The sequence below is a fragment of the Pyrus communis genome, chromosome 13, assembly GCF_963583255.1.
Source record: "Pyrus communis chromosome 13, drPyrComm1.1, whole genome shotgun sequence".
Classification (NCBI taxonomy): domain Eukaryota; kingdom Viridiplantae; phylum Streptophyta; class Magnoliopsida; order Rosales; family Rosaceae; genus Pyrus; species Pyrus communis.
The window spans coordinates 19,380,424-19,446,806 of NC_084815.1; the positions used below are offsets into that span (position 1 = coordinate 19,380,424).

Here is a 66,383-nt window from a genome sequence, read left to right on the forward strand (position 1 = left end):
CATTGAAGTCAAGCAAATCCGTTCCCAAGACAACTTGGCCGATCTATTCATCAGGTCATTGCCCAAGTCTACATTTCAGAAGCTCGTCCAAGGAATCAGTATATGTAAATTATCTGAGTTGAATCACTTGTAGGTCTCTTATTTAGAAGTTATGTCTAACTTAGGGGGAGTATCTTGAAGCATACTCACATGATCTTAATGTACTCTTTTTCCCTATGATTATGAGCATTTTTCTCACTGGGTTTTTGCTACCTAACTAGGTTTTAATGAGGCACCCATCCCAGGATGATCATACTCCGTTGAGTTCACTACCTTCATCCAGTTTGATGAGCGTTTTAGACATTATGCATATTTTCTTGCTTTTCTCCTTAGTCTATGAGTTTTCCCCATTCCTTGGGTTTTACCATAGCAAGGTTTTTGTGAGTTTTTACAAATGCATACTTCAAAGTAAATTTGAGACTCGCAATCACCCGTTGTGCCGATGACTTCATCAACTATTCTACCTTATCTGCTGAAGATCTGATGCGATGGTTTGTTGAGGTATTTACACACTCAAGGGGGAGTGTTGCAGTTATATTTAGAATAGGAATGTGATTGTGTAAATCCTAGGGAATCTGGGAAAGTATTATATATTCCTATTAGGATTGGATTACCTATTAAATATTGTCATCCTAAAGGGAAAGGTTTTACCCTTTCTAATACTATAAATAAAGGCATAATGGGGTGAATCAAAAACACCTCACAATTAAATCAATCTCTCTTCTCCCTCAATCTTGCCGCACCCCTCTCTTTCTCTAAACCTTAGAGCGCTCAATCAAATAGGCCTACAACAAAGTTTAATATATAGTTGGTAGAATTATTTTTAATTTGAATTCTGCTTAAAATTGTTTGTTTTTTCGTTGACATAATTATAGCGGAAAAAGCATGGGAAGGAGGCAGATCCTGTTTCGTTTTTTCGTCATTGTCATACTCGAAAAGATAAAACTTGGATTGATGAAGCCTCTCAGCATATAGGGATAAATGATTTTTTTTGTGTTAGTATATCATTGTTATTAATTTTTAATATCTATAATTTATTTTTCTGCTTTATGATTGTTGATTTTTTTAAAAAAAATATTATTGCAAGGCAACTATGGAGGGCAATTTTCAATCTATGATTGAGTCTGGTCAAGAAGATACTGATGAGCTTAGGACCCAAGTATATGTCAAGATGATGGGTCATGTGCGTCATAATAGAGTGCGTGGGTATGGACATGGGGTGACTCCAGATATGGTGTCTTATGCATCTTCTTCAGCTTCTACTTCTAATTCCTCCAGGAGATCATCCAGGAGTTCTGTATCAGTGCTAATGACTGAAAACAAAGAATTGAGAATGAATTGGGACAACTGTTATTGTTATTAGTTTTTATTAATGTTTGCTTTGGCCTATATATGAAATATGATTGGAATTATTTATTTATTTATTTATTTATATATATATTTTTTAATTATTATTAACGAAAAACGGAGAAACAGTTTGTGTTATGTTTTATTTTAATATTTTTGGTGTCGCTTATGGACGACAACAACATATATATATATATATATATATATATATATATATATTATATTTATCGAAATGTTGTAGGTAATGTCAGTTAGGACCGACAGTAGGTTGATTATTTTTTTTGTTTACTGTTATGTAATGTCGGCTACGGCCGACAATAAGTGTAATATTTTATTGTTCAATTGCTACTTAATGTCGGTTAGTAGTGCCATCATGTCAAAATTTAACGTCGCTTATAAGCAACGTAATCTACGATGTCACTTTTAAGCGACGGTGTTGTTCTTTTTAATTTATATTACTTTGCTTTGTGGTGGCGGATTAAGGGGTCTAAGCGACGTCAATACCATTTCCGTGACAATGGCATTGATGTCGCTAACCCAATCCAACATTGCACTATTTAATGTCGGATTTTTACCAAATAGCCGACAGTAATTCATGATTCTTGTCGGTTTTCGACTGCCAGTTATAGCCCCTTTTGTAGTAGTGTTTCACTGAAGAATAATAATAATAATAATAACAAGCCTTGACAAAGGAAAAAAGGTTCATGAACCTTGATTATTCACAACTAATCACTAATTAATTATGTACCTGCAAGATTTAATTAAGCAGAAAATATCATATCGTTCTGAAACACGATCTCTAGAACCTCTATGAATATACTTAGGCACGCATTTGGAACATGTTAAATATGTATAGGCTGACTCATGCAGGTCTCGCACAGATATAGCCGAATTCGATGACCATTAATTAGCTAGTCTACACAATATGCCAATATATCAATCAAGTTGATATGTATGAGATTTCTTCTGTACTTATCAAAATAAATAATAATTTAGAATAATATTCCCTGGAATTATTGGCTTCAAAAACGAGTTCTAGCCACTTTTTGTGTATGCGTATCTATATGTAACAGAAGGTTACCAAACCTTAGAAGCAACACTATTAGATGATTCCTCCACAACTTCTCTACTATATATCTTTTTTTTCCCTGTTGGGAGTTTGGAAGGCTGATTAACTAGTAGATTAATCCATGTCTTAAAAAGTGTGCATGCGCGCGGTCACTGCAATCTCATCGTCATGGATACATCAATCTCAAAAGTTGAAGGCATGTGCTGTTCTTTTTTAAACAAGCGATAGTCGTACACTAAATAACTCTCAACTAAGAGATGAGAATTCAAACTTGAGTGCAAAGAAGAGATTTACACTGCTCTAACCAACTTAACTAAGTCTAAACCTGCGGGTATGATAATTATTAAGGTGTGGAGAAAGTATTTCATTTTCAATAGACTATTATTTGACATACATACGCTAGTGAAAACCTCGTCAAACAAACCGAAAATAATCATCAATTAACAACACACTTTTGATCACCTTCTTAAACCTTTGTCGACAAAAGAAAGTCTAATTCAAGAAAGAAGAAACAAAAATACGTCACAAAACTTGAAGGATATAATTATATCTTTATTCTCCCACGATTGATCTCCCAGGGAACTTGGAACTTGGATGTGTACTGTCCTCTTGAATAAAGTACTCTTGTCAAGGTCGACGGTTCCTATTCCTAGGAGGAGGATTTGAACTCGAAGAAGAAGACCCGAACCCCGGCATAGAATAGCCTAAGGGATGTTGTTGATCTTCTTGTTGATGAGATGGTAAGAAAGGTAATAAAGATGATGACGATGTAGTAGTTTCTGATGTCTGGGTAGCAAATCTCTCTCTTTCATAAAGAGTAGCTGGTAAATCATAACTTATGCACTCGTGACCACTCCGAAAATATTGTGCATATTGATCATGAGGAGGAGTAACAACATTATTAGGGAATGCCTGCAGGTGATAGTGATGATCAGAAAGAGGGTGATGGTGGTCAGTAATTACTCTTTGAGATGCCCCAGCTGGCAAGTTTTGTTGAGTACTAGTGGCAGTGAGGGAACCTAATTCCGTAATTCTTCCTTGAACTCTTTCGGGAAAGTTGAGCTTAGCTTTGCTTCCTTTAAACCTGAAAGCTGCTTCATCATAAGCAAGTGCCGCTGCCTCGTCGGTTTCAAAGGTGCCGAGCCACACCCGAGCTGCCTTCTTCGGGTCACGAATCTCAGCTGCCCACTTCCCCCAAGGTCTCTGCCTCACTCCTCTATAGTGCCTTCTCCTCGCGGTCCCTTCACAAATTAACAGTGTTATGCATGTATGTTTCCAAATTTATTAAAACAGTACCTTAATTACGTGCATTCAAACAGAATAAATGGTATGTTAATAAGACATTCAACACACTCAATTCATCTAACTACGGGCAAGGGGATTTAGGTGCATAAAGAGTAACACACTGCTCTAACCAATTGGCTTAAGTTCAAATTTGCATATTGAATTGTTATTGTTAATTGTATATATCAACTATACACACTCTAATATTCATCTTTATTTGGTAGAATAGCTACATGGAAAACAATTGTAGCTAGGAAACAAGTAGCGTATGAGTTATTATTATGATGAGAAAAAGAATGTAACCATATAGACAGTCTACACAAATGAGCTATGGCAAACATGAAAAAAATTAGGCCCAAAATACAACGGACAAACTTCAGTTATTTAAACTGTTATTAGGGAACAAGGTTTCGTGGTGTAGTTGGTTATCATGTCACTCTAAAACAACTTAGTACTACGGTTTAGTAGTATTACTCTTCATTTGTAAGTGATAGGACTTAGGTTTGATTCTCACCTAAGATGAATATAAACCACATTATTGCTAGCTTATTTTGAGGCTTAACCCACTCTCTTAACCCTTTAGTATAGATAATATCGTTTGTTAAAAAAAAACAAACTGTTATTAGGGTACCGAGGCTGCTTTTGCAGATAAAAACATTAAACCTAACTAAAAACATCAACTATATGAAGATGGAAACGGAACAATATAGAGGATTTGATTCTAAATCTGCACAGTAAACCCTAAATCCATATCATAAGCCGAATCATGCATGATTACTTAGGGCACTACGTGTTGAGAGAGAAAACTGATATAAGAATATATAAGACGACACAACTTCAAGTTCATGCTTCCCTTTGCAGGTAAAAAACTGTCACAACGTATAAACTGGAATCGATCCCTATGAATATTTAAGTCTAGCTACACGGGGGAACTAAATTAATTAAAATTGGAAGTAAATAATGAAATTGTTCAAGTACTAGCAATAATAATCATGATCAATATAGTACTGTTGAACTATATTAAACCTTGATCTCGAGCCTGTGGAGGAGATTGATCATCATGCGACTCCATGGCGCTGGACTGGGGAGCCATCAGTGGCGGCTCCATCGGCACTTGAACAGCTGGGGTCTGGTTGTTAGTGCTTCCAAGAACTTGAGATAGAGCTGAGACCATGGCAGACATCTCATGTTGAGATCGAGCTGACGAGAAAAACGGCTCGAAGATCATTCGATGATCCTCCTCTTTCGCCTCTGGTTCATCACCAGGAAAGGACCTCTTCCCATGCTTTCGATCCACTTTATAGCCTTGTTAAAACCCTTTGAAAATTTATATATAAGATATTCTTGTGCTAAATCATCAAGCAAACATGCACCATAAATATTGTTCTTACGAGCTAGCAATTAACTATCTTGTTTTGTATTACTATATAAATATGAATCAAAATCAGTAGATATAGCAGTGTGCTTTCTTTTATGCACCCAAGTTTGAATCATTCTTTTCGTGATTTAGATGAATTTAGTGTAGAATATCAATTTGCTAAGTAAAAAGTACGAATCAGGCAAAATCAAGAGAGGAAGAGATGAGAGAGGACAATAGCGCAAAGAGAAAGAGGAGGAGAGAAGAAGGAGAAATGCTAGGGTTTGAAACAGTCATTTAATATATGTTTCCTAGCCTAGCTCTTTGATGGTGTCAAATTTGGGAGCTGAATTGAAAAAGCAAATGGTCCAACTTTATGGCCTTCTATTCCCTCTTTTTTCTTCTTTTTGAACTAACCGCGTTTACTTTTGAGACTAAATATTCTGGATGGTTTAAATTTGAAACAATGCTAAGAAGACTATTTATTTAAACTGTATTTTATAAATTATATGACGTAATTGTTGATGATTAAATTATCATTTAAATATTGATTAACGTTCTTATTTTCTATTTGTAACACATCACATAGTTTACAAATGTGATCTAAAAAACTTTATTTACCTAAAATGTCATGGTGGAGTCATCAGAAAGGGAAAGGAATATATGGTTGGACTTATCCAAAGAAGAAATTCAGGATTGAATTTGCGTATGTCAAAGCATGCATCATGCATGAATGGGAAAGTATTATCTTGTATTTACAAATCATAGCATGCATTTTCATGCTCAATTGATGCCATGTTTCATGTTTGAAATGGGGCAAATTATGAATCAGCAACGTCATAAGATATAAAAAAATCTAAATTAGATGTGAAATCAACTACCATATGATTGTACTGTTGGACTCACATTTTAATAATATATAGGTCAGAGAACGAAATTATTTATATATATATTCGTTCTAGATACATAAACGTGTAAATAATTTAAGATCGCTTACATCTTTAATTACCGACAAAATACTTGTCGTCAGGAATTAAAATTTTAAATAAATAAGCTTGTAAGTGAGAGGTTTTATACTTAATTCTCGTAAAAAACGAATTAAAACCACATTATTATCAACCATTGTAAGACTTAAATGTAAATAATATCGCTTGTTCAAATAAAATTACCAATCTCTCTCTCTCTCTCTCTCTCTCTCTCAAATGTAGTAGAAGCGTTTTTAATCATCTCTCTCTCTCTCTCTCTCTCTCTCTCTCTCTCTCAAATGTAGTAGAAGCGTTTTTAATCATTTCGAAAACAGCCTCAAACAAGCGTAAAGACCAACCACTTTATATTTATTTGTCCCGAGTGAAGAGCCTAGCAAATTAAAGACCTATGCAAGTTTTCACTGGAAAATAAAAAAGAAGTCATCCATGGGCCTGGTACGTAGAGAAACGTTACTCTGCTAAACCGCAACGTATCGCCGGAGAAAAAAAGGGTTCTATTTGTTTCAAAACAATCTTGCATTCATCGTTCATGTTAAATGCTTCATAAAACAATATAATTCGCAGCAGTGCAGCGAAATTCGGAAACGAAAAAGCAGGGGGAAACAGAAAAGAAGAAAACAAAAGATTAAGCAACATTTTGAACACTTGATAAACCTCCATTTCCAAAAGCTGAAAGTACTTGTACTTCTATTCTGAAACCGTTCTTCGCATCTTTCTCCAAATTGTTAATTTCAAAAGATAACCGGTTCTCCATGCTTACCGCATCCAATTGTAGAACACAAGCCTGGTAGAGAGAACTGCGGGCACTTAAGTTTGCAGTCTCACAAAGGCGGCCGCGAGGACTGTGCAGCTGCACTCATCCCAAGTCTCGAACGTGATAATGCAACATAAAATTGTTCTTCATGACAAAATTGCATTAGGGTTTCCATGCAGCCAAAGAGGGGAAGAAACAAAAAACATTTCAGGCTCATATTGCAAGAGGATCAAGAGGAGAATATCAACCTTCATATGTACAGGTCTTTACATGATCACAAAATTGGTTTGTCATCTCTCAATCGCATGTAAGTCAGAAATTGAGCCGGTAGTTCTGCTAAGAGTGCCTGAACAACAGAAATTTCTCCACCTGGTGGTGAAAGGGAAGTTACTGCCTGCTAATTAAAGTTGGTAAGCGGATATAGTAAAAGAATATGAAAAGCCTTACTTTGTACATCTCGGAATGGAACAAACTGTACTATGTCACGTGAAGCCACACGTCCAGTAGAACTTTCAAGTCTCTCGCCCTTGTCAGCATCCAAAATCTTCACAATGAAAAAGTAAAGATAATTAGTTATGTAGCGTTCGGGCTTTTTATTCAAGTATGGCTGTTCAATGAAAATTATCAGTTCCCTAACATAAGACATTCCGGCACTGCAAACACAAGGGAAGGAGATACCTCCATTTCTTTGAAGTCAGCTCCTCCTACTCCAACAATCAAGATAGACAATGGCAGGTCGGACGCTTTCACAAGGGCATCTTTGGTTTCTTGGTGATCTGTCACTACTCCATCCTACGGCAGTAAAATTTAGACCAAAGTTCTGATAAAATCATAAAAAACTAAAGAAGCTGGGAAATTTTGAGTGAAGTAAAAGTAAAACAACTAGAGAGCACATCCAACCCCATTATGCATACCGTGATTATTAACAAAACAAAGTATTTTCGTCCACCATTTGCAACAGACTGGCTGGCATTCAATGCAGCATTTGTGATTACAGGTCCAAAAAGGGTTGGTCCTGCAAGAGACACATTTTGGAGGGCACTTGCGTATGCTGTCATAATTCCTTGGATTCCTTCAACCTGAAAGAAGTAGAGTTGCATAATCCTTAATACAGAAAGCAACTACAAAGTTCAAGGTTACAAAAGCAAGTTCTGGCCATAAGTTTTTCACCTCACAGTGATGACTACTCCCGTTCAAATTGAAACAATGAGAAACTGGACCATCAATTGGTCGGGCTCCAAATCCCCAGGCAGGAAAGCGCTTGTCTGAATCATAAAACTGTAACACCTCCACAACTTCGATGATTGCCTGGAAAACAATGTCACAATCATATGGGGTCCAAAGAAAGGAAAATAATTGTGGGGATTAAATTACAAGGGACGTAATTCTCACTCTCTGGTATGCATTTGGCCGTCCTGTAGGATCTATATAATGCAAAGAATCAGGCAGGCGAGAATTTCCATTTGAAGCTGGTAAGCAAGGAATATGAGTGAATTTGATAAGACAATTTAAGACGTATTAAAAGAGTCATTGTGAACAAGTTTGCATTTATAAGAGGGCAACAGTAAGAAAAGTTTAAAGCAATAAGCTAGAAATAACAATGATCAGGGCACAAGTACAGCGACGCAACACTTTTCTATAGCAGACAACGGAAGCCATGCAACTGCACTTCTAGCTTTGCAAGGCTCAATTTCTAGTAACAATCACTTCTATCATGATATGCATTTGCACCCAACAAATTATGATGTACAGCAACATTTATGTCTAGATAAGCACCTGTAAAATCAACAGCAACCATGAAGTTCAGCTCATAGCCCCCAGCCAAGTAATCAAGGAAGGTGTGCTGGACAGTCTCGGTAAACTTGTCGACAAATAGTTGGCTCTTTAGTACCTGCAATGCAGTCAGAGAACTTCTAAACTAAGAGAAAGTGGGATGGAAATCCACTATATTACCATATTATAATATTACCTTGTTGTGGGAATCATGCCCAACAGTAGTTGGTAAAAATAAATTCTCTCCTTGTCCGCTGCTATGAAGCTTTTCCAACTCTGCCAGTGATTTCTGAATTTTTCTGTATTTCAACGAAATCATAATACTGTAATAGGAGAAAAGGAAAATAAAGCCGATAAAAGTAGTCATTCATCCACTCTATAGGAATTACCCAATCAGATCATGCTTGCCATTGTTATTGAAATTAAAACACTCCATTATCAATGGGCTGTCCTGCAGATTAACAAAATAAATATTAAAATGGGAAAACTATTAGAAACAATAGGAGAAGCACAATATGATCCAACTATCAACAAACAGATGAAGAAGCATTGCTTCTTATCTGCAAAGGTGCACATAAATCTTTAACAACCAAATCTGCATGTTTGACTACATGGTAATTAATGTCAGCACAATTTTTAGTGATGGCAGCCAAATGAACAAGTTGAGTTAACTTTTTGAGTTTAGCAAGAAAAACAGAAAATACAGCCATGGACCAAACCCTTGAACTTTCCATGGGAAGTAAAAAAACAAAGCATATTCCAGCAAACTCAACCTCCACTAATTTACACATATAGCTGCAAAAAAGATACATGTTTATACCTTGCTTCCAACTTGTTGAATATTTATGTATACTGGTTTCCATGAGGGTTTGAGCTCATTCTTTATGACTTCTGTTTTGCAAACTGGAATTGTGATCCCACTCTCCGCAAGTTTTGATATTACCAAAAAGGGGTCCTGAAAGACCAGTCCGAATATGTGTCAAAACATGAACTGTTTTTCATTTGGCCATGCGTGCATAACTAGTAATGCTCATCAAAGTAGATAACCAAAGATAAACAATAATAAGTCAGAAGCCCCTACACTTTTTGAGAAGAGATCCTTGTATTCCAAATCTAAACACCTTAAACTCATCTCTATTGCTGTCTTAGAGCTAACAGATTCCTCAGCGTGCACAATGAGTTTTCCACGGTCTCGGTGAGGATTTGGTCTGTCCAACTCTTCTCTATATTCAAGATTGAGGGTTAGTAACCTGTCTGATTTAGTAACTATCTGCACAAGTAGAAAGGCAAATTAATGGGTAAAAGAATCAGACGCCAGAGCTTAAGGTGGTCCTTCAAATAAATAATTCCACTAGTGTATATTGGTAACCAGATGCACTAGAAAGGTGAAATAAATTACTTCTCAGATTAGAGATATCAAATGTCCATTGATTGTATTATATCTGGTGTTGTGTGTGGTGTGCCTGAGAGGTGAGGATTAGATCAAGCAAGCCAAAAGTAGAATACTCGTCTTTGACTTGTTAGGTCCAATGAGTAAACCTTGATTCAATCTTTAATTTTATGGTTCAAGTTTAGGCTTGCCCTGTTTCACAAACCACAAAACCACCCACTTAGTAGCTAAGAGTTGGTTGGGTTCAAGCAGGCTTTGCGCATATTGGTCAACCTTGACAAGTTTAGATAGAATATCATAGAGATTCAGTAGTTCAATGATTCCACAGAGAATGGTCACTATGTCACACCTCAGACAATGCGCAGGTTGCCTCACCAAGAAATTGTTGCTCCTCTAGCTGAAGCATCTGCACAAGTAAAACCGTCCATTGTGAACCAGTTATGCTTACAAGCACTTGAATGAGATGCAGCAAATCTTTGTTTTAATACATATGAAGCTACCCCTACCAATGTGTCCACCTAGAAATATGCGCAAAGCAGAACAGTGTTCATCCAGAAATATCAGGAGCAAACAAATAATATGATATGGCCTTTAGCCGAATGAGAAAATAACCATATTTCCTTGCCTCTTGCATAGAGAGTTTTAAGAGGATACATGGATGGTCAAGTCGCTTAAGAAAAGAAAACTTTACATGTAGGCACAACATCGTAAATTTTGTACCTTCACTTCCACATTATGAAACTGAGTGTCAACGTCATACACACGAAAGCTGTTATGAAAATATAGTTAGCCACCATGGAAGGGTTGCACATAAATGTGGGACCAAAAACATTTTTTTTAATTAAAACGGAGATAAAAGCTTTAAACTTACACCAGAGTTTGCACAACCTCAAAATGATAAGTGATATTTTGTTTTGTGATCCATTTTGGATTTAATGAATTTAGAACTACTTCAGTGCGACCAAGCTCTGAAAGTCCTCCATCTCTTCCTTTTGTATAGATAACCACCATCGGATCACTCTATAGAAAATAAAATTCATGAATAACAGACTGACATCCTTGAAACAAAGGAAAGATTTACACAACCAAAAAATATCTAGCATGAGAGCAAAATATGGATAACGAATCGGAATGGCTACTCCTAAGGATTTAACATTGTGATTCAACATAATCGGAATAAGAGTATGAGGCAAGCTAGGGTACCATACACACATCAATGATCAAGACTCCTAAGGATTTAACAGTAGAAATGCAAGGAATGGCTACTCCTATGCATTAGAGCGACAAACCTTGGAGAGAACATCCCGATCACGCAGGTCTATAGCAGCAAGTGATATCTGCATGCAAATTGTTAACAAGAAAATTAAGTACACCAGATGCAAACATTGACAGACCTCAAAATGGGAGCGAATTCGTTAGTTAACAAAAAAAAAATCACAAAATTCCATAAAAATCGTAAAATCTAGCTTTGGCTGCAGTAGAAGTCATTAAACAAACATTACATTTCGAATGACTTCGATTGTGAATCCAAGTGAACAATCCAGATTTTTCATGAACATCCAATTCTTGAGCACCAATTTTGCAAAATGATCTTACTAATTCAAGCTCTTTCTTAATGTTCTTGACTACATTAGCGTCAATGGCGTGCATAACTACAGTCTTAAGCTCTAGCGCCATCAGATTTAAGTTAACAGAACTCAAAAGTCCAATCCAAACTGCCACCTGCTAATTGCTAATTGCTAATTACTAATTACTAATTACTTAACAGTTAACAGTTACAAATTTGGCTCAGAAGATTCAAGAGAAGCAGAGAGAAGTAACCTCGATCTGAGAGAAGAGGCCGTGGTAGCCGCGCGACCTGAGGAAGAGATCGACGGCGTCGTTCGGTGCGTCGTAGGGATTGGCGTGAGAGGCTGCGGTGCCGCCCACCGCCGACATGCCGCCGGCGTCGTTGGAAAAGCAGTTTCCCATTCCAAAAGACTCCAAAAAGCTAAGCCTCCTCCTCCTCCTCCCTCCCTCAGCTCCGCTGCAATAACTATAACTTCCCTTGTATTTTTCCTCCTTTTATATTTCCACAAAAATGAAATTAAAATTTGCAGTCTCCGGAAAATCTCTCCAGTCTATGATCTTGCAGTTCGCTACCAACTTATTTAAATACTATTTTATTCATGCATTGGTTGGCCCCACATTTTGTTCCGTTGATAATTTAGGGAAGGGAAAGGGAATAAACGCGTTTTTTGCTTTAGAAATTAGATTAAATGAGAATTACTTGAATAAGCCGCGTTTTTCTGTTAACGGAAATACCGAAAACTAGCGATGATCAAAAGACTCAATTCCAGAAAGAGGAAAATGTTGCGAGTTGCGAGTTGCGACTGCCGTCCTTTTTCTTCTTCTTTTTCATGGGAGTGGAGTGGTCTTTTCTCTTGAATCCACTAGGCAGCTGATGTGAACACTTGTTCAAATATGAAAATTAGCCTGTGACTGTAATAAAACGTGACATGTTGACATAATATTACAAATTTACGAAAATAAACTGCATTTGGACTTCAGGTAATTTGAGTGATGGTTCCTAAATTTTAGCTCAATTTAGTCCCTTAAACTAAAAATTCGTGAGTATTTGTCTATGAACTTGTTATAATGTGTCTTTATGACTCTTGTCACATCCCAACCCGTCGTGAGTATTTGTCTATGAACTTATTATAATGTGTCTTCATGACTCTTGTCACATCCCAACCCGGGCTCCACCATATCTCGGGCTCTACTCTGCCGTAACACGATATTATCCGCTTTAGGTCTCGAGCACACCTCACGGTTTTGTTTTTGGAAACTCATGAGCAACTTCCCAATGGGTCACCCATCCCATTGGGAAGTTGCTCTAGCCCAATCTCGCTTAACTTTGGAGTTCTGATGGAACCCGAAGCCAGTGAGCTCCCAAAAGGCCTCGTGCTATATGGAGGTGGGCATGTACATATAAGGCACATCACCCCTCTCCGTTAGTCGATGTGGGATGTTACAACTCTTTTTACTAACTCCATTAAAACTTCCATTCAAAAGGAAGAATTTAAAAGGATAAATAAATAAATTGAAGTTTTAACGGAGTTAGTCAAAACGATCGTTACTCTACATTAAAACAAGTTAAGATAACAATACTCATGAATTTTTAGTTCACAAACCAAAACTTCAATTGGGCAAAAATTCAAGGACTATTGCTGTAATTTTCTCCTTGGAGTTTACTATTGTGTCTTATATTTACATGTATGAATAAATTATAATTGTGAGCTTGCATGAATGTCACGTAGTTTTACCATGACAGAAGAAATTCAAAATTCCGAACTGAACGGTTTGTAATGAAAGATTTTTTTTCTAACTTCGGCCTAATCTGAACTACGACCTAATCTGCAATTATTTGCATGTTGGTGATTTTTTTACACTTTTGTTTTCTTATTCTCTAATGTGTATTCCTCCTCTTGTTTATGTTATCTTATCCACTTTTGCTTTAAGCACAGAAAAATAGAGTGCGAAAATTATTTCCGACAAATTTGACCGAGAGAAAACACAAAAACTGAAAAAAGTTAGAAATCACGGAGAAGTTTTTTTCTGGCTGGTAATGGTATGCCAACTTTTCATTATTTTTCTTTTCTGTTTTTCTTGTTGGGAGTTGGGACGGACTTGGAAAATACAGAGTCAATATATTCAATTTACAATAATAAAACTATATTTCCATTTAAACCAAATAAATAAATAAACAAAACCTTCGCCGTTGAGATTTTTGAAAAATGTCCGAGCATACGACTGGATATCCGAATTCATCACATGTGATGTTTGCCACTTGTAGGATAGATTAATACAAACTAATTATATTGATATTAGCTAACACGAACAATCATAATTCATGAATTGATTATTGTTTATTGGGTACAGAACTATAACGTTACTTAAAATTTAATGTATATCTCTTTCTATTTATCTCTTTTCAGGTGACATGTTGTATTTAAGTTTATTCTCTCGGATCTAATCTAGCAAGGCAGGTTACATGTGCAAATATTGCACAAGCTCTTAAACTTTAGATTATTAATTTGCTTTCGAATTTTGAATTGAACTGCGAAAGTTGGCATTTAAAATGGGTTTAGTTTTAATGCATATATAAAATAGGTGTAATCATGAAATTTAAAGATTGTATATAATGGCGGCTTTGTCTCTTTAAGTACACACTACGAATAATGATACATATAGACGAGGAATAATGATTCAATAAGCAAAACTAATTAAATGATTACATTAATTAAAGTCAATAAATTTTTGTTTTTATTAAACAAGAAGAAAAAGAAAAGGCAGAGACACCAAGTAGACATGGCCAGCAAAAGTGAAAGGGGGATGCTGGCATGCATAGCTGGTTTAATTGGAGGTCTGCTGATTGCTAAAACAAATTTTGGTCTTTCAAATTGTCACGTAAACCCACAAACTTGTATGCGAAAAGTCATATTTAGAGCAGCTGTTGGAAATGCTCTAATTTAATATTTTTAGAGCATCTCCAACAATTTCTTTAAATTTGACTCTTCAAATTCAATTTATTTACTCACATGACAATTTGAAAACTAAAATTTATTGATTCACATCTTTGCTTCAGCGGACTCCGCAAATCTTAGTACTTCTTTATTACTTTCATCTTTGGAAAAAAAAAAATTTGACAAAGACATTCTTATAATAAAATAATGTTTGCAGAGTGGGATAGGGAGTCTCCAAATATAGAGTGCATGACATTTTCTAAATGAGAAATGTTATTAACACTCCAAAAATTTCATTTTACACTCCTTACAAATGTATTTTTCTTTCTAATTATAGAAAATTTGAAGTGCCAAATGAGATTTTTAGAGTGTTAATAATAATTCTCTTCTAATTTTGAAGACTTGTTGGATAACTTTGTTAAAGCACAAAAAATCCTATGTGGCACTTCAACTTTTGTTTTGTGGAATTTCTTGGAGATGCTCTTTGTACAAAAAGCACAACATAATAATCCCCCATTGTACATTACTGTGAATATGTGACGTGTGAGATTCTCTTATGTTTTCAATTGATCACGTCCCAATTATTGATGGTACATTTTTAAATACGTGACAAATATTTATTGAACAATAATGTCATTGAGACTCAATCTTGATAAGAGAATATATTCAATGTGTACGGTGCACCCCCACTAATAGAAAAAGTCTATTGCAATGCTAAACTTAGGGCATCAAAAGTTGATAAGATCGTCTCTGCAAGATAAATGACATTGTGACAGTGTTCTAACCAATCATATATTCTTATATGAGAATCAGACCATACGACCATCCAAAACAACAAACAAAAATTAAAAAATGGCATGATCGAAGGTGGTGGACATTTGCCTTATTGTGTTTTAAATTTTGATGTGTTTATCTCTCTCATTATATGATTTAGAGAAATTTTATTTAAACTCATGTAACATATATCTACACTCAACTTATTCTTTGCACTCATTTGATTTTTAACTTAAGATTTTTAACTAAACTATTAATATCTCTTTAAACCCAAATTTATTACCTAATATACCCCTATAAATCCAATTCAATATGTGAATTTATTTTTACACCCATTTGATTTATAACTATATCTTTACGTCGTCTGGAAATGGAGAGTGAGAATTTATGTATGAATTCAGCCATGGGTAACAACAAGACTGACACTTCTGTAGATGTTGACAAAAATCATGCATCACCATCTCTCTTTGTATGGTCTCTGTTTCATGAGCATATACGTCTACTACCATACCTTTTCATAGGAATCTTTCTATAGACTTCATGAAGTGCATGGAGCACTAGTAATCAAATTGGGTTTGTTCGAAAACATTACTATTTGTTTGACAAGATAATATCCCTGTAATTTCGAAAATGCACACTCGCATATCAATTGCAAATTTTGCTTATGAAATTTCAATCGATCCAGTACCACTATACAAGTCTAACCAACAGCCAAGCCTTAAAAATGCAGGACAACCACCAACAGCCTAAGATTTGCAACACACATATTAATTTACAAGCACATATGTCGTAGACACAAGACTTACTTACCTGCAGGATATCAAAGGCTGCAAATTATATTGAATTATATTGTATTTGAAGATGCATCTTGGTTAGTCTCTGGTGTTTGAATGTCAGAAACATTACTGTTTGTGTGAAATCGTAAATACTAATTTAGTACATGAAATTTTAAGAATGTACATGTAAAATTCAAAATATTCATCTTCTAAACTCTAAAAAATTGAAATCAAACAAACAAAAAATTCATAAATTGAGTTATACCTTGGTTGGAGGATTCAAAACTTCAAAATCACCATCCATCAGTAAAAAAATTTGTTTTTCTCTATGAGAGCTATTAGAGTTATAGCCGGAATGAATGTAGGATAAACAAAGAGTGATCATAGGGTTTAATTATAGTGTTTGGGTTTATTGATAAATTTGAGTTTTATTATTAATTTTATTTGTACTTAATAGTAATTATGCAATAGGGTAAAATAGACAATTAACATTTAAAATTTAAGTTGAATGTAGAAATAGGTTACATGGATTTAAATAAAATTTCCTTATGATTTATATCATCAAATGATCATATGATTAGCGGATAATGAAATTTTATCATCTCGTGTTGGATCATGTGATTAAAGTGAGAAAAAATTTGATCAGTATGAAGGGAGAATGACTTAGATGAAACAAGTTTAACATAATGTAGCATCTCGATTCAATAATGCATTGTCATGTATATATAAGTTTTTCTTTATAATGTATAATTGATCTGAAACACCATAGCGATAGTAAATCCGTTTCATGTAAATTGTTATTCCACGAAAGAGTGGACTGAAAGCGTGGCGACATGACATTCCTAATCCTCCCGGCTAGAAAGAGTGTCTTGGAGTCAACGAGCATTGGGGTCAACCACCAGACCATGGATCGTGGATGATCTACTTCTCTGTCTGAATCTGACCCCATTTCACACACTACATGTGAATCCACTACATCTTCCCAACCATGGTTCCTCATTGGTTCAGTCTACCTGAGGACCCCATGAGCTGAAGATTTTGCCATTGCAGAAGATATTCAGTAAAGTTGTCTGATTAGTAAGTCTGTCTGATTAGGACATATCTATATTGAATGAATCGTAAAAGATCGAGTGAGACGAAAATAAATACAATCCGTAAAAATAGTCGTGCGTATAACATGGTCGAAGCACCGTTACACAAGTTTTTCTCCGTGACAAGATGGCTGGAGAGTGGAAACACAATGGATAGGTCAAGGTCAAGGTCAAGGTCAAGGTCAATGTCAATTTCCCCATTTCCAAATGATCCATGCTTGCACGATACCATAGCAGTTGGTGAAAACAGGGATTAAAGATGTCTCCCTCCACATGCTAATCGAAATGATACGAAATAATGCTGATATTGAGAATATTTTTTGACCTCATACGAAATCCGCTTTTTATGTTTTCATCAACAATCGAACGAATTCAAAACAAAAGTAGAGATCCATCTGCTAGACAAGTAAAATGAGTACTAGAATGGGAATTCGATTTCGGGTTGAATTCTGCAGCATCACTTCTAAGCTGATCCACAAATCATCCTGCAGTAATGCAATTACGAGAAGAACGAATCATCTACTAGTTGCATTTTCCATCTTAAACACGAAGCATTCGTTTAAATGTAGTTTTTTGCATCTTAAAGATTCAAGACCAACTATTCTGCAAGGGTACATTAGCAGCCTTTACCACCTGAGCTACAATGCTAATGCATCATTCCTAGTAACCATTTATAACTAACTGATATATCGTTCTAAACCGAGAACCTGAACTAAATAGGTGAAGTGATAACAACCAGGCAAAGCTATGCTCATTTTACCAGCATGTTTGAGATGTTCAATTCACCAGTTTGACACTAGGTTAGTAGGTTGGGGCGGAGTTCATTGATGAAGAGTCCCTGCTGGAAGCTCAGGTGCTTCCAATGTTGTTGAGGTGTGTGGTTTGTGCAGGTGATGAAACATACTGGACTGTAGGCACTTGGTAGAGGTTGTAGTATTCGGCAGCATTCCCCTGCTGTAAATTTGTTCCAGTCTCCGTCTTCAAAGGTGATTGTACCCATATCCCAAGCTCGTTTGTTGATCAGTAGGCACTTCATCATGTGTGGCCTCGTGCCTGTGATAGCTGCAACACAAGGACCATGATAATTTCAGTTTAATAACAAAGACTAGTCAAAACGAAGAGATGTTCTAAGAACTAACAACAAAGTTAAGAAATTGAAAAGAGAGTGGAGCAAATATCCGGGATGTTGTTTTAAGCATGATCACATGCAATGAAACTCTCCGCTTAACAAATCAAATATAACAGTTCCCAAATTGCGTAATATGTTTTGTTTCTTTCAAAGGAAAGTCACCCAAACCTTTCCTGCATTAGTAAATAATTGTATCCTTAAGAACATGTACTGTAACTTCTCAAAGAATACTCTTTGACTAGCATCCCCATTTAACGATACAATTTGCTTGGTGGAGCAGGGAAACTCCAAGTTTCAAAATAATAATAATAATAATAATAATAATAATAATCTAAAATAATCAAACTTTTGGCATACATTAACCAACAAAAAATAAAGAGCATACCTTGGGTTGCAACAGGGGAATCAAACTACCTAAAGATAGGTACCTTTCATATGATGTGGGTGCTTGTGAGGCAGGTAGTTCAGCGGAGTAACTGTGATCCACTTGTGCAGAATGATATGTCTGATTTGGAGCTGGCACAGCTTGCGGTTGCACAGCAGGATAAATGTAGCCCATGTATCCATAGCTACCAGGCTGTTGGTGTATGACACTCGGTTGAATATACTGAGGCTGAGGCTGAGGCTCCAACATTGGTGAAGTAAGACCGCCATAGAATGAAGATGCATTTGGATCCTTCATGGAAGGCAGGGTTGCTGGGGACTGAAACTGTTCCTCCATATATTGAGTTGGCATTACTGATTGTGAACCTGCATTTGGCACAGCAGGTTGGTCTGCATGATGGAAAAGACCCGTGTTTCCTGTGGATCCACGACCATCCCACTGCTGAACTAGGACTGCCTGTGGAACATATTGAGGAAACAACACTTGTGGGGCTTGACTGAGACGCGTTGAGTTATAATATGTAGTGCCTGAAGGAGGCAGGCTTGGGTATTGATCCTTTATATAGGAATTGTCATATTTGACAGGTGATTGTGTGGTAAGCGGATGAAACAGTGATAACAAATGGCTTACCTGCACAATAAAATCAACTGGAAAATAAGTAGGGTTGATCAAGTGACGGCAATCCAATCGAGAAGGATGAAATGGAACTGATTCCGTTACCAAAGAAACTTACTTGTTGGCAATTGAGAATGGGGTTAAACTTCTTGGAGCCTTTCTGGTAGTTATCTAAAATAGCATGTTTAAAATCACTCTCAGGCAAGGGGAGACATTCCTTGTAAATTCTGAATCTTACCTATACACAAAATTCAAGTGAATACGAATTAGTTCTTACCCAACAATAAATTAAGGCGGGAAATTCTAAAAGACGACCCATTAAGCATATTATTATGTCAATGGTGGTTTGGTTCGACAGCGTATTTTCTCTTACCATTTAACTTAAACAAAGGCCCTTTTGCAGTAGGAGATGATACGAAAAGCAATACTAAACTCACCTGTGCGGGAAAGCTTCCACCAAAAGCCGTTCTTTCCAAGTTCATCTTTCCAGCAGTGGTTGCTTCATACACCCCATAAAGAAACTTGACATCATAATCAAAAAGAAACAGCTTTGTGCCTGGCCGAATCCTCTCTATAACTTCCCTTCTTCCAGCAGGAAGTCCAAAAACACGGTATAGGTAGCATTCCGGTTTTGTTCTTCCATTGCACATAAATATATACCCGGAAAAGTCTTCCAGACCCAGAGGGTCCTTATGCACCCCATGATCCTCGTTAGCACAAGCAGAAGCAGAAACATGGTCATACGCATAATTTGAAGGGGCAGGAGCAGGGTAATACTTGGCACTCGCGTAGTCTACAATCGGCCCCTTGTTTTCAAATCCGTCATTTCTTCTCTCAGTCATGTTGAAGACTAATAGGAAAGTAGCAAACCACCATTTCGGCAATGCCAAACAAAGCAATATTCCATTAACGATTTCATAACTAGAACAAGAAACAGATGTAAAAAATCTGAAACTAAATTAGCGAAATTCATAACAAACTCCTACAAGTCCTTGAATCGGTGTTGGAGGGAAAAACTAAATTGGCATAATAATTGCAAATCAACAACTCTACAACTATTTCACAGCTCTCTAAACAACTTCCAACCCAATTTTCCTCACATCGCCTCGTATGAATCCGCTCAGGGTTAGGCAGGGAATCCCATCTGAAAAGTAAACCCTGCCTATTGTAGTTTCAGATATCTACATCTAGAGTACTAAAAAGTGTCACATTTCACCCTAGATTGCACTACAAGAAAAATGTTGTTATGGTTTTATGAAAGCTTTGCTTGCATCTTCCCTTCAACCAATCACCCAAATTCAACAAAATCATGATGTGAAATATCTCCAACCCAATTTCTTGACCTACATTTTCCCTTTTCTACAAAATAATATAAATTATATAAAAATAAATAAATAAAAAGTTACCAGGTAACCCTCAAAAACCCATTTCAACAAATGCATCGATGTTAATCACAGCTCAGAACAACATCAACCCAAAACTTTATTTCCAATTTAACTCAATTCGACACAGGAATTCACCAACTCAGTACAAAAGTCACTAAAAAATGCTAAATTTTAAGGTGAATAAAAAAAAAGAACAAAAAAAAACCAGTTGGACGAGCATTTAAACACTGAAAATAAATCAGAGCAATGCAAAAATCGTACAAAAAAAAAAACCTCAGAAAAATGAAAAATTGGGACTTACCAAATGCAAAGGAGAGGAAACTTGAAGCGTCTCTGGAGAATTGGAAATTTTTAGAAGTCGGAAAATTTGCACGTGGCGGGAGAAGGTGAAACCCCTACGTTACGTGTCATTATGGGCTTCCCACCAAAACTAAATTTTGTCACTAGAATTGAAAATAATGGATAATATTAAGGAAATTAAATTTGTAGATTAAATTTGCAAATTAAATGATGTATCACTAATAGAAATGAACACATTTATCAACACTTAAGTAATAAATCAATTATCAACTTTCATGTTCTTTAGTTTTCAAAATTTAGTTTATAAATTTTGTCTTCTAGCATTACTCGAATCTACAAAAAATGAATTGACAATGACGTCTTGGTTTAATAAAACAATGATATGAGTAAAAAATTTAACATGCGATATGTATTGTAGGATCGAAATATTACATGACGGTAAACATATTTCAAGTAAGTTGATCTCCACTAAAAATACTTGCTTGCAATCTATTTTGTTTTTTTTTTTTTTCCTCTTGCAATCTATTAGTAAGGAGTTGTGCGAGCCACAGTGCATTTTTGCTCTACACTCTCAAGTGGTGCTTACATCCTTTTTATCTTTGTTGGATGAGTTTTAAATTTTGAGATTTGTGTCTATCCATTGCATATATGTCAAAATTTAAACTTATCTAACGGTGATAAATATGGTGATAAACATCACCATCACTTGAGGGTAGTGACCGGTGAGCAAATATATTCCCTATGATTTGGTATTGAACTCGTATCCACGAAAAACGAATTAAAATATTTTACTTACAAATAAAGAAAGGGTTATTATACAAAATGGTCCCTGAGATTTGCATGATCAATAGAAATGGTCTCAGAGATTGAAAATCAATAGAAATTGTCTCTGAGATTGTCCACCATCCATGATTTTGGTCATTCCGTTAAAAACTCTTTGGGCAATTTTCAAAGCTTCATAACTCAATCGATTCTTAACCAAATTCGACACATAATATATCAAAATGAAGATAAGAAAGTCTAGAACAAGATTATACCTATTTGAAGGCCCAATGATTGCCAGAAATGGCCGGAAAATAGTCTAAAAAGTGAGTGGTCCGCAGGAAAATTGGAAAACTCTCTGGAAACTAGGTAAACTTTAAACGTTCATAACTTCTTTAATACTCAACGAAATCGAGTAATTCAAAAACGAAAATCATACTTCTCAACAAGATGAAGAGAATAGTGTCTTTCTTTACTTCTAACTCTCCATGGTTTCACTGGAAAACTGCTTGAAAGTGGCTAACTCGAAAATGGTTAGCCACTTTCGAGTCGTTGTCCGACCAAACCACGGCGAGTTAGCCTTCGAAAAAGATACCATTCTCTTCGTCTCGTCAAGAAGTTTTTTTTTTTTTTTTTTTTTGAATGACTCGATTTGGTTGAGTATTGAAAAAGTTATAAATGTTTAAAGTTCACCCAGTTTCCGGCAAGTTTTCCAGTTTTCCCGCACACCAGTCACCTTTCAGGCTATTTTCCAGCCATCTCCGGCAACCATTGGGCTTCCAAATGGTATAATCTTATTCTACACTTTCCTCTTCATTTTGATATATTATAGGTCGAATTGATTAAAAAACGATTGAGTTACAAAGCTTTGAAAATTGCCCGAAATCGTTTTTAACGGAATAACCAAAATCATGGATGGTGGACAATCATTAGGGATCATTTTTATTGATTTTCAATCTCAGAGACCATTTCTATTGATCATGCAAATTTCAAGGACCATTTTGTATAATAACCCATAAAGAAATACATCACTGAACCCTACTGCTTGGTGATTATTTGTGATTAAAAGAACGTACAACAACATAATAAATTAATTTTAATGATGATATTTCCCGTAGGTTTCTGAGTTTTAATAATGAAGCAATACTTCATAATTTGGGGTAGAAAAAATTTGTGTTCCTTTTGATCTTTGAACTGTGGTTCTCTTCTGTCGAATTTTCAATTTCACTCGAGCCTACTGAATTTTTTAATGGGAACTTTAATGAAAAACTCTCGATATTGTTCATTTTAATGAAAAACTACGTTTTTTACACTAAACTATCAATCTTGATACTATTCACTTTACCATTTATTTTATCATTTTCGTTAAAACTCAAAGTTTTCAAGCTCTTTTTATTAGATTTCTTTTTTTTAATTCGTACCACGAGTATCAATTTGTCACAATTTTCCGTCTCATCACGTGTAATGCGCATGACCAATGTTCAGAGGATCAACGTCATAAAAAATGTTAAACACAAATTTAATTAGTAAATACTTAGAACTTTGATGATGGAGTTATGAGAAAATTTTAAGAGAATTTAAAACGTACATGTGTAGCAATAATGGTATTCATACAAGCATGAATTTTGTCAAATTAACTAAAATAGTGTCTGATCTATTCCACTCAAGTTTAAATCGTGCCCCGCTAATGTTTTTTTTAATACAATCGACAAATCAGCTCGAATAAAGAAAGTGTTTCTAAAATTTTAACTGAGGGCCCATTTCAAATTATGCAAACTTTGGACTGTCGAATTATCTATCATCCGGTCCATGGGCCCAATTCTGTAAAACGACATGTCGTGTACGAGATGAAGGTTAGCGTTTGATTTCCACAGAAGCACATCAAAAATGAAGGCGGACATTGCGTACTTAAAAATACACTTAGCATCATGTTCTCCATTTCCTCAAAGAAATTTGCATCTAAAATATACTCTAATCCACTTATCAGCACCGTCCCGTCGAAAAAACTACGTACAATTCTCCGACATCTCGACAGCATGCCTACGCTCGACTCTTACAAAAATGTACTATGAAAGTTGTTACTCTTGAAACAAGTAATAGATCTTTGAGCACCGATGTAAAATGAGGAGAACCGAGAACTAGATAGGGAATTTCACTTCCGGGATAGTAGTATCTGTCAGCTGGAACGTTTTATAACCATCTACGTGGTTTTGTGTAAACCAATGTTCAAATCAGAAGATATGGAAATGAGAAGGGGGCATGAGTGGAGCCATACAGCTTTGAAAACCCGTTTCTGATGAGCGCTTATGGATTGAGAAGGCTTGTTGGCGTTGTATCTGATATCGAATATGTGGATCAATGGATCTGCTGTACCAGATGAGATGTATAAGCCATCAGGAGACCACGCCTGATTGATCAGAGCTGACTGAGATTCACTGCTCTCTTGCTTCCATCCAAAAGCATGTATCTCTGTTTGCCTCAGTCTGATATCAAATAGTCGGAGCTGCTTCTCATGGGTCCTGCGTGTTATAAAACAGATTAACGTTAATAACTTCAAGCGCGTAAAAGAATACATAGAAATCGTAACTGAAGAAAAGCCCTTCGTCCAAAATGCACACTCATATCAAGTTATTCTAATATATGATTATTAATCAAGTCTAGAAAGCCAAGGGTTCTTCCAAAAGATTTCTGATGGTTAATAATACAAATACATGTCAAAAACCGTGAGGCATCTTAACAAATAATATGATGCAGCATGCAAATGCATGAGGTGAACAAAACGGCATTCAGTTCTAGGAGCACTGACAAGGCGAATATCAAGACAGCACACGAGTTGATGATATGAAAATTCTAGATGAAAAATCAGCGCTTCTCACCCTGATTGAACCATGAAGATATTGAAGTCGCAAGGATTTGGCAAGACACTCATGCATTTACTTTCTATCTGATGTTTAAACTCTGCTCTTCCTGTGTTAGCGTCAAACCCAACAATTCTCTTGTCTGCTCCGGCTGATAGTATTATCTGCTTTTGGAACATCCCGGCAACTCCCATAACAGCAGATGAGTGCATATTCCTATGCAGTGTCTTTGGTTTCCATACATTCTCTGCATCAGCCTCTTTCCAGATTATAACAGCATGATCACTACCACCAGTGACAAAACAGGTATCCTCCCAGGGTGGGAAAACTATGTTGTTAATGATCCCTCTCACATGAGGTTTATCTTTGATGAAAGTAACACGACCTTTCTGTCAATGCACAAAAAGCAAGAATCGGCATGTCAATTCTCTAAATTTGGGAAACTCATGGGCTGAGGGCATGCTGCTCAGGGCTCAGTGTACCCCACACACAATTGGAGCAATTAATTTTAAAGGTGGCCCTTACCCCTTGTGTTATATTTAAATCTAGGACTGATACTTGCGAGTCGCCACCATCAGCACTATAAACAGAAAATAGTCTGTTTCCATCAGGGTGCCAGGCTATATCTTCTGGCCATCTCCTGTTTGGAGATGCACAATCAGTAGAACTAAGTCGAGAAGCACTAGACCTGCAATTAAAAGAAACAAAAGGGACGCCTGATCAGTTGTGCAAAGTAGAAGTGCATGCCTGCAAATTTAAGAGCACTGCAAAAGTGGCTAAGCAACTAATATTTAAGACATGAGATGAAAAATTGAAATGCAAGAATTTACAAATCCGCCGGTCATGACAAGAAAACATAATCACAGGTCTGCCTTTCTAAACAGACCAAGGAATAACAGCCACATAGATACCAACACCGGTTTTGAAACACAGAGATACTGCACCTCCTCAGTCAATTTAGGAAATACAGTCCATCAGTCAGAATACATCTCTATCAAAGGCATGTAATCATATAACTATAAGCTCAAATACATGCTTTTCCTAAATATATAATAATAATAATAATAATAATAATAAAAGGAGAAAGCTCGACTATATGACCTTATGCTCATTTCAATCCACTTTATATTGCTACCGACAACACAATTGTGAAGTTAAGAAATAATAATGTAACATGATGAATTTGAACTTTACCCCTTGGACTGAACTTGCCAGAAGTTGACTACTCCATCCAAAGCACTGCAAACGTTCCAAAGCACTTGTTAAAATTGATCAGGTTTGCTAGCATTTGATGCATCTTGTAGTTACCAATTGTAGGACACAGTAAGCGATATACTTCAAGCTTTCTTTTAAACTTAAATTCTAAGTGTAAATTTACGTTGTTGCCTCTTGTTGGGCTGCTTACACAAATTCTTTTACCATTATTTTTCTTAATAACATAAAATATCACGATGAGGATTCAATTTCAATTAACAGAGTACAAGAGAATACTACCAGCTTATGAAAAAGAAAGACATATACATAATCCGAAGCAGGACCATAATCTGTAATCTATAATTTAATACACATTAATATGTACAACTACCTGAAAGGGTTAAAGATACCTGATAATTTGAGAATTTGATATATAAGTTACAGATTTAAAGCTAGAAGCCATTTCTACCCCAAAGACAACTATTAACCAAAAGATGTGGACACAAGAAAACACGGGTTAATCTTATAACCTGAGGATATAACCATATAATATATGTACCCCCACAAATTCAAAGGTGAAATCCTGAAAGAGTGAAATAAACACAACAGAAATCATGGATATTGATGACAAGTAAAACAATGTTACTATTATGATAAAGAACATATCCTTCTTCCTTGGACAGCAAACATGTTAATTACCTGGTCACAAAAAGCTGATCATTCACTGGACACAAAGAAAGACTTCTCAACTTTCTCTTGTGCTGACTTGAGATGTGACTGCTTGCATAGCAGTTGATTTTACATGGTTGAGAGCTAGTGCGAACCAACGGGACTAATTCTTTGTGTTCTTTCTGTTCTGAAGTACATACAATTTTAGCATCACACACAAAGAAAAGCTGAAATATGTGGCCTAGAAACAGACAGTCAAGAAACACAATATGAACAACGAGGCCAGTCAACAAGCTAGAGTCTTACCAAATTTCCGTTTTTTCCCAATATCTTGAACTTCAACGTCCTGCTTTGAAGAATTTCTATACGATTTGTCACCTTTTGTTCTGTTAGCACTCATAGACTGACAAGAAACTGATGGACTTGCTTGAGCACTATAATTAACTGGATTTTTCCCACTAGACCCTGCCACCATTGTAGGATGGGAAACTTTTGGGCCGACTGCAGGAATGAAAAGTTCCGTTTTTGATTGATGCTGGTGTCTAGAAGAACCTTCATTTAAATGTATAGGACTTGTTGATCTGCGCTCCACCTTTGCACTTTTCGTTCCACCACCCGGAGAACTCCTGGTTGACCCTACTTTGTCTTGGCGTCGAAGTCGAGCCAACTTAATTTCGGTATCAGTTAACCTCTTCTCCGTTTCTCCAAGCTGCACGCCTTTTCCAAATAAATAATTAGTGGATAATTCCCTTCGGAAGGCATCTCATAAGTTAAAACACATAGAAACACACATAATTTCGGGCATATCTAAGAAAAGGTTAATGCTTGGGAGACCAAATTTTTAAACCAAATGATGTGTCACCAAAAAGAAATAAGCACGTTAATCAACACTTGTAATAATCCAATCGTCAATGTCCACATCATTTGGCTTACAAAATTTGGGTTAGAAATTTGGTCTCCCTAGCATTACCCCTAAGAAAATGGTATATTGTCTTCCCTTGGTGATTTGAATTTGCAGCAATTAACTTCATATACAATGAGTTTAAACAAGGCCATTCGGGTAATCAATGGCCATCAAGGCAACTCCATACATTAAAGCAAAGTCATAAATAGCAGTGTTTATGATCAGACTCAAAATCTATGATCAGACTCAAAATCAAAGAGTTTTTTATTTCTAACTTCATCCCAAGAACCCTAAAAAGATTTCTTGTGCTGTGATCAAACCCAGGTGTGCATTTGCCATGATATTAGCTTAGGGCATAAAACCAATACATTTAATTAATCAAAAAGCAGTCCCAATTAAACTTTGTAAACCGTTTTAATTTGGGATTAGCAAAAAGATTAAAACTTTCAAGCTTAAAAAGCATTGCAGCAGCAGGTTAATCAAAAGACTGAAAACCCATAATTCAAAGTTTATAACATTATAGCAGCAGCAGAAGCATACCAAATGAATACAAACAAACAAGAAAACCAACATTTCTAAAAACCCCAATATGTCACCATCGAAATGACCAGAGAGAGAGGGAGGGAGGGAGGGAGAGAGGGGGATGGTGGGGTGCAACCTGAGTTTTGTAATAGTTGACGCGCTGGCGGAGATGGTGGACTTCCCGGGTGCGATGCTCGATCAGAGCGACGAGGGCTTCTTCTTGCTCTTGCCTGCTATCTGGATAGCCGTTCTCCTCTTCCGCCATATTCGTCTTGCTTGCGGCTTGTTTGCCGCCACCGCCGTCGTCGTCTGTGTTTTCCACCTCCTCTGTCTTGGGCTTCTTCAGAGCACTTGTTCAATATTTCTTTGTCTGCTGCAATCAAATATTTTGGAGCAGTAGGAAAACCCAAACAAATTTTGAACTTTCTTCATTTTTCACTAAAAAATTAATTTTAAATAATCAAATATAATTTAATATTCAAAAATCTAAATTTATTTTTATTTTCTAAGTTAAGTAGGATAACTACCCAATATTTTAGGGGTTACTTCAAATTAGTCCCAAATTTGTAAAGCATTTCGAATAACTACTTAACGTTAAAAAAAATTAGATATTTGTTAGTTCAACGGCGTTAAGTAATGACTTTATCAATATTAAGTGATGATATTTTTAGCATTAAATGATGAGGTAGACAAATAATTAAATTTGGTCTTTACTAATGCTTGTCTTTGGAGCTCTAATTCTCAAATCGACTCTTTTCAACCAAGTTAAGCCGTAAACGTGCTTTGCCTAATTGTGTTGATTTAGAAATCCAAAGCTTCGTAGACAACGTGAGAATAAAACCCCGCTTTAATAATTGTATGCATCGTCACTTAAAGCTAGTGTATCTAATAAATTTTCATTTTACAAGTCGTTAGGTAGTTATTTAAAATATTTTAAAAAGTTATGATCAATTTGAAATTACCTCTAAAAATTAAGTAGCTATTCGAACTTAATCCTTATTTTTAATGACTTTTAATTAAAACTACAAAGTGTTACATGGTGGATGATCTATTTTATGGAAACAAAAAGAAAATGATTTATATTTTATTAATGAACTTTATTGGGATTTTCTTAATGATCTTGACTGGTATTTTTATTTATGTTGTTTGGTAATTTAATGAAATAATAAAAGCATGACAAATGCTAAAGAGTAATTGATGATTTCAGAGTGCTAATAACATGTCGCATTGTTAAATTTTACGGTAATTTTTTAAGAATAGTTAAAAACATACATATGATGCTACTTCGTATTACGGTTTAGTAGTATTTCTCTTCACTTGTAAGTGAGAGGTTTTAGGTTCAATTCTCGGCAAATGCAAATTTGAATCACATTATTGATAACCCATTGTGAGCCTTAGTCACTTACCCACGCCCTTAGTGTAGGTAATATTGTTTGTTCTAAAAAAAATGTACTTATGATAGATATGTTAAACGTTTTCTCTTTTTAATATGTCCTCTTTTTATATAAAAAAATAATAATTAGATAAATGTGCCTCTTAGAACACTTGAAGAGACTACATGTGTCAAAAAGAACATCACAACCCTACAATTACAAACATATTTTTTAAAAAAAAGAGAAAATTTGAAATAAATCCAATTTTATAGACCCTAAACCATAGTCATGAGCACTAAAACATTGAACTATCGTAGAGGCTCCATGAGGAAAAGACCACAGCTATTTCTAATGATTTGCAATCGTTGGCAAAGAAACCTTGCTATGAGTCCCCCCAACCAAACGTCAAGTTTCCTTCTCATAGTTCTTTGACAAGCGCACAAACTACAAACACCAGCACCTCAGGTCTAAACAATAGTCGCCGCTCCAAAGTCCGAGATTAAACAAACCGCTCCATGGCCACAATCATGAAAGCTCACATCGCTTTCGCATCGGCAAAGTGAGAGAGCTATCACAACCAGACACTGAAGGCTATACTCGACACACTGATAGAGCGACTGCAACGAGAAACAAAGAGGGAAAAAAGAGGGAGAGATCAAGAAGGATTGACGCCAACCCCAACGCCGAAGGCAGTGGTTCCAAAAAGAGGATGATCCAAGGAGTAGGAAACTTTTCCCTCCGGGGTTCCAAAAAAAAGATACCAAAATACAAAACATTCAACAAGAAAGACTGCAAGAGAACACACTCACATAGCATCAAAGCAAGATTAGAATTTCAAAAATTTCAGCAACTGGAGTACTCAAAAGTACATGTGTGCCTCCATCATTGGCCAACCAGAAAAAGGTCCCACATGAGTAAAAGGTAAAAGTTAAAACAAGGTAAAAAAAAAGCCTTAGCACAAGGTTCTGTGAGTGCCTGCCTGTACACTGAGACATTGTTCAACAAACAAGACTCCAAAATTTTAAGCTTCAAGACATTCTCTGTGCCCATAAGTTGGCTTAATACCAGAGAAAATACCAAACGGTTGCGAAGTAACCCTCTCGGTTGAGGTAAATCCGAAACTGAGTAGAAGCACTCCTCTATAGTAAAAAATGAAGTCAATAGACCACCCCTGCTGTAGAGAATTGGTGTGGTTATACTCGTAGTAAGCCGGCATTAGGTTGAATGGTTAGAAATCTTGGTAGAACAAGTCTCGGTCGGATTCCTTGGAATTTTCCTCTCCGTTTGCAGTTGCTGAAGGGCTCCCGTGATTATGGTTATCATCGTAGCCGGCTGTTCGAGGTTTTCCTGGTCTTGATCTGATGTTGGTACCCATGGGGAAGGGTTCCTGTTGAGAGAGGAAAAAATAGGTCAGTCTTGGGATCCTATTTACTGAAAACCCAATTTAAGATAACTCAAGACATTCCATCCCCTTGCCCACAGAAATTGTCACTTAACTGGGGCAAACATTCTCAGAACTAGAACTTTCCTCGTACCATGAATTTTGGAAATGAAAGACACGAGTTTCAAAAAAGACGACCAATTAGATTAATGTAGTATAAAAAAGGGAAATTAGAGGACTGTTCATCTCACGATATCTTACCGGATCACCAGCATTTGGACCCTCTGTGTGGAAAAGTATGGGACGGCAGCGTTTGTCCTCGTTCATTAAGCTTGAGTTCTGGAAATGGGCAATAAGAGCAGCTTTACCCTGAATACGAGCATACGCAAGTGATGCCACCTTTTCACTGTTAAACTTCTCCCATTTTTTTCCATTGAATGCCTGTAACAGATGTGTAATCTAGTTTCAGTAGGGCTATGAAAAGGCAGAAACAAAGAAATATATCACAGATATAAAAGCATTTGTTCATATTGAGCAGATAGCTCTCAAGTGGTCAAACCTTATAGAAAGGAACAATCTGATGAGGATCAATCATGTTGATGAACGCATATCCCACATTGCATTTGTTCTGTGAGAGGTTAAACAGACAAATTTTGGATTAGAAAAATTATAACTTCTATACCCAACAAAAGATGATATTCTAAACAATTTCCTTGCCTTGAAGTCGATTGGCAAATAAAGAAAGTCATAAATTCCTCGACACTGCTCATCAATTGCAGCAAGAAGCATCTTTGAAGTATATCTGTAACAACCGTTAATTAGTTTAGCAACATGGCAAAATCGCTACATACAACTGGATAGCAATTTTTACGAAAATGTGCAGTTTCAAGAATCCATCGTTATCACAGTACGGTAGCGGATGAGTGTAAAATACCAAATAGAAGATGCAATACATCAGAACAGTTGGGGGACAATATACATACTTGTTGGGAATGTTCTTGATCATCAACGTGGTGCGTCTGTCTTCCCCACGGAGTATACGTTCAACATCAAGCTCATATTGTCTCTTATCAGCATTGTTAGGATTTGCTTCATTTCTTCGGTGAGACAGGTTTCTAACACCACGTTCGTTTTGAGAGTCAAAAGAGGTAGGCATTGAACTCATTGAATTCCTACCAGGAAACATGTGGCCCATCTCCTGTGAAGAGCGCTGCCGGGTACTGGTAGTCATGTCCAAGAAATTTCCACCAGTAAGAGAAAAGAGGTTTTGTGAAGAAATCTCCATAGGATGCATCTGGGGACTACCAGCAAAACGTGGAAAGCCAAGAGAACCCAAGTGAAGATTAGATGTGTCAGGAGACTCCCCTGAAAAGGCATGCTTTTCCCAAATGGAAGGGTTAACAGCTGGAGCTGATCCTACATGGAGGTGCACAGGCGATGTACCACTCAGCATATGAGGTGGTGTCCTGTGGAATCCTGACATTTGGGGAAAGCGATGCGCACTATGACCACTGATAAATGATGGTGAATTCTGCCACATCATAGGACTTGAAGGATGCTGCTGGTACGAGTTGGAGTTATTCCAAAGATAGGGATGAGCATGGACCGGGCAGCTCCCATTTCCAGGAGATCCAAAAGCTGTGTAAGAAAACAACTTGTAAACAACAAATTCACCAGAATAATGCTACGTTAAAATCCGCATTACAAGTAATATTTCTGTTAAACAGTACCTCCTCCGTTCAGTTCCACTAGGTGACCATTTGCACTGACAGTGGATCTTCGGTCTGTTCCTTCTCTCATTCTAAGTCCCAGATTGCCATTTATGATTCCGATAGCACCAGAAGTATTGCATGGAATACCATGGGCTAAACTGTCATTATACTCAGGAAGCGAATGAGGATGTATGCCGGGAGCACTCTGATTACCAAAATTCATGTCATCCAGAGACTGTTCAGTATCACGAAGGCTAAACTTTTTCCCTATAGATGCCAATGTTGCTGGAGCGGGAAAGGCATCTGGAACACTTGAACTCTGATGAGATAAAGCGTTTTCAATAAATGCACTCACAGGTGAACGGACAGCAGAATGTAAGCCCAGGCTAGATCCATTAACCACGCAGCTTGATGTAACCATTCCAGGATGAAGCGTTGCTGTATTAAAAGAAGGGTAAGCATTGTATAACAAGATAAACACAAATTGATGCAACAGTTCATAACAAACAGATTCATACCCTTGGTGCCTGTTGATAAATTGTCAGACAAACCATTACAAAATTTGAATTCATCCCGGTCCCGCTCGGAAACTTGAGCCAAACTGCACAAGGAATGTTCTTTCTTACAAAGGAGAAAACTAAGAATTTCAAACTTAAATAAGAATACGAGATATTGTAATCAATAGTAAGAGTAACTTATCAATACCCCCTCCTTATGCCCCCTGGACGGCTCGCTTCAAGCTTGATCTGCTTTCCTCCAATCTCACTCCTATTCAAAGCATGGAGAGCAGCTTCTGCGGCTCTAACATCATAAAACTCTATGAACTTGTTATGAGGCTTGTGTGCAGTCTCACGGATCTGAAAACAAAAATAACAACCACATAAGATACAAAGTTCTTTCTTTCTCTTAGAAGCAAAGCAAGATAGGAGAGGGGAAAATCGGATGCCTTACTTCTTTAATTTCTCCATAGGATCCAAAAATTTTAGAAAGCTCGTCACTAGAAACAGAAGAATCAAGGTTGAATAAAACTAGCGTTCCTTGGTTAATATCTTTATCAGAAGGATTGTCCTGACATATTGGCAAGTATAAAAGCATGATGGAACAAAGCAACATGAGAATGTATAAACCAAGACGAGAAGAACGAGGTCGCGAATCTAGCGGATACAACAAAAGTGAATAGCAAGTGATCATCATACCTTGGGTATCGAATAATGTATGTCAAGCTTCCTATGCCTCAGTGCCTTACTTTGAAGTGCTCTTAGTGCATTTTGGGCAGCCCTTATATCATAATAAGAAATCATAACAAACCCACGATGCTTGCAGGCAGTGTAAAGTGCCCGAATATCTCCATATTGCTAACAGAACAAAGTTCAATTGTCAATTTAACTGGCTTGCACGGAACTCTCAAACTAAAATAAAATACATGAATAAATAATAAAAAAGTAAAACACTTGAAAAGGAGGTATAAGCACCTCAAAAAGAGCCTTCAATTCCAAATCTTCAATGTTGCTATTAATATTGCGAACAAAAAGTGTACGGGAAGGGTGTTCGCCATAAGGGTGTTCACCCGCAATTGAGCTATTATAAACCCCTTGATCATCTCCTTCCATTTCCAAGCCACCGCCGCTGCTAAAGAGATCAAAATCTTCAAATCCATCACCAATATTAGCATAAGCCTTATAACCCGGCTCATCTGTCATGCCAGAAAACAAGTCATTGTCATCTGGAAGGAGATTTCCAATTGTTTGTGCCTCAATTTCTTCAAGAGATTCAAAGGGTTCTTCCTCATGTTGGAAGGCAACGTTATCAGTAGACTGATGAGACATAAAATCATTCTTCAGTAATCGCACTGCATATTGAAGAAGAAAAGAAAAAAAAAAGAGAGATGTTAAGATAATAAATATGCATATTTGTGGAAAAATGTGCAGAGTAATACATCAATCAAGTAGTAGTCAGCTTAAGTCGACTCAACCACGACTTATCCCAACAACTACAAATGTGACGACTAACATAAATAGAAGTAGCAAACAAATTAGAACATGTGTTATACATGGACAAGAAGTTTAAGAAACTTTTTGGAGCCAGATAATTCAAATGCAGAAACTTTATGCACAATAACATTTGATGTCGAAACTTCTTAGACATAGAATTGAAGAAAAAATATTGTGAGAAAGCTAAATTTTGCAGCTTCTTCTGCATGCTTTTTATGAATGAAAGAACTGCAGATTGATATATCTACCGACAAAACTAAAGAGTATGGTCAACATAAGTATCTGATTCGAGAATACAGAAAGTAACATTAACCTCATGCAACATATGGACAAGCATTTAATTGACTTCAGAAGGAAAACTTACACTTTTTGCTAAAAGTTTCGGACAAAGAGCTTGAGAACAGACTACTTTCATGCTGGGCACCAGGAATGAGAGTTTTGCCGCCAACCGAGCTATAAGGTGTTGGCTTTGCGGACAAGTCTGACCACAATTTTGGTTGGTGATCCATAGGTTTCCATGAGGCCTTGGAGATGTTGGGAATTCCTTCAACAACGCTTAGTCTTTCTGTTTGCTCCCCAGCCAGATTGGATTGTGGGGGATCCAAGTAATCCACCGACAGTGCCCGGTTTGGTAAACACATTTTTGATGGCATTGAAGAACCCAACGTGCTGCCAGGTGTTGGTACCATTCCACTGACTCCCGCTGAAGGACAATATTTACACAGGAGATTAGGAAAAGTTATGGTTCTTACCGTAAAATAGAGTAATTCAAATTCAAAGTATGAGAATGGATCAAGGTTATAGTCTGAAATCAACAAAAATACAATTTCCATAAAACAAGTTATGGCATTCAGAACTTCTGGCAGACAAAGTACCAGAAAAGAACCACTTCGTGATCCATGGCACATTTATTTGCTTTCAATCAAAAGACTTCCAAGTTTAGAGCGTTAAACCAATTACTTTGTAAAGCAGTAAGAACTTCTGTTTTGAAGTTGGGATTTCGAGCAGCCAGTGGTCATCCATTTGACCAAAATGAAGACAACGTACTTCAAAACCTTTGGATTAATTTTATCACAACTACTATTTATGTTAATTCCCTCTTTATGAGGCATGATCTAACTATGTAGACACGTGTGGCAACTCAAACCTAAGCATTGAGTGAGAGACACTGGTTAGCTTAGCATCACACAACACGTCACAGCAGTTGTTAATAAGTTAGGGGCATCTGTTTGGTTGGGAAATTATTCCAACAGATAATGTGGTATAACTAAACCCAGATAACCACCGAAAACATAAGATAATCAGACACGACAAATAAGCTAATAGACTTTCTCAGGCAAGTTTCCTAACAGGATGCTCACCTTGATAATCGGGCATGGTTTTCAGCTTCTGAAATCCGACTTGTCTCTGGTGAATCAAAGTTGGCAAAGTGATATATATTAAGACAATGGCAAAAAGGTATGATGTGCTCAAAATGAGGCAAAAATTTATGATAGAGTTAAACAGGGTAAGATGCCTAATAAACACCAGTGCGATATGTTGAATGAAACGTTGTGAAAACTTCACGAATTACTAATGGAACAACTTTCATGGTAACAAGACAAAGAATTACCTCAGAAGGAAAAGGGATTTCTTCAAAGAAGTGAGAAGAGACAGATACACCCCTTTGATCCATTATTTCAAATCGCATCGTGCAGCACTCCGAAACCAGAGAATGTTACCAAACAAAACCGAAGAATATAGTAAATTTTCGAGCTTTCTCAATTGCCGAATTTGTCTATGTTACATGACTCCTTACCTGAAAATTAACAATAATTTAAAAACTAAGATTATCCTCAGATTATTACCTAACCATAAATTTCTAAAGCGAAATTGAGAATGGCATTTAGGAATTCAAAGAAAACCGAGATCAAATTACACAAAGCATGAAAATTTACTCATTAGGGGCTAAAATTTGGAAGAACTCAAGATGTTTTTTCTTTCCTTACAACCTCAGAGAGATGAAGGAAATGGGGAAAATAGTAAGAAGGTGAAAATGTTTGCTTACCTACCAACAACCAAACACAATTACCCCATTTGATTGCAGAGAAAAAGATAGGAAAACAAAATCAAAACTTAACAATTATGTTTTCCTAAGTTCCTCAACAACCTAAAATACATCAAAATTGAAGTTTAAACCCTTGAAAAAATGGTGAAAAGGCAAAGAGCAAAAGATCAGGAAGAACATGAAAGCAGTTAGAGTTTAACCCTTGAAAGTTTTAAGAAAAATGATAAAATGGAACTCTAAGTTTCAAAATTTACACAGATTAGAGGAAATTAAACAGCAAATTATAACCCCAAAAAATGGTAAAATTCACATCAAAAATTGAAAAAACAAAGAACAAGGTCTGACCTAGTAAAAACAGAAGGCTCACCAGCACAATTGTTCACCATGTCCAAAATTCAGCTCCAAAATTCAGACAAAGATCATCACTTTATCACAAAAAAAAAACGGAAACTTGTGAAACAACAATGGATCTCAGCACCTATGCATCTGAACCCTCTTCTCCTTTTGCAGCATTGCAAGTTGTCACACTCACCACAAGATTGGAGAGAGAGAGAGAGAGTATGAGAACAAAAACCCAAAATTCTCTTCCTTTTTCTTATGTGCTTGCTTCTACCTAATCCTTTTTCCAGCCCCCAAAAAATAGAGCTTGTAGCCGGAAAAGGACGGAAATTCCGGCGAGGGAGAGGCGTCCCGCCTGTGGGTCAGTTACTGTGGAGGAAGATAATACATAAAGAAAGCTGTTTTACGGATTTGTTTAATCTGAGAGGTCAGAGAGAGAGAGAGTTGGTTGGCTTTTGAGGATTTGAAATAAAAAAGAAGAAAAAAGGACGAGGAAGGAGGAAGAAGAAGACAAAGACAAAGACAAGAGAGAGAAAGAAATGGAAGCGGGTTTCCTTGTGCGTGAGGAGAGAGAGAGGAGAGAGAGTGTATGTGTTGAGGTTTTGCGGATAAAATCAAAAGAAGAACATGAAATGGAAACTGAACTGAAGACACAAACTCAACTCAAAAGAGAGAAAACCACGAGGGGCTTTAAAACCGGTTGGGAGTGCCATAGTGGGGTTGAGTTGTGTTGGACTGGATTGGATTGGATTGGATTGGACAAACAAAAATCACCTGTCTGTGACCTTTCTTCTTTCTCTTCTGAACCTGTTTTGAGTGTTTACCTTTCACTTTTGTTTTGACGTTTGTGATCCGACCCATTTTCCACTTTCACTTTTTGTTCGGGTTACTTGGTTACTACTCTTGGCTTGCTACTTGCAACCTCGGCTTCTAATTTCTTGTCTTTTCTTTTTCAATTTTAGGAAAATGGAAATTTACAATACCCCTACGGTAATCAAGAGAAAAAGAATATCTTGAGTACACACGAGTTACAACAGCTGTTACAAAGTTTGGTTTACCGAATTTGGAAGAAGAGTTTGAAACAAAACTAGGATTCCATTAAATTATGTCTTAAGTTACTACGCAATGAATGTCTTTCACTAAGGTCTTGAGACGCCAAGGAACCTCAAACCTAAGATTAATAACATGAATTTAGAATTTTAGAATCCTCTTCAACCTTAAGCGTCTCTAAACCTATTTGCTAATGACAAATTTTAATCTATCAAAGAGAGTTTGTCCTAGAACATTATAAGTGTCTTTTGTATGTGCTATCGCATACACTGGTGCTACATACACATTTTGAATTGAAAAGCTCAAGGCTTATAAGGAGTGAACCATAAAAGTTAAGTTCGAAATAAGACCAGGATACGAGCATAATGATGAGATTGAGATTGCTTAAAAAGTCATGATTTTCGCACTATAAAGTTGTTAACAAATGAACCAAAACCTTACAGGATCTAACAAGTTCAGCTAACATAGCATATCTACTAAAGATTTAAGGGTGATGATTTTGAGAGTATTGTCTCACAATTTTAGCTTGCAAGAATGCCATGACCTCAAACAAAGAGTTCATCTTAATCCTCAGTGGCATAGGAGTAGCTGAGGAGGTATAATTTTGTTAACATCATGCCAACGAAGTAATTATCGAGCTTATTTAAATCTTAATAGTAGTTGGATGCAAGCTTGTTACAAAGTAATTGAATAATGGACTTATCACATAAGTTACATAATAGTCGCCACATCTAAAATTTCCGCCATCTCTTTACTACAAATAAACAATGAGTTGGAGTTCCGAATTGAATATGAGAGCTTACCTTATGCCATAACAAATCATATATATCGTCGCTTTTTTTAATTTCATTTTCCGATACACAAACACTATCGCTAAATTACTTCTAAAATTACTCTCAACTACCAATTAATATGATAATATTCCATTTCTTCATATATTGTCAAACTTTGAAATTCATTACTCTTATAAAGTAAATTATTAACATATAATTTAATCATTTACCATATTAATTCATTCTTAAAAAAATAACAAAAAGAAAAAAGAAAAGAAAGAAACCCTAAAAACATGCAATTGGAAAGTGGAATACTCCAAGAATTAAGAAAAGGTTTGACGAGAGAGGATCCTTGCTGGATTCTTTTTGTGAGAATTATAGGGATCCTCAAATCACATTCATTCATCGTACATTGTGCTATTAGAAATCATCGTTCATCAGTACCTTACGAAAACTAACCGCACAATGCACAATGAACGAATGTGATTGGAAGATCGCCAGGATCTTCACAAAGAGGATTCGACAAGGATCCTCTCTCAAGGGTTGAGCACTAGGAAGAGGAAGGGTGTAGGTAGTTAAACAACATCTACATGCAAAGTATATGGATTAATTGGTTTGTTAATATTAGTTAGGAAAATTAAATTTAATTAGCTTCAAGAATCAAATATTCATAAGAAACGGTATATTCCATTATGTTCCGTCTTCCGCTAATCGGATATAGGTCGAGGTGAGGTGTCGTGTACGAAATGTTTTGGTTTCAACTTTAAAGAACAAATACAAACTTCACCTAATAACTTGTACTGCGTATTCAATGCCTGAAAATAATATCTGAAAATTTTAAATTAAATTAAATTAAAATGTGCTAACAATTTTCTACATTTTACTCAAAGTATAACATTAGATTAGGCTCACTTGATTAAATTAATGATTATTTTTAGCTACGCTTTCTGTAACTCGATTTTAATTTCACTTTACTTTTATATAACTTAATAATCGTCACTTTACTTCTTAAACATAAAGCTCATTTCACTTTATCACTGGAACTCGACTTTAATCTTATTTTGTCATCTGAAACTTAAAAGTCGTAAACAATGCCTGAAAATATATCTGAAAAAATTAAATTAAAATTGTCTACATTATACTTAAAGAATAATATAATTTAATCTAATGTATGTCAGTGTCTGCTTAATTAATGAAACTCTTTTTGCTAACCAAAAGAGGGTGAAAAGAATACTTAATCTTCTATTACACAAAAACAAAATGATGGGCAATAATGCAATTTCATAGGTCTAAATTTTACTGTTTTTTTTATTGAAACCTCACATACAGGTGATGTTAAAATACATCCAATATTAAAATTTTAAAAAACAAAAACTTCCACTCCCCCCCCCCCCCCACGTTCTCTCTCTTCCTCTCTGCTTCTCATTTTCTAAAAAAATGTGTTCATATACATAAAGTGTGTAGGCAAATGTTAGGTTACATTATACTAACCAATCATTTACTTTCTGCATCTTTTGTCCTTTTGCTTTTGGCATTTCCTCTTTTTTTTTCTTTTTTTTTGTGGATATAGCTTTTATATTAATTTACACTATTAGGATAAGGATAAATGTAATGTTAGGAAACCAAATTTGTAAATCAAATGATGTGGTTGTGGATGATTGAATTATTAATTAAGTGTTGATTAACGTGCTTATTTCTTATTGGTGACACATCATAGTTCGGTTGATTAAGAGCATTTATCTTTGCGCTCAATGCCTTGTGTCTAAATTCATCTCCCCTTATTTTAACATAGATATTTTAATGCCTGTACAAAAAAAATTTACATTATTGAAGAGTTGGAAAGTTTAAATTTGGAACGTAATATGTTAAAGAGATATGCCCTAATCACCAGGACAATCCAACAATTACAACTTAAACTACAGTTGAGGTTTTAAACTATACTTAATTATGGAAATTTGACAACTAATGTAAGTTCATTAAGAAAATTATTATGTGTGACATTTCATTTCACGCTTCGCGTAGTGAATATGGTCCACTATGTTTTGTAAAATGTGTTTTATCAAGTAATATTGCATTTAAAGACATAAAAACATCATATGTTTATATTATAATACATAAATTAATAACCAAAATAAGTATGATGATGAACAATTGACTAAATCAATAATTAACATGATTGGTGTACATAAGTAATAACATGTCGTGTTATTGTTAAACAAAACACAAAGGTTTATGAAGAAAATGACTATTAAAACTCAAATTAAGAGTCATAATTTGATGAAAATCTCATGCACGCGCAAATTAAGATGTTTACAAATCATGTTTAATTTGTATTATATTCACTAATGACTAATAAATTAAATAATTTCGTTATGCACATACACAAATCATAACCATTTCGATGTGGGTTGTGAACACTCAAATTTTGACATGATAATTTGGATGTTTAGATATATTTTTTCTTCAATAATTTCAGACTACCAAGTAGTTGGGGGAAATGAACAGTGAAAAATAACTCTAAGAAATTGAAAATAAGAATTATTCAAAAAGGGGCAAGGATCTTCTCCGGATCCTCTTTGTAGAGTTCCAGAGATCAATCAATCATGTCTGTTCATCGTATATCGTGTGGTTAGTTTTCATTAGTTATTATTTATATTCAATTTTAAATTAAAAATAAAAAATAATTTATAACAGCATGATATATAATAAATTGACATAATTAATTGATATTCCGAATGCCCACAAAGAGAATCGGAAAAAATTCCTACTCCTTCGAAAAGTTGGACTCCTTGATCGGTTCGCCCACCGAAAACAACCCGTTCACATGTAACCTAGACACAGAAACAATTAAAAATTGAACCTATATTTAAAACAGCATAATGTGATTTTACACTCCAAATATCCAAATGAACTTTTTATTTTTTTAATCAAATGATAATCAAACTTTTAATCATAATTATGCCAGCTAGTTCCATTCTCATCCAGCCAGCAAATAAAATAAAATATCTCCTTCTATTATTGTTTAAAAATTATACGAAATGTCAAATGTTAATAATGGTGCATTGATAATTTTAATACTTAAATATTGTAAAAATGGGGCGGCTGCTAATGTACAATTCGCAGTATTTGGTAGGATTATGAGAGTGTTTTTAGCACGGGTTGCTTGGACACTCCCGTTTTTTGTTCCTTTTTTTGATTCGTTGATTCTCCTTCCCAATGGTGGCTGTTTGGCGATGGTTGTGCAACTATTTTGGTGGAGGAAGTCTCGTTTTCAGATTTAGAGCTTTCGACTTGGGCATTGTTATGGACTCACTTTTGGAGCTTGTTTTTTTATTTTACTTTAGAATTGGGCAGCACTTTTACTTTAGTATTGTAAATTATCTTCTAACTTGTATCACTTTGTATACTATTATTTTTAATGAAATTAGTTGCTTGAGGGAAAAAAAAAATTAACAAAACACTCTTGATACTGTTCACTTTTAACGAAAATAATATTTTTACACTAAAAATCATTCCTGATACTATTCACTTACAACACCTTTTTATTTTTTTAACTAAAACTCAAAATTTTCAAATTTTTTTTATTAATTTAAAAAAAATATATTGTATCGATGCCCGATGTGGATATTTTTGGGCCGACTTCATGTTCAAAGCCGAGCCGATTGAAATAGCAAGTGACTTGCTTGTCGGCGTGGGAGGGTCCGGCATGATCATTTGAATGTGCGAGGTTTTGAGGAAGTATCATATAAAACAAAGGTTACTTTATAACAAAAATGTTACTTTATTATAAATATATAATTTTCTTTACGTGAGTTAAATCGATATATATTCTTCTTCTTCTTCTTTTTTTAAATGAGGGTGATCGGAAAACCTCAAACAAAACTAATTAATAATAAATTTAGATTGGAACATTCAAGTTGATCTTCACGAACAAAACTAACTAAACAAGGAGAATTATCAAGTAAAAATCGCTTAAATCTAAATTAAGAATATAGTTCACTAATCTATCCACAAAATTCTTTTTCTGTAGACAAGTTAAAGATCGCATTGCCAAGATCTTAAAAGCAACTCACGACAAGCCAAAACAAGAGGACCCAAAAGATAATTATTGCCAGCAGCTTACAACATCAAATGAATTGTGGGTGCATGGTCTGATTTTACCAATAGTTTATCAATCCATAATCTCCATGCCACCCCATAGCTAAGCAATGAGAATCTCATATGTACCCAAATTGGCGCAAAATTCAAAAATCCATTTACCATCATAATCTCTTAAAACATCACATGCTCCACTAGAATTATTATTTCCCTGTTTGCAACCATCAACGTTAAGCTTAAACCAATATGAAGGAGGAGCTTCCCAATGGAGCAAATATTCAATCTTATTGGTTTAGAGTTTAGGGTTTAAGTTCCTAAACCTTCGATTATTTATTAAGAATTCATATATTTTATCTGCAGACTCAATATCCTCTTTCAACTAAAGTGAAACAAATACAATTAAACAAAAGACTAATCGATTATTCAAATGTTTAATTAACTGGTTCAAAACTTGGTTATGAAACTAAGAGTTATGATCAACATTCTACTATTTGCTTAATTGTTATCTACAACTTCTTGTTTTTGGTGTTTCGTTCTTAGTTTTTTCAAAACTTTCATACTCAAATGGTTATTATGACAAAATGTTCCATGTTCAATTATCTTTTTTTCTATATCGATTTCATCAAGATAAAAAAAGTAAAAGCCAAAAAATTTCAAATTCTTTCTTACTTTCTTTTTTTTCCGTATGTGTAAGCTACATCAAGTTCTTTCAAGAACACAAAAATTAAAAATTAAAACTTAAATCCCTCATTTAATCAAAATTAAGGTTCTTTCTTCCAATTCAAATCTAATTATTCATCTTTGTTGAAAATTGCCGCTTAGTACTACAGTCTAATGATATTCATCTTTATTTGTAAGTGAAAGGTCTTATATTTGATTATTGCCAAATGCGATTTTGAACTACATTATTGCTAGCTCATTGTGAGATTAAACATACCCCCTATTCCTTCGTGTAGATAATATCTTTTGTAAAAAAAAAAAAAAAGAGAAGTGTTATTGGCACTTCAAAAATCTCATTCTACATTCATCACAAATGTATTTTTCTTTTCAAATTTAGAAAATTTGGAGTGTAGAAGAGATTTTTTGAGTGCCAATAACAATTCCCAAAAAAAAAAAAAAACTTGTTGAAAAGGTTTATATGGTACAATATAAATAGGGAATTGTTATTAATATTTCAAAAATCTAATTTTACACTCCAAACTTTCTATATTTAGAAAGAAAAATACATTGACGAAGAGTGTAAAATGAGATTTTTTAAATGTTAATAACACTTCTCTATAAATAAATAAAAGAATCAAAGTCACCATCATTGACGAATTTGGTAATCAAAATCTCAACTTCCCAAGATTAAGATTTTCAGAATATCAAGGTGTCACGTCCTTTAACCAGAGTTGGCAAGTACACATCACAATTCGCAGATAATTTGGCCAACCTATCCGACTTGTGTGCCACATAATCGTTGTCAGATGATGCAATTAATAATCACTTAAAAATATTATTTGTAATTGCCACAAAAAAAATGAAGTTATTTTTCGATTATCATACCACATGACTTGAAATTCTTTTAAACTTTTATTATGCATTACGAAAATAAAAACTCACGAACTTTTTCTTTATCTATATTTCGCAAATAATCTCCTTATATCAATGACAAGAAGATTTATTTTCCTTACACAATTGAATACGCATGTGGCTTGTACCTTAATTAATTAAGAACATTCACTTATATGCACCTAAAGTCTCATGTTCGAATCTCACTCCATATTGTTTAAATGAATTTAATGTAGATAAAATGTTTGCCATGATAAAATTTGAATATCACTTGACTGTACGTTGAATGCGTAAGTGGCGTCCTGTTTGTACATAACCCATTTATGGGACGGTTGTTATTTTCTTACCTTCATATGCGGAATCTTTGTACTATCTCCTTTTGGATTTTGTTATAAAATTCCAATTGACCAAATAAAAAAAAAAACTTGACTATATGTTAAATGCATAAGTGGAGTCCCATTTATACTTAAATCATTAATGGAACGGTTGTTATTTTCTCACCTTCATATAAGAAGTCTACGTACCACGTACTACGTGCTTTTGAACTTTGTTATAAAACTCATCATTGATCCAAAAGAAACTTGATTATGCGTTGAATGCATAAGCAAAGTCCCGTTTGTACTTACCGAATTTATGAGGTGGTTGTTATTTCCTTACTTTCATATGCGAAGCCCTTGTACTATGCCTTTTTTGACTTTGTTATAAAAATTCCCATTAACAAAAAAAAATTGACTAAACTTAATTTTATATTGTACAAGGAAATATTGTATAATAAAAGAATGACAAAAGAAGTAAAAATAAAGTGGGAGAATGGAGCAAAAATGATTTTGTAACGTTCCACATTTATTTTAAAATCTTTTTAAAATACTATTATTCTTAATTTCTTCCCCGAACATCCAATAGGCGATAGCTCCAACAACCAAAATTAATTAATTAACTAGGTGTCAACGGATGACACGTGGATAACATCTTAACAAGCAGCCACAAATCCAAGATGGAGTTGGATGGGTCCCGCAGTGGGGGACACATGCTGAATGGTCCATGTGAAAATAATGTACACCAAAATCCATATCCGCACAAATCGAACAATAAAAGGACGACAATCACCATCAGGATTGCTCAGTGATTAGAACGAATTTCAGGATCCTTTTTCAAGTAGTATATTTTGGATTAAATGCCTTTGTGAGTTTTTTTTTATCTTTAAAAAAGTAAATTGTCGTGATCAAGCCATCAGCTAATCATTTTTCTTCTTCTTCTTCTTCTTCTTCTTTTTTCTTTTTCTTTTTTAACAAATAATATTATCTACGCTAAGACGGAGAAGGTATTATGAAGCTAGTAATAATGTGGTTTAAATTCGCCTTTACCGATATTCATTTCCCAAGCCTAGAGTTACCAAACATGGGTGAGACAACTTTTTCATTCCCCAACTCTCTTTCCCGCATACGAAACGCAACCTTAGAATGTAAAAGAAACACAATGGAATGCTTACTTATTTGGTACGAAGATGATGAGGAAGGTGCATGGGTACGAGGGCCGTATGAGATTTACAACTCTCTTATCTTCATTTTTCAGGTATGTCATACTCGAAACCAATGGAATTGACATACTTTTTCTTTTATTTGATTGACATACTTTTTTGTTTTAAAAAAATATCATCGATGAATTTAATTTAAACAAGTTTATAGCGTTAGCATCGAACATTTCACATTAACTTAATTGTTAACTAATCTTGTGTCAAGTAATGTTAAATTTTAATCTGTTAATCTCGTATTCATTGTGTCATGTTGAAAACCACCGCCCTGTTTGATAGAAGCTACTAACGAAAAAGAGGAGTAATTCTTTTATTAATTATCCTTTAGGGTTAAAAATTCGTGCTTGATTATTAACTTATGATCTAATTTGAACTTGTACAAATGGTTAGGCAGAATTTGGGCAATTCGGGTTCGATTTTAAAGGCCAATCAAAGAGTTGGCTTGAAAATCTAATCGAATTTGTTAATTAATTAATTTACAGCTCATTGTTTTATAAAGTAAATTAAAAATAATCGGTTTTGCAGCTTCTGACAAGTTTCCGGCAAACGGAGAAACTAGAAGTAAAACGGTTAAAGACCAAAGGTTCACGTGGTATGGGTGGCTTCGTGAAAGTGACACCCTAATCGGTATTATTTACGGCAACCAAAGCAAAACTAAAAAACATCGTAATAAATTAATAATAATAAATAAAAATTGATAATACATCCACCATTTTTACTATAGATACTGTTCTTCACTAGTAAGTGAGAGGTCTTATATTTGATTCTTGTCAAAAGCGAATTTGAACCACATTATTGCTAGCCCATTGTGAAGCTAAACCTAAACCCATCCATTTCCCTTAGTGTACATAATATCGTTTATTAAAAAAAAATGTGTTTATTAAATTGGAATCAGAGGGAAGAGGAACCTGGATAAACATGATTATGTTTCCACCTAGTCCAACACGACCAGACCTACCCCTTCCGAATTTTGATTCCGTCAAATTTCATGGCTACACTACTTTTCGTTTTGCTTGAGTTGGTAAATGAAGGAATAATTACGAATGGGAATGACTCTCATTCCACTCATTCCTTTTCTGCATATGTAAACACGCACTAAAGATCATCTTTAGAAATCTCAATTATTTTGGAGACTGCTTTTGTTACATCTCACATTGTCTAAAGGAGTGGATCCTCTAAACCTTATATGTATATTCCTATGTCTACCTAGCACGAAACCTTTTGGGAGCTCACTGGCTTCGGGTTCCATTGGAACTCCGAAGTTAAGCGAGTTCGCGCGAGAGCAATCCCAGGATGGGTGACCCATTGGGAAGTTCTCGTGTGAGTTTCCAGAAACAAAATCGTAAGGACGTGGTTGGGGCCCAAAACAGACAATATCGTGCTGCGGTGGAGTCGAGCTTGTGATGTGGTGAGGCCCCGGGCTGGGATGTGACAATTTGGTATCAGAGTCAATCCCTGGTCGAATGTATGCCGACGAGGACATCGGGCCCCTAACTTCGAGTTCCATCGGAACTCCGAAGTTAAGCGAGTTCGCTTGAGAGCAATCTCAACATGGGTGATCCACTTGGAAGTTCTCGTGTGAGTTCCTATAAACAAAACTGCGAGGGCGTGGTCGAGGCCCAAAGCAGATAATATAGTGCTACGGTGAAGTCGAGACCGGAATGTGGTCGGGGCCCAGGCCTGGATGTGACAGTTTTGCCTCCAAATATATCAAACAAATCGACGATTATAGTTATAAGTAGTATCCTCATAATAAACCGAGAATAAGTTCATATGAAACAATATCTGAATCGAATGTATTTAAAATGATCTTTAGAGATAATAAAGACAGTAAACTATTTAGATTATAACGTATGTACGGTCTAATTCACAATGTCGCGTTACTCATGAAAAATGAGAGAAGTATTCTCCGTAGAAAAGTCAGGAAATAAAAGCAAAAAAGAGAATAATAGAGGAACACGTGGCAGGCCAAAGCTGTTTCTTGTACGTACCAACAAAGTCATAGGATAATTAAGCATGGGCTTCCATACTCGAGGCTACTTATTTCTTCTCTTTTGTTTTAGGACCACGCAACTGCTTGTGGCTATTTTGTGTGGCTACAGTTCACAAAATGTGAAAATCCACAAGTGCTTTTGAATTTTGGATGCTTTTCTGCAAAAGCACTTAAAATCTTTGGAGTGAACATTTGATTACGTGATGTAGATAGATAGGTCTTTGGAGAAAAACAATTCGGGGATGTTTTGACTATTTTGCACGTTCATGACTCTCTCCCTTTGAATAATGCATTTGCTTTCATTTTTCTTAATTAAATTGATGAATGGTCATTCTTGTGCATATGTCACATTGCCAAAGACAATTTAATTTGTCCAATTTGAATGAAATAATTGATGTATACATGTTTTTTTGTGAAGAAAAACAAAAACAAAAATCTTAAACAGGATACTTCGAATACAATGACCGATGTAAGGGGATGACCAGTCCCGAATATGTTTTTTTGATTGACTGGTATCTGATATTGGGCATTACGAGACCCCGTTTAAGAAGCGGCGCTCAAGGAAATCTCACTACAATTGACATATAGCCCTAAGCTAAGTCAGGGGCGCTTCTAATTTATTTGTTTGCTCATAGATTGCACGATTATTTGCTATTCAAAAATATCTTTCAAGATTAAGCAATAAGTGAATTTGAATTTCACTGTGATTGCTCAATTTAGAACTTATTATCAAGCCAACTACTTAGCGTTATCGACTTTGAATTTTCTTATCAATATATCTTTTTCAATGCGATACTCTAACATATTCAAATTTATAAGAAGGGAATCTAAATTCGGGAGCAAGATGAAAGATACGTGTCATTGTCAACTGACCCACATGCATTGCAATTTCATACGGTACCTCATGTAAGTTGTAACACTTTAAACCTCGGTCACATGACTAATTATTGCTAGACATATATTGTATAAAAAGACGAAGAAAAATTTTCTTGAAATAATTAGGAAGGACATGTTCGAGAAAAAGTGGAACCATATAAATAAATTTTGATGAAGAGGTAGGGTTTAGGATTATTCAATGTGACCAGAAATTCATTACTTAGACAAATGGCATCCAAAGATAGGAGAAGATAAAACTAACAATAATAGATAAATTTTTATGATGCAGATAAATAGTTATTGCGACGATGTATACATGTCAATAAAATTCTCAACTAACAAGTACGACTAACATCTTTTACACATTTGTATGAAACAACATATTCATCGATACTACTACAACACGACGTTCTGATCTAATAATACATTATCATATACAATTCCTTGCCATACAAAAATATGTTCTTAAAATTGAATGTTACGGTAACAGTAAATCCGTCGTGCATTGCACAGGGAGTCTTGAAGAGCAAGAAGGAGGAGTAAATTCCACACGCGTGCATTTATATTACTGTTCATTTATGGGTTTCTGCGGCCCGAGTTATTATTAGTGAATCCGATTCCTAAAGGAATCCTGAGCCTGAGATTGCGATTAATGATTGTTATTGCATTGCAGCGCAAAATACGTCCACCAATCAGCCATCAATAAAATTAAAGATAATTAAATAATTATATTTATTATTTATTCTTCTTCTGCAAAAGTAAATATGTGTATACTTTGCAGGTTTCCAGAATCCAGATGAAGAAACTATACATTAAAAAGGCGCGTGCTTCTGCTGCAAGAGACACAGATGGGACAACTGGAACCACAAAAGCACCCTTTTATTTTTATATAATTTAATTTAATTTTTTGATTTTGATTTAATTTAATTTTTTGATTTTGATTTAATTTAATTTTTTACTTGGCCACCAAGGACGAAGGTTTCAAGAATTCCTGGCCGATAACTGACTACTTTTTTGTTTCGAAAATATCTCTGGTCCTTTTTTATCATATAATTAACAGAAGCTTAACGAAAAATTTTCGGTACTGTTTATTTTATCGAAAAACTTTTGATATTGTTTATTTTAACAAAAAATCATATTTTTACACTAAAAAATTAATCATGATATTATTCACTCTACCATTTATTTTACTTTTATCATTAAAATTTAAAAATTTTATATTATTTTCATTAATTTTCTTTAAAATTAAATCTGTGACATCCCACATCGCCCTGGGGAGTGATCGTTAAATGTATATTCCTATCTCTACCCAGCACGAGGCTTTTTGGGAGCTTACTGGCTCCGGGTTCCGTAGGAACTCCGAAGTTAAGCGAGAAGGGGATTAGAGCAATCCCATGATGGGTGACCCACTAGGAAGTTGCTCGTGAGTTCCCAAAAACAAACCGTGAGGGAATTGTAAGCCCAAAGCGGACAATATCGTGCTACGGTGGTGGATGGGGCCCGGGATGTGGTGGACCCTGGGCCGGGATGTGACAATTTGGTATCAGAGCCTAACTCTGGCCGCGTGTGTGCCGACGAGGACGTCGGGCCCCTAAGGGGGGTGGATTGTGACATCCCACATTGCCCAGGGGAGTGATCCTTAAATGTATATTCTCATCTCTACCTAGCACGAGGCCTTTTGGGAGCTCACTGGCTTCGGGTTTCGTAGGAACTCCGAAGTTAAGCGAGAAGGGGGCTAGAGCAATCCCATGATGGGTGACCCATTGGGAAGTTGCTCGTGAGTGCCCAAAAACAAAACCGTGAGGGAATGGTAAGCCCAAAATGGACAATATCGTGCTACGGTGGTGGAGCGGGCCCGGGATGTGACAAAATCCTTGAACCTGACAAAAAAAAGTAACCCAATTTCATCACCCTTCTTCAACAACTACAAAAACTTTGCATCTTATAACATGAAACAACATTAGCATCACTACTGGAACGTTCTGATTTAATAATATAAGTAATGTATACGTTTTTCTCCGTATTTTATTACATTATTAAATTGAAACATCATGTAACAGCTAACTCGTTTTATATAAATTGCACTCTGAAAATTAAAACAAGTCTAAAATATAAACACAAGGTTAAAATCTTTCCCCTTTCATACTATTCATTCAACTAACCAACTCTTATGATTTTGATCCAAGAGATTTACTTTTGCGTACAAGAAATGTATATATAACGTTTCTTACGGTAATTGTTCTTGTGAGTCGCAATCGTCACTTAGAACAAATATTGTAAATTTGTAAGTAGATGGCGTGCCCACCCTTTTGTAGGCAACAACCTTTCCTGGTAGTTAGCCTAAGTATGCCTAACTAGGCAATGTCCGTGCCCGAAACAACATTGAAAATCGGTTAAGTGGGGACATTTGCATATGATTAATAGTCACATTAAATAAAATTCCCTTTATTTGGAAAAAAACAAGAAGATAAAAGATAAAATTCTCTTTGGACCATCTCCAACCCTCGGAGATAAAAGCTTAAAAATTTAAGCCATCAATTTTAAGCCATAAGTCAGAAACTGTCTTTCTTTTTTCCAACCCTTATGACTTAATATTTTAGCCTGTAATAATTAAATAATGATTTTAGCCTAATTTTTTGTTTTCAGTAACTTTTTTTTTTAAAAGTAAAATTTATGTAGATTATCTTAAATTTATTTTTATGAACATTTTAATCTAAAAATATTTAAATTCTAATAAGTAATTAAAAATCATACAAATACATAAATATTTATAAAGTTTTAAGTTAAAATTGATTTAAATAATTTTCTTAAATTATTTTAGGCGTTAGATTTAATTTTGGGCTGTCAAATCTTTTTTTTTTTTACTATTAAATTTGATCTCATTTTATCATCGCCTTTAGATTATAAGAAAAAAAAAAACGTTTGAAATTGGCCACGCCCCATTTCCAGTCGACACGCATAAACACTAATATTGGCTTAAATCTTAGGGAGAATCTAGCCTAAAGATATATTTTCTCCCCACGACTTATTTTAGCCATGCTTAAAGATGGTTTGGGGTGGGATGGGTGTTAAAGCTTATATTTTAAGCTTTATCCAATGGGTTGAAAATGGTCTTAGTGGGTGGAATGATTTGTTTTCCATTAGGCCAGTGGAAAAGTACCCAAATTCAGATTGGGCTGTCCCACTATAAGCCAAACTTGGGCCAAGTCTGGGTCATACCAAGGGTCAACTAATGACTCATTTGGGAGTGTTTATGTAGAAATGATTTTACCAAATTAGGAGCAAAAGTGCTTTTATTACAAATATGGTAAAAATAGAAAATTTGAAAATCAAAGTGTTTCCTAAAAATTATTTGAAAGCACCAGATATGTGCTTTTCGAGAAAGTCTCTCTATGACTTATAAGCACTTTTTAAGTTTTTCTCCCAATGCAGCCCGAAATGTTCTCACCAACACTTATTGAGATTCCATAAGCAATCTTAAACAAGTCATTGATTATCATTTAAGGCGTTTTAATCTTTTATTAGAAATATGTTAAAAAGAATTTATTAAAAGTTCAAATGTTTCTTGAAAATCACTTTAAAATGCTTTCTAAAGAATCACTAGCTATGTGCTTCTTTAGAAAGTTCTGCTATGACATACGCAATTCCAAGTTTTTTCTGTCAAATACAGTCTAAAACGCTTTTTGCCCTTTCCAGAAGCCAGTCTCAAACAAGCCCTCGACTATCATGTAAAGCGTTTTTAAAATTTGCTTAACACTCCATATTCCGAAAGCGATTTTCGTTCTCGCATAAATCACTCCAGAACGGGCCCTACATTGAACATGGATAATGTGATCGCAATCCTAACCCACCTATCGCAATTCGTCACCACAAAGTTGAACAATAGAGAGAGATACATTAAACAGCAATGCACACAAGATAATCTGAAATGGCTTTAGCTGTTCATACGTATTTACTCAGGATTCTTGAGAAAGTCACATGATGAAGAAGTTGGAGGCTACTAAAAGGTCAAACAAGTCGCAGCTTTTCCTACATAGACATCAAACTTTGGACAAGAAGGATTGATCTCTCTATCCGATTTTCGGGTGTGCATTAGTAAATCATGTTAAGGCAGAGACATACCAAAGCTAAGAATCTGGAATATGTACTACACTGGTAGTTGCTTGGTCTTCCCTCTTTGATGATTTCTTTCTCTTCCTCTGCGATTGTGGTTCTTTGGCTTTCAGATCGTTGCAGAAGGACCTCAACAAGGTGGCCAGATGTTCGTTTCTGTGAACTGAAACCGTGTTTTCCATGAAGAATCAGTACATCCAGATTCCAGAGTCCAAAGAAAAAAGTTCAAACAAAAAAATATAGAAGACAGAACATAATAACTAGGTTCATAAGAATTTGGGACACATTGTTATATCATTCAATCTCGGTGGGGGTGACATCAATGAGAAATCTAAGGCTTGAAGAATGAAGACCCACCAGAAAGTATGACATCTTCCATGTTTGCAGTTTTACGACCACCGTGTTGAGAAAATAACTCGAGGTCCTTTGCCAGCTGTTCTGCTTTGCAAAATTGCAAATCTTCCATTAGTAACCCATGATTGAAATTTAACATACAGGACACTGCAGGAATCTAAACTATCTTTCAGAAGAACTGTTAAGCTCAGGAAATTTATGGCATAAAAATTCTTAGGGTGAATTGTATGATGCATCAAAAGCAATGTCACAATTTTCAAACCATCACATAATATCTCTCACAATCTCTCCCACCAACAAATCTAATCAGAATTTTTTCGACAATTTTAAAATCATCACATTATCTCTCACCATCCTTCCTACCAACAAATCTAATCGGATTTCTTCGGTCCATTCAAACAAAATGCATTCCTTAAAGAAATTTCTCCTCCCATTAATCCTGTGAGAACTTTCTTCAAATCCCACTTTCAAATCAGACCTATCATTTATCAATCGAACTCCAAAAACCCAATTCAGAAACTAATATTCCTACCAAAAGAGGCAGTCCAGTTTGGAGTTTCAATCACCTCCTACTAACGAATCTAACTGGAATTGCTTCGGTCCACGCAAACGACATTCATTTGCATCAAAATTCATTTCTACACCCAGTAACCCAGTTCCTAATCAGACATTCCATTTTCCAATCAAAATTCAAAAACCCAATTCCGAAACTGAAATTTCTAGCAAGCATTTCTGATTCGATTTTCAAACACACAAGCACAAGAATCTCACCACTCTGTTCCAGCCAGTTCTATCATCGATTAAACGAAACTGTAAGGTCATCGCAATTTTCCCAAAATTCTTAATTGCATAGCAGAAAGCAAAAAGATCAAAGCTAAGGACAAAATACCTGCATACTTGAAAGCCAAATCGGCAATGCAAGCCATCACGGGCCCCGAAATCTCCATGGCGTTTCGCTTCCCTGCAGCGAATGGGGAATTTGGAGAAGTGAGAACCGGAAACGAAATCAGGGCCGTCCAAATTAATGAAATATTATGGAAATTTGGAGAGTGCATGCGTGCGTTCACCTTCGGCTTATGTGGATGGTGGAGAGTCTAAATCGATCTATGAGAAGCTCGCTCACTGAGTCGTCTTCCTCCCTCTCCATTTTTTACTCTTCTTGCTCTCTGGGAAATTCTAGGGTTCCGTTACTTTGCACCAATTGCGCGCGAAAACGAATCAAACGCAGCGTTTCTTAAATTGAAATGGGTTAAGAAATTTTGAAGCACATATTTATTTCCCTTTTTTTTCTTTTTATTTTCGAACAAACGATATCATATATACTAATAATACATTAGCAATAATGTAGTTCAAATTTGTTTTTGACGTTACTAGTGAAAAAAAAACTACTAGACCATAGTACTAAGCGACATTTTCTCATCTTTAGATTAAATATAAATTCCAATAACGTATGTCTTTTGTAGGGTAACGTCTACAAATTAAACCAATAATTTTAGGACAGCTGCTAATATTTTCATAATTAAGTTTATCCTCGTATTATGCCCATGTAATGATGGTCGAAAAAAGTGATATCATTTTTGCATCTTCCTTTTGTCTCCAAACCCAGATTTTTGCATATCTCAAAATTAATGATATACCAAATAATTAATCACCAAAATCTTTGATTTACTTAACACTCGGAAATCATTTTCCTTACTCAAAAAGCAAATGAGGTACGCATATAGTGACTGTAACAATGATACTAAACCACGTGCCGTAACATTAGTGGAGTGAGGATCCTCTCCGGATTTTCAAATCGTATTTGTTTTCGTACATCGTGTGAATAATTTTCGTAAGATATTATTAATATTTAATTTTAAATAAAAGTATTTAAAATAATTTCTGACACATGATGTACAATAAACGGACACGATTTGAGAATCCCCATGATCCTCACAAAGAGGATCCGACGAGGATCCTCATTCACATTAGTGGACGACAAACTTCTACCCTCATTGTGTTTAACGTATAATTTTAATAAATATAGACGTGTTACAAAATGACTGGATTGGTAATTCAAAGCAGCAGAGTTACGGTTACACTAAATAATTTCTCCGCTAAGAGCGCCTATACACGTGATGCACCTGTGACCTGTGTAAGGGGGATGTTGCAGACAATTAATTCGCCATTAGCCAGAAGATTAGGCTGTAAATTTTACTTAATTTGTAGGATTTAGTTCCAATATATGGCTGTAAATACTTATAGGAAGAAAAGCCATTGTCCAAAAAGCACAGTCCTCATCTTTTGTAACCAAAACTTTGTGTGATAAGAAAACCCTTTTGTCTCCTGATGGACTTGGAGTCTATGAAACATGAAGCTGCCAGTCCCAGACCTGACCAAGCTGACAAACAGCAAACGCCGGACGGGACTGGCAGCTTAGTCAGCGAAGACAAAACCAAAATCACGAGGCACCCTCGATGGACCCGACACGAGACCTTTGTCCTCATAGAAGGCAAGAGGATCGTGGAGAATGTGGTCCAGAGGGGCCGGCGATCTACTTCAGCGTTGGGGACAGAAAATTTTGAACCCAAGTGGGATTTGGTCTCGTCTTACTGCAGGCAGCGCAGCGTGAGCAGATGGCCTGTTCAGTGCAGGAAAAGATGGAGCAATCTGCTTGTGGATTTTAAGAAAATCAGGAACTGGGAGGCACAGATAAAGCAGGAGGCCGAGTCGTTTTGGGTGATGAGGAATGATGTGCGGAGGGAGAGGAGGCTGCCTGGTTTCTTTGATCGGGAGGTTTACAACGTGTTGGTTGGAAAGGAAGTGACTGCAATGGAAGCCTGTCCCCTCGCATTGTTTATGCCGGGGCAAACAGATGCGAAGGATGGTGATGGGATAGAGGACGCGGCTGCAGAGGAAGAGGATGAGGAGGAGAGACCTGAGAAAGATTTAAATGGTGGTCGAGATGATATGGCAGAAGATAGATTAAGTTCAGATTTTGAGGAGTCTGGGCAAGATGAGACAACCAAGAAATCAAAGAATGAAAACCTTATGCAAGACAGTCCAACAAAAACAGTCACAACTCCACTGCCTAATTCAGGTGATTTATTTTCTTTGCACTGAAATCGTATTTCATTACAATCGTGAATCATGATCATATAAGCTTTCGGGTTTATGATTCTTCATCTAAATGCAAAGATCCATCTGAACAGCTATTCAAACATAATACATTGGAATTGAAGCAAACTTACAACTTGTATTTTGTGTATTTGTTGTGTTTTATCTTCCAGGTGCAATAAAGGAGAAACTAAGTCTAGGCTCAAAGACTTCTGGAGAAAATGTTTATCAGGAGAAATGGAAGCAGAGGCGGGTGTCAACAGATGAAAGCGAACACAGCAACATTGACCAGCTGATCAAAGTTCTGGAAAGGAACAGCAACATGCTGAATGCGCAACTTGAAGCTCATAACATAAATTGCCATTTTGAGAGGGAACAAAGGAAGGAGCAAAACAACAGCATACTCGTTGCTCTCGGCAAGGTCACAGATGTTCTAGCAAGAATCGCCGACAAATTATGATCAACCTTTGTGGTAAAGCGAAAAACTTAGGAAGCTGCATACACATCTTTATCCTAGGCTCATTTTTACTTTCTTCTTGTACCAGTTATTGACATAAAGCTATCGAATTTATATCTTCTAATCTTAAGTAGTTAATTAGAGACGACATCAGACTCCATAAGAGATACAAAGATCATTGTTAGCTTCGTAAACTTGATCGTTTCATCTGGTTACTGTTATAATTAGCAAATTTTTGCCATCTAGCTATGCAAATTGAAAGCAGGATACTAAAATTTCAGAATAGTTTCTTGGGATCGATGGCAATGAATTTAAATTTCATATGAAGAACACAAAATTGTCATCATACATATAAGATTGATAGATGAACATCTAGTATAAAGAGAACAAAGCCATACATACACAAAGAGGATGAGATTCATGAGAACTTACAAGTAAACGAGCCTTACAACCAGTTAGAGCAAAAGGCAGAACTCAAATATGGCCTTTTCCTCCTTACTTAGCAGGAACAGCCTCAACCAGCCTCGAAAAATAAAATTGTGTAGTGGTTAGTCCTCTCTTCCTTATCCTCCATCCAACCTTCTTCAAAGCCCTCTCCACATCCGCCTCTGCATGTAGGTACGCTCTTGTTGCCTTTGAAGGCCCCGGGAACAACTCTCCTATCCTCTTTAGCACATCATAATACAATGTCTTTGGTGCAAAACTTATAAGCAACCGATTCTCCGCCAATGAGGCAAGATGTGCAATCATCCTGTCAGCCTTGCTCTGCGGGTAATGAATCAAAACATCTAGACAGACCATCGTGTCGTACTTCCCATCCAAGCTCTCTAAATCCTTCACTTCGAATTTTGGCAGTACTGGTCCTGCCGAGAAGCCATTGCTTAACTGAAGCTGCTTTTTTGCCTGCATAAAAATCAAAAGTGTGAGATTAAACCACAGCCACGAGCAATTCACATTCAAGCAAAACAATCAACCAATACAACCCAGATTATAAAACTCCAACTCCAAAACCCACATCCAAAAAAGCAGCTTTTTCCAAATTTACTTATTTAAATCTCAAATTTCCAGCAAAACAATCACCAACACTGACCCAGATTCGCAAATTCCAATTCCACAAAAACCCACATTGCCAATCGGCTTCGTTCCACCGAATTCAACATTTCCCTCCAAAACCCACACCCAAAAAGCAATTTTTTTTTTCAAAAATTAGTTAGAAATTCACATTCGAGCAAAACCATTACCAACGCAGGTTAGCAAGTTCCGATTCCACCAAAACCCACATTGCCAATTTCCCCAAGTCCATCAAACCAACACTTCCCTCCAAAACCCAAAACCAAAAAAAGCAGCTTTTTTCAAAATCACTAGTTCAAAACTCACCTGCTTCTCAGCCTCTGCAACCATGGCAGCTGAAATATCAGCAGCCGTGACAACCACCCCTTCCTTCGCCAACGGAATCGCCAACCAGTCCCACACCCGGCGTCGCACACAGAGACCCCCTGAAGTGGGCCCTCATCGGTCAACATCTTTATCACATTCTCAACGGTCTTGGAGTGCCCGAGCCTGATGTCCCTCTGAACTCGGTTGACGTCATCCGTCTCTCTGTATATCTTCTTCCATCGCTCGAATCCAGACTTGTTGAAGTAGTCCTTCACCACCTCCTTGTCGCCACCGCCGACTTTTTCGGCCTGGAGGCGGAGACGCTTTTCCGGGTCGGATAAGGAAATCGAGGCGGCGAGGGCGGCCATCGATCCGCCGCCAATGGCGGCAATTGTGGCGCTGTCGACTTCGGCAGGAGGCGGGAGGGCGAAGAGTGGCTTGACGACGGTGGTGGGGGAGTTTTAGGGTGGTAGGTTTGTTTGGCTTTGGGGAGAATATGGGCCTGGGATTTGGGTTGGGGAAGTGGAGTGGGGAGGATAGTGAGGCGGAGGATGCCATTTTTTGTCCTTTTTTGGGTGTTCTCTCTCCGACAGGCGAGAGAGACTGTGGGAGTGTGACTGTGTGTCCGCTGGGCAGTTGATGAGCTTATCCTCGATAGGATAAGAGCTCATGCTTCCTCGATTCCCGCAGGACCCACTTTTTGTCAGGCTGTGGTTTCAAAAATATTTGGGTGCGCCGGGCGTGCCACATCACCCTGTCCTTGCATTTACTCCATCAAAGTGCATTTGAGTCTTGAATTGGAAGCCCTGCAAGTTTTTAGGCATTGCTAGGGTTTTTTTTTTTTTTTTTTTTACATTATGGGAAGGAGGAATTCAGTTAAACCACATAATAGACAATTTAATTTGATATCGAATTCGTCATTCACGAGATTCGAACTAAGACATCTTACTTACAAATGAAAAAGAATATCACCAAATCGTAGTACTGAATGACCACTTTGCTAGCATTAACTTATAACACAATGATCATGTGGTTTAGATAGCCTATAACATGAAAAGAATGAAAACCAAACTAATTCAAATAAAGTAACGTCTCAAGAAGAAAAAAAAAAACACACCAAAAACCAAAGATTTAAAAAATGAAACTAGCCTTCATGCATGTGTTCATGCGCGTGTAGAAGACATTTTTTAAATCACAGCGTGTTACGCGCGACTTACACATTCTAAATGTATTTATATGCGAAAATTGACAAAAGGAAAGTCAAATATTTCAAGTAAATGAATAATCTTACACTATGTTTGGATGAAGGAAATAAACTTGAAATTTGGATAAAAGTCAGAATTTATAAATTGACATGCACAAATTCCCTTGTTTGGATTTATAAACATAGAAATTTAGAATTTCCGCATGAAAAATAAAAACTTGGAATTTGGGGCCTCCAATTCCCAAGTTTAAATTCCATGTAAATATGTGTCATTTCCCAATTTCTATAATTGAGAGTTTAAAATTAACAAATTCCATTCTCAATTCCATTGTTCTTTTAGATTAATCAAACAAGAAAATTTACAAATTCTATAAAATAAAATCCCTTCATCTCAATTTCCGTCATTTTAAAATTCCTTAGTAATCTTAAATTTCTTCATCCAAACATAGCGTTAGATAATGTTAGAAGAAACCCCTCATAAACCAATTGAAGCAGCTGAGTTCACATAATAAAATCAGTCCCTATATAATTTACATTAAGAATAGAGAAAATAATATTTAATTAACAATTGATTGAATCACATTATTACTAGCCCATTGTGAGGCTAAAGTCTAAACACACCCGTCCCCCTTAACGTAGATAATATCATTTGTTAAAAAAATAAAACAATCATTTGACAATTAATTTAATCACATTATTATCCGCGTGCAAAAGACTTTTTTTATAACTAGCATTACACGCCTCTTAAGATGTTTTGAACATGTTTAAAAATAGAGAAAATAATATTCAATAAACAACTGCTTGAATCACATTATTACTAGTCCATTGTGAGGCTAAATACACCATCTCCCATTTAGTGTAAATAATATCGTTTGTTAAAAAAAATAATCATTTGACAACTAATTTAATCATATTATTATCTGCGTGCAAATGCCTTTTTTTTATAACCGGCATTATACGCCTCTTAAGATGTTTTGGACGTATTTAAAAATACAGAAAATAATATTGAATGAACGACTGATTGAATCACATTATTTCTAGCCCATTGTGAGGCTAAGCCCACCACCATCCCTTTAGTATATATAATATCGTTTGTTAAGAAAAAACAATCATTTGACAACTAATTTAATCACATTATTACTAACCTATTATGAGCCTAAGCCCACACCCTCCTCCTTAGTGTAGATAATATTCTTTGTTAAAAAAAAAAAAAAGGAATTGTTATTAGCACTCCAAAAATCTCATTTGGCACTCCAAACTTTCTATAATTAGAAAGAAAAATACATTTGTGAAGAGTGTAGAATGATATTTTTGGAGTGCTAATAATAGTACTATACTCCTGTTCTTTCTCCTGCTCCTGCTCCTTCTTATCCTCCTGCTCCTGCTTCTTCTCCTGCTCCTGCTCATTCTCCTGCTCCTGCTTCTGCTCATTCTCCTGCTCCTGCTCATTCTCCTCCTCATTCTCCTGCTCCTGCTTCTTCTCATTCTCTTCCTTCTGCTCCTTCTCCTCCTCATCCTCCTCCTGCACCTGCTCATGCTCCTTCTCCTCCTCATCCTCCTCATGCACCTGCTCCTGCTCCTTCTCTTTCTCCTCCTCATTCTCTTTCTCCTTCTCCTGCTCCTGCTCCTGCTCCTTCTCCTGCACCTGCTCATGCTCCTTCTCTTCCTGCTCCTTCTCTTTCTCCTTCTCTTGCTCCTGCCCCTGCTCCTTCTCCTCCTGCTCCTTCTCTTTCTCCTTCTCCTGCCCCTGCTCCTTCTCATTCTCCTTCTCATTCTCCTGCTTCTTCTCCTTCTCCTCCTGCTCCTTCTCCTTCTCTTCCTCCTTCTGCTCCTTCTCCTTCTCCTTCTCATTCTCATGCTCATTCTCCTGCTCCTCCTGCTCCTGCTCCTCCTGCTCCTGCTCCTTCTCCTTCTCCTTTTCCTTCTCCTCCTCATCCTCCTCCTCATCCTCCTCCTCCTCCTCCTGCTCATCCTCATCATGCTCTTGCTCCTCCTCCTTCTTCTCCTTCTTCTTCTTCTTCCCCTTCTCCTCCTCCTGCTCCTTCTTATTCTCCTTCTCTTTCTCATTCTCCTGCTCCTGCTCCTGCTCATCCTTCTCCTTATCTTTTTCTTTCTCATTCTCATTCTCATCCTCATTCTCCTTCACCTCCTCCTGCTCCTGCTCTTTCTTCTTCTCATTCTCCTTCTCCTTCTCCTTCTCCTTCTCATTCTCCTGCTCCTGCTCATTTTCCTCTTCCTCCTTCTCCTTTTCCTTCTCCTTCTCCTTCTCATTCTCCTCCTCCTCCTTCTCCTTCTCATCTTCCTGCTCCTGCTCCTCATTCTCCTTTTCCTTTTCCTTCTCATTCTCATTCTCCATCTCCTCCTCTTGCTCCTGCTCATTCTCATTCTCTTTCTCCTCCTCCTCATCCTGCTCATTCTCCTCCTCCTTCTCATTCTCCTTCTCCTGCCCCTTCTCCTTCTCCTGCTCCTTCTCATTCTCCTGCTCCTGTTCCTCCTTCTCCTCCTCATCTTCCTTCTCATCCTCCTTCTCATTCTCCTCCTTCTGCTCCTGCTCCTGCTCTTCCTTTTCCTTCTCCTGCTCATGCTCCTCCTTTTCCTTCTCCTGCTCCACCTCCTCCTCCTCATCCTGCTCATTCTCCTGCTCATGTTCCTGCTCATTCTCCTTCTTCTTCTCCTGCTTCTGCTCCTGCTCCTCCTCCTTCTCCTCATCCTTCTCCTGCTCCTGCTGCTGCTCCTCCTCCTCATTCTCCTGCTCCTGCTCCACCTCATGCTCTTCCTCCTCATTCTCCTCATTCTCCTGCTCCTGCTCCTGCTCATTCTCCTTCTCCTTCTCCTGCTTCTGCTCCTGCTTCTTCTCCTTCTCCTCATCCTTCTCCTGCTCCTCCTCTTCATTCTCCTGCTCCTGCTCCACCTCATGCTCTTCCTCCTCATTCTCCTCATTCTCCTGCTCCTGTTCCTGCTCATTCTCCTTCTCATTCTCCTCTTCCTCCTCCTTCTCATCCTGCTTCTGCTTCTGCTCCCGCTACTTCTCCTTCTCCTTCTCATTCTCCTCCTCTTGATCCTGCTCCTGCTCCTGCTTCTACTTCTGCTCCTTCTCATTCTCCTTCTCCTGCTCCTGCTCCTTCTCATTCTCCTTCTCCTGCTCATGCTCCTGCTCATTCTCCTTCTTCTCCTCCTGCTCATGCTCCTGTTCCTGCTCCTGCTTCTTCTCCTCCTGCTCCTGCTCCTTCTCATTCTCCTTCTCCTACTCCTGTTCCTGCTCATTTTCATTCTCATTCTCCTTCTCCTGCTCATACTCCTGCTCCTCTCCTTTTCCTTCTCATTCTCATGCTCCTTCTCCTTCTCATTTCTCATGCTCCTGCTCCTGCTCCTTCTCCTGCTCCTCATCTTCATCCTCATCCTCCTTCTCCTTCTCCTGCCTCCTCCTGCTCCTGCCTCCTCCTCATGCTGCTGCTGCTCCTCCTCATTCTCATTCTCCTGCTCCTGCCTCCTCATCCTCCTCCTCCTCTTGTCCTCCTCTTTCTCCTTCTCCTCCTCTTTCTCCTTCTCCTGCTCCTGCTCCTGCTCATCTCCTTCTCCTTCTCCTCCTCATCCTCCTTCTCCTTCTTCTGCTCCTCCTCATCATCCTCCTCCTCCTCCTCCTCCTTTCCTTCTCCTTCTCCTTCTCCTGCTCATTCTCCTCCTTCTCCTTCTCCTGCTCATTCTCCTCCTTCTCCTTCTCCTTCTCTTGCTCCTGCTCCTCTCATTCTCCTTTTCCTTCTCCTTTTCCTGCTCCTGCTCCTTCTCCTGCTCCTGCTCCTGCTCTTATCTTTCTCCTTCTCCTTCTCTTTCTCATTCTCCTCCTCCTGCTTCTGCTCCTTCTCCTGCTCATTCTTTTGCTCTTGCTCATCTCTTTCTCCTTCTCCTCCTCCTGCTCCTACTCCTGATCCTTCTCTTGCTCATGCTCATCTCCTTCTTCTTTTCCTTCTCCTTCTTCTTCTCATTCTCCTTCTCCTCCTCCTCCTCCTCCTCCCGCTCCCGCTCCTCTTCCTCCTCCTCCTTCTCCTTTCTCCTTTCTCCTTTCTCCTTCTCCTTCTCCTTCTCCTTTCTCCTTTCTACTCCTCCTCCTCCTCCTCCTCATCCTGCTCTTGCTCCTGCTACCTTTCTCCTTCTCCTCCTCATCCTCATCCTCCTCATCCTACTCCTGCTCCTGCTACCTTTCTCCTTCTCCTTCTCCTTCTTCTTCTTCTTCTTCTTCTTCTCCTCATCCTTCTCATCCTCCTCCTCCTCCTCTTGCTACCTTTCTCCTTCTCCTGCTCCTGCTCCTACTCCTGCTACCTTTCTCCTCCTCCTCCTTCTCCTTCTCCTCCTCCTCCTCCTCCCCCTCATTCTCCTGCTCCTGCTCCTGCTCCTGCTACCTTTCTCCTCCTCCTCCTTCTCTTCCTCCTCCTCCTCCTCATCCTCCTTCTCCTTCTCCTCCTCCTCCTCCTCCCCCTCCCCCTCATGCTCCTGCTCTTGCTCCTGCTACCTTTCTGCTTCTTCTGCTCATACTCCTGCTACCTTTCTCCTTCTTCTACTCCTGCTCCTGCTCTTGCTACCTTTCTTCTTCTCCTTCACCTTCTCCTTCTCCTCCTGATTTTTATGAGTTCTAGCAAATTGATGAAAAATAACCCCTGATTTTTATGAGATCTAGCAAAATATACATGGTTTATTGATCTAAAACAATATAACCCAAACGAACTATGGATTTGAGGCAAAAATAACACACAGTATTGTTTGAACTATCCTAAACTTAAACATGAAATTGAAAAATAGTAGTGAACACATAGAATTTCAGTTTCAGAAATAATTGATTAGTTATCAAAATGCAGTTTCTAATTTAAAATTGATAGATTATATGGAATCAATAACATGCAAACAAGGATTTCAGTTTAGTACCTTTTGTTTGGAGGCAACTTGTTGCTTCTAGGGAGCTTCTTGTTCATTCTGAAGTTGTTGATCGTTGAGAACTTGTTGCTCGGCTAGAATTTGTTCTTCTTCTGCCATTGTTGCTCGTCGGAATTTGTTGTTCTTGGCAAGTCCTTGTAGATTTTGGTTTGAAATTTGGAATTGGGTTTTGCGGAAAGGAATCCGAATTGTAGGGGTGGTTGGTGCAATTAATGGCGGTGGAGTGGTGGATTGAATGTAGTAACCGTTATATTTGTAATGGGCTTGGGTTATTTCCGTCAGGGTCATTTTTGGGATAATAAATGTTATGCGGGTTGGGCTTTTAGTTAAGCCCGCATTTTTTGTTTTTTAAGAGCTTGGGTTATGTTCTTATGATTAAAGCTTAAGCCTTTTTTATTAATAATAGTTTAGGATGATGTTTCATTAAATAAAAGTTAGCCCAAGTCCTTTTCATCAACGCTCCGTTAATTTTACTAGATGCTGATATCTCATGTTATAAATAGAATACTTTGTGTAATGTTGTTGTATTTGGCAGAATGCGTCTGATCTATCAGATCTAGTCAGCTCGAGAAGAGACAGAAAACCAGAAGAAGTGACTTTTGTTGATGAATGTGAACTAAAAAGTTAGGCTTTCCGGGCAGAGAGGTCTTTTTTGGCATACTTCTCTTTCTATTTTATTTATATACATAATAATAAACTTTGGCATGATTGTCTTCATGAATGCCATGTTCTGGGGATTGCGTCTGTGTTTGTTTTTTCAGATGACACCTATGTTTCATTAAATATTGGAATCGGGACATCCCTATCTTCTACAAAACCATAAGGCCTAAAACACTAATTTTTCATGTATCATGATTACTTCTCTTGCCATTGTAGAACTCTTACGTAAACACTAAAATCACAAAGTGGTTTTCTTGTACTTAGATTGACCTTTAAATTTTCTGCAGTAACCAAATTACGTGTCTTTTGTCTTCTTCACCCATTTGGAAATTTTTTTGGCAATGTTGTCAAAGATTCACTATATCTTGTTTATGGTTTCATGCTTATTAAATTTCTTCTGCTTAAACAAACAACCAAGGTTCTGGATGTCAAGGGATATTGTCTATTCAATAATTTATACGCATTCCGATTTTTCGCAGGTGTTTCTTTCTAGGTAAATCATATAGCTTGGCCGGTAAGAGGGTAGAAGCTTATGTGTTGTACTGCCATGCTCGCTCCCTTGCAGAGAATGCCCTACAGAAATTTCAATCTGTGAATAATGGTGACGAGGTTCGTATTACTGTAGGCCTTTTATTTTTGGCAATGTGTTTGCATAAACATTGAGTTAACAATATGGACCTTTGTACTTTAAATTAATACCCTTTTGTCAGATGTATCTTGGGTATAGCCAAGCTACGTTAGGTATCTGTTTAGTCTGTCCGTTGGTTACCCATGCAACTGGGGAGACAGATCTTTTGGAGTTGAAACTTTCAATTAGTTGACCTATTATCATACCATATACCAGTTTTCATGAATGAGCACTAAGATGAATATAAGTTTGATCGGCTCTATCTTTATAGCAGGCGATGATCAAAGAGTTGAAGACATTGTGTGATGAGTGCAGATCCAACAGTTGCATAGAACATGCCACGGGGATCATGGAAGAGCTTCAGGCTCCTGAAAACCTTTCAAAAAAGATATCTAATATCAACTTAACTGATGTTGACAAGAAGGTACGACTTAGTCATTCCCTCTTTAACCATTTTTAGGCAGAATCTCCATGATTTTACACACACAAAATTCTGTTAATCATGTCAGTGTTTATCTGGTTTGTGTATAAATGTGCCGGGCAAGATAGTGAGGGTGTTTTGCATACTCGATCAGGATCCTCTCCATTTGGGTCCAAAAGTGAAGAGGTCTACTTGATTTTGGACCAATTATGGCTGTCTGTGGCCCGTCTAGGCCTGCCCAGACATTGGACTTTCCAGATTAAGAACTGGCCTTGTCCTTGTGCACTTCTTAGGCTTTATGGATGTTCAAGCTGTTATGTGTTTTCTAGGTTGTGAGAAACCGGGACTTCTAACCCGTGATACTATGCTATAGTAACTATCTATTGGATGAGTTTTTTTGTTGACAAATTTGTCTATAAGCCTCTCTGTGATTATGCTCATGTTCGGGCATGTAATAGAATGTGCCTAGGTCTAATATTCTGACACTTTTGTGATATGCTGATTTGGGTATTTTCCAGGTGGAGTTCCTCCTCGAGAAACTTGATGTCTATGAATCTGCAGTTG

At 36.7% G+C, this 66,383-nt stretch overlaps 8 protein-coding genes and 1 pseudogene across 11 annotated transcripts; 1 reads left to right on the plus strand and 8 right to left on the minus strand.

Annotated features, from left to right (window-relative positions):
* Positions 1-2,789: 2,789 nt before the first annotated feature.
* On the minus strand, positions 2,790-5,353 carry LOC137711962 (ethylene-responsive transcription factor ERF113-like). Its single transcript, XM_068451112.1, has 2 exons — positions 4,766-5,353; positions 2,790-3,696 (listed from the first exon to the last, which is right to left on the minus strand). Exons 1-2 carry the CDS (start codon positions 4,965-4,967, stop codon positions 3,083-3,085), a joined length of 816 nt encoding a protein of 271 aa, XP_068307213.1. The 5' UTR covers positions 4,968-5,353; the 3' UTR covers positions 2,790-3,082.
* A 1,204-nt stretch (positions 5,354-6,557) lies between these two features.
* LOC137712651 (protein BONZAI 1-like) lies at positions 6,558-12,401 on the minus strand. Of its 3 annotated transcripts, none has more exons than XM_068451767.1 (17): positions 11,821-12,401; positions 11,289-11,336; positions 10,871-11,019; positions 10,720-10,768; positions 10,349-10,405; positions 9,691-9,879; positions 9,430-9,564; positions 8,999-9,060; positions 8,806-8,908; positions 8,613-8,727; positions 8,229-8,305; positions 8,007-8,144; positions 7,751-7,915; positions 7,515-7,628; positions 7,284-7,380; positions 7,107-7,205; positions 6,558-6,980 (listed from the first exon to the last, which is right to left on the minus strand). In XM_068451767.1, exons 1-16 carry the CDS (start codon positions 11,968-11,970, stop codon positions 7,111-7,113), a joined length of 1,743 nt encoding a protein of 580 aa, XP_068307868.1. In that variant the 5' UTR covers positions 11,971-12,401; the 3' UTR covers positions 6,558-6,980; positions 7,107-7,110. The 3 variants fall into 3 exon arrangements, with proteins under 3 accessions (XP_068307868.1, XP_068307869.1, XP_068307867.1); XM_068451768.1 differs by having other exon boundaries at positions 7,085-7,205; XM_068451766.1 differs by having other exon boundaries at positions 6,558-7,205.
* Positions 12,402-17,771: 5,370 nt separating this feature from the next.
* LOC137712653 (uncharacterized) lies at positions 17,772-20,122 on the minus strand. The gene is made up of 4 exons (XM_068451771.1): positions 19,712-20,122; positions 19,393-19,512; positions 18,703-19,289; positions 17,772-18,207 (listed from the first exon to the last, which is right to left on the minus strand). Exons 1-4 carry the CDS (start codon positions 20,114-20,116, stop codon positions 18,126-18,128), a joined length of 1,194 nt encoding a protein of 397 aa, XP_068307872.1. The 5' UTR covers positions 20,117-20,122; the 3' UTR covers positions 17,772-18,125.
* A 3,557-nt stretch (positions 20,123-23,679) lies between these two features.
* Positions 23,680-28,261, minus strand: LOC137712652 (uncharacterized). Its single transcript, XM_068451769.1, has 7 exons — positions 28,005-28,261; positions 26,749-27,151; positions 26,473-26,629; positions 25,774-25,818; positions 25,105-25,267; positions 24,598-24,968; positions 23,680-24,240 (listed from the first exon to the last, which is right to left on the minus strand). Exons 1-7 carry the CDS (start codon positions 28,131-28,133, stop codon positions 23,922-23,924), a joined length of 1,587 nt encoding a protein of 528 aa, XP_068307870.1. The 5' UTR covers positions 28,134-28,261; the 3' UTR covers positions 23,680-23,921.
* Positions 28,262-30,051: 1,790 nt separating this feature from the next.
* Positions 30,052-37,400, minus strand: LOC137712568 (protein MEI2-like 1). 2 transcript variants are annotated; one of them, XM_068451658.1, is made up of 15 exons: positions 36,740-37,400; positions 35,938-36,123; positions 35,687-35,732; positions 34,690-35,028; positions 33,807-34,183; positions 33,531-33,689; positions 33,286-33,402; positions 33,040-33,191; positions 32,853-32,935; positions 32,353-32,772; positions 31,606-32,260; positions 31,340-31,424; positions 31,182-31,250; positions 30,884-31,063; positions 30,052-30,628 (listed from the first exon to the last, which is right to left on the minus strand). In XM_068451658.1, exons 2-15 carry the CDS (start codon positions 36,013-36,015, stop codon positions 30,470-30,472), a joined length of 2,919 nt encoding a protein of 972 aa, XP_068307759.1. In that variant the 5' UTR covers positions 36,016-36,123; positions 36,740-37,400; the 3' UTR covers positions 30,052-30,469. The 2 variants fall into 2 exon arrangements, with proteins under 2 accessions (XP_068307759.1, XP_068307760.1); XM_068451659.1 differs by having other exon boundaries at positions 36,718-37,400.
* A 15,119-nt stretch (positions 37,401-52,519) lies between these two features.
* LOC137713621 (protein MHF1 homolog) lies at positions 52,520-54,196 on the minus strand. Its single transcript, XM_068452943.1, has 3 exons — positions 53,940-54,196; positions 53,054-53,134; positions 52,520-52,859 (listed from the first exon to the last, which is right to left on the minus strand). The coding sequence occupies exons 1-3, from the start codon at positions 54,103-54,105 to the stop codon at positions 52,711-52,713; spliced, it is 396 nt and encodes a 131-aa protein (XP_068309044.1). The 5' UTR covers positions 54,106-54,196; the 3' UTR covers positions 52,520-52,710.
* A 1,063-nt stretch (positions 54,197-55,259) lies between these two features.
* LOC137713619 (trihelix transcription factor ASR3-like) lies at positions 55,260-56,694 on the plus strand. Its single transcript, XM_068452942.1, has 2 exons — positions 55,260-56,129; positions 56,320-56,694. Exons 1-2 carry the CDS (start codon positions 55,379-55,381, stop codon positions 56,604-56,606), a joined length of 1,038 nt encoding a protein of 345 aa, XP_068309043.1. The 5' UTR covers positions 55,260-55,378; the 3' UTR covers positions 56,607-56,694.
* A 198-nt stretch (positions 56,695-56,892) lies between these two features.
* Positions 56,893-58,600, minus strand: LOC137713620 (magnesium protoporphyrin IX methyltransferase, chloroplastic-like; annotated as a pseudogene).
* A 1,098-nt stretch (positions 58,601-59,698) lies between these two features.
* Positions 59,699-62,679, minus strand: LOC137712310 (uncharacterized). The gene is made up of 3 exons (XM_068451411.1): positions 62,620-62,679; positions 60,522-62,197; positions 59,699-59,705 (listed from the first exon to the last, which is right to left on the minus strand). Exons 1-3 carry the CDS (start codon positions 62,677-62,679, stop codon positions 59,699-59,701), a joined length of 1,743 nt encoding a protein of 580 aa, XP_068307512.1.
* Between the last annotated feature and the right edge of the window lie 3,704 nt (positions 62,680-66,383).

Excerpts from the sequence above, each read along its gene's own strand:
- LOC137712310 (XM_068451411.1), bottom strand. The coding sequence starts at position 62,679 with ATGAGGAGGCAGGAGCAGGAGAATGAGAATGAGGAGGAGCAGCAGCAG. Across the intron at positions 62,198-62,619 it reads AGCAGCAGCATGAGGAGGAG|AAGCAGAAGCAGGATGAGAA; the intron begins GCAGGAGCAGGA and ends TAGCGGGAGCAG.
- LOC137712568 (XM_068451658.1), bottom strand. The coding sequence starts at position 36,015 with ATGCGATTTGAAATAATGGATCAAAGGGGTGTATCTGTCTCTTCTCAC. Across the intron at positions 31,251-31,339 it reads ATTTGCCAATCGACTTCAAG|AACAAATGCAATGTGGGATA; the intron begins GCAAGGAAATTG and ends AACCTCTCACAG. Across the intron at positions 30,629-30,883 it reads GTCCAAATGCTGGTGATCCG|GAACCCTTCCCCATGGGTAC; the intron begins GTAAGATATCGT and ends CTCTCTCAACAG.
- LOC137713621 (XM_068452943.1), bottom strand. The coding sequence starts at position 54,105 with ATGCACTCTCCAAATTTCCATAATATTTCATTAATTTGGACGGCCCTG. Across the intron at positions 53,135-53,939 it reads TTTGGCTTTCAAGTATGCAG|AACAGCTGGCAAAGGACCTC; the intron begins GTATTTTGTCCT and ends TTTGCAAAGCAG. Across the intron at positions 52,860-53,053 it reads GGAAGATGTCATACTTTCTG|TTCACAGAAACGAACATCTG; the intron begins GTGGGTCTTCAT and ends ACACGGTTTCAG.
- LOC137712651 (XM_068451767.1), bottom strand. The coding sequence starts at position 11,970 with ATGGGAAACTGCTTTTCCAACGACGCCGGCGGCATGTCGGCGGTGGGC. Across the intron at positions 11,337-11,820 it reads GCCTCTTCTCTCAGATCGAG|ATATCACTTGCTGCTATAGA; the intron begins GTTACTTCTCTC and ends ATTTGCATGCAG. Across the intron at positions 8,145-8,228 it reads GGCCAAATGCATACCAGAGA|GCAATCATCGAAGTTGTGGA; the intron begins GTGAGAATTACG and ends ATTGTTTTCCAG.
- LOC137713619 (XM_068452942.1), top strand. The coding sequence starts at position 55,379 with ATGGACTTGGAGTCTATGAAACATGAAGCTGCCAGTCCCAGACCTGAC. Across the intron at positions 56,130-56,319 it reads AACTCCACTGCCTAATTCAG|GTGCAATAAAGGAGAAACTA; the intron begins GTGATTTATTTT and ends TTTATCTTCCAG.
- LOC137712652 (XM_068451769.1), bottom strand. The coding sequence starts at position 28,133 with ATGGCGGAAGAGGAGAACGGCTATCCAGATAGCAGGCAAGAGCAAGAA. Across the intron at positions 25,268-25,773 it reads TGGCAAGTTCAGTCCAAGGG|GTCTAGTGCTTCTCGACTTA; the intron begins GTAAAGTTCAAA and ends TTTTAATTGCAG. Across the intron at positions 24,241-24,597 it reads ATCTTCATGGTTCAATCAGG|GACCCATGAGAAGCAGCTCC; the intron begins GTGAGAAGCGCT and ends TATAACACGCAG.
- LOC137712653 (XM_068451771.1), bottom strand. The coding sequence starts at position 20,116 with ATGACTGAGAGAAGAAATGACGGATTTGAAAACAAGGGGCCGATTGTA. Across the intron at positions 19,290-19,392 it reads CCATTCTCAATTGCCAACAA|GTAAGCCATTTGTTATCACT; the intron begins GTAAGTTTCTTT and ends TTTATTGTGCAG. Across the intron at positions 18,208-18,702 it reads GCACCCACATCATATGAAAG|CTATCACAGGCACGAGGCCA; the intron begins GTACCTATCTTT and ends CTTGTGTTGCAG.
- LOC137711962 (XM_068451112.1), bottom strand. The coding sequence starts at position 4,967 with ATGATCTTCGAGCCGTTTTTCTCGTCAGCTCGATCTCAACATGAGATG. Across the intron at positions 3,697-4,765 it reads TCCACAGGCTCGAGATCAAG|GGACCGCGAGGAGAAGGCAC; the intron begins GTTTAATATAGT and ends TAATTTGTGAAG.